Source organism: Vicia villosa, unplaced genomic scaffold (genome assembly GCF_029867415.1).
Source record: "Vicia villosa cultivar HV-30 ecotype Madison, WI unplaced genomic scaffold, Vvil1.0 ctg.000352F_1_1_1, whole genome shotgun sequence".
Classification (NCBI taxonomy): domain Eukaryota; kingdom Viridiplantae; phylum Streptophyta; class Magnoliopsida; order Fabales; family Fabaceae; genus Vicia; species Vicia villosa.
In genome coordinates this window covers 627,086-698,264 of record NW_026705158.1, presented here as the reverse complement: position 1 = coordinate 698,264, position 71,179 = coordinate 627,086, and the positions used below count along the sequence as shown (strand labels likewise).

Below are 71,179 nucleotides of genomic sequence, written 5' to 3'. Positions count from 1 at the left end.
CACAACAGTGCATATAATATAACATTTATGCAATTAAATGCAAATATATAAACATATATAATTAAATAATTTTAGGCAGAAATAAATAAAAATAAAACGAAACACAAACCATAAAAATGGCGAATTAGACAAACCCTAAAAAGTTTGCCAAAAACTTAAATAGTTCGCCAGAACCTAAACCCTGCCAAAACCTAAGACCTATAGGAGCATAGTATTCACCACCATAGTTATCCCCAGCAGAGTCGCCAGCTGTAGCAACCTGCCCTAAAAATTAAGAATTTAGAGTCGCCACCTATTCTACCAAGGCGAATAGGAAACCTATGCAATTAAGAGATCAGGGTAAGATACTATATTCAGGTCGAGGGAAGGTGTTAGGCACCCTCAACCCTTTCCTAAAGGCTAACATTCAAAGATAAAGGTTTATGGCAAGGCTTATAAAGAAAGGTGATAGAGAGTAATTAGAGTTAAAGGCTAATTATATTGACATGATTAGAATTTTGAGGGAGGGGACTCGCCTTGTTGCCAAGTGCCTACGTATCTCCTTATGGAGAATCAGAGTCAACGTAGTTCGGGGAACGGGTTGTACGCCCTTAAGGTTTGAAATTTGATTTGAAGGTTTGAAGGCTTTGAATAGCCTATCGTAGATAAAAATCTGTATTTGGAGTTTGAAGTTTGAAAAATGTTTGAAAAGTGTTTTGAAGTTGTTTTAGATGTTCTGGGCGTACAACCCTGATTTGGCACAATTAACCGCAATGATCAATAGGTTTGATCACCATAGTCAAAAGATTAGGGGTTTTGTACCATTACCAATTCAAATCAATTGATTCGATTATCACTAATAATGGATTATTGTATTTTATCATTTTTTATGCATTTTGTTTTGTATTGTTACCCCTCATAACCGGTTAACACGATTACAAATAATAACAAATTGGAATTTAGAAAACAGGAAAGTTAATCATCACAACTAATAAAATAGTTGCAACCATTTAACTAAATAAAAATCATTTGTATTTTAATTAAATAAACATTTTAATTAAAATTATTGTTGACCATAGCGATTAATCGATTTAATCGGCACGAACAACAAATTGGCATTTTAATATAAATATCACATATTAATTTTTATTTATAAAAATAATTATTAATATATAAATAATATATTAAAAGAATTAATTAAAACAAATATTTAATTAAAATTATTTTAGTTTGTTAGGATTTTGATTTAGTATGGTTGTTAATATGGTACATGGTATGAGGACCAAACTCTGGGCGTTAGATCTATATGGCTGCTAGTTCTATGGTCCAGATCTGAGGGTGCATGGTGGATCACCTTGGTGTCAGCGCATGGGATAGCTAATAGGATTTGTAGTTAAAAATAACGTGGGAGCGAGGGATCGAACCCTCGTCCCTTTGCTTACACAAATTCGCCCCAGCCAGTTCAACCAAACGCACGCTTTGTTTAACATACGCATTCCGATCATTAAATAAAAACAATATAACTGAGTGGAAGCCATGCGCGCGAAATTCAAAACTGGCGAACCAGATCACGCCAGCTCATCATCTTCCCCACCAGGCCTGTAAAAACCTGCACAATTAGCTACGGTTTTGCTAGAGAATTTTCGTAGCGAACACAAACTAGAAAAATAGCGAATAGCACTCCTTTGCACAAAAATGCTTCGCGACCTGTGAGATCCCTTCGTCCTCATCTTGCGAATCCATCCATGCTATTATTTAGCCCTAATTTTACCCCTATGAGAAAGCCCTAAATTCAAACCTAAGAGCTTCAATCGGCCTCCAATGGCCGATCACGCTAGAAGACACGAGAACCTTTTAAATATTCCAGAAACGTTCATGGCAGTCAGACAAAACCAAATACACACTCAAAACAACATGAATATGCGTACATGATGCTAATCGATCCAAACTTTAGAGTGACTTACCTTGGCCAATCGGAGGTAATTCTGGGGTTGCTGAAGTCGTGTGATGATCCCAATCGATTCAGAAAGCCCTAAGGGAGGTGTAGCAATGCTCAAATCTCTCTGAAATGCCTTAAATCCTTGAAACCCATTCTGAGTTTTCTTGAATATTTTCTGTTCTTGTGCTTGCGTCTCTGATCCAAAAACTCGTCCCCTAGTCCTTTGCCTTGCATAAACTACTTATAGGGAATCAATTAGGTCACCAAAAACCAACCAAAACCCTTTTGAATCCAATCTTGCATCTTTTGGAAATTTGATTTAAAACTTGAATGAAATCTTTCCATATTTGTCCAATCTTCTATTAATCCTTTCCCAATCAATATACCACGAAAATATATTGTATTTTTATCATAATTGTGATTGGAATTAGCCTATGTAGATATTTTAACATAATATTTGATTTTTTTACTTAATTAAATCATAAAAATGAAAATAAAAAATAAAAAATCATATTAAATCACATATAATGCTAAATTTCGTGGTAAATGACTTTGGTCTAGGCAAATGTCTTGTGGACCAAAATTGCATCAAAAAACCATTGGCCCATTTGCAAAGTTTTCTCAATTTGAACATTCTTTTTCCACATTTTGCCTTCAAAATTACCCCACTTTGATCGATCATATATCACTCAATTTTTAAGCTATGAGGGATTTCTAAGACTTTTTGGAAACCTCAAGAGGTCCTCTACAAGCCACTTTGGAATATATTTTTCATTTGGAGCTTTTATCTGGACCAAATCCTCTCTGCGAAAAAACTGCTTTTGAAGGAGGCTTGAAAATGACCTGTAATCTTTTGCACTGTATCTCTCAAATGAATCATTTCTAGCCCTGGCTTGTGAGAGACAAAGTTTTAGGGAATCCAATTTCCTTCAAAATAGGCTTTGAGTGGGGAATTTTTGATGTTCCATGTGAAAGTTATGCCCAGTCAAAGTTGGGTTGACTTTCTCCTAAGAAACCATAATTTGAACCTTTTTGTATTCGTTCATCTCTGAGTTTCTATTAATGGAATCATGATCAATCTTTAATCAAATGATGGTTATGCACCTCTATACTTGATGTTTGATCAATGATCATAGTTTGAATCATGCTTTGATTGCAGTTGACCTTCAAGTTTGAATCGGTTGACTGTGGATCTTGGGGGTTGTTTGAGCAAAGCTTTGGCATTGAATCTTGAACCTTGAATCATTGTGAATGGAACACGGAGGGCAAATTTTGGGGTATGACAGTTATCTAATAAATTGGTCCCACATGTGAGCGCACGCGCACACATATACACACATATATCATTCTTGTACTAGTTTTAGTATATCACCCATAATAAATCATAGCCATTAGAATTATTTATCATTCTTGTACTCGTTTCAGTATATCTTTTCTTATTAAAAAACAAGAATGCTAATTCGTTCAGACGTTGTACTGATAATTCTCATTTAAAAATAGGAAACTAATTGTGGCAAGGTATTTCAACAAAGGTTATGGCTCTATATTCTCTTCACCACTCAACTCCTCCTTTAACACACCTCGTGACATTGACCGCCACAAATCTCACACATTATCAACAGATGGTGTAAACATGGTAGAAAGGGTAAGTGTCTTTGGTCAATGCAATGGAACAACAAAGGGTGGTTCACTGAAAGCGAGAGTTGTGTCTCACAAAGTTTGTAAGCCTCTAGTTATTAATGGCAAATGCTTTGATGAAGACATAGTTGCGTCTTTTGATATGGCTATCCATGATGGTGTTGATGTTTTGTTTGTGTCATTGATTGGAGCTGCTTTTAACTTTTCATATGATAGTATTGCTATCAGTTCCTACCATGCTTCTATGAAGGGTATTAATGTTTTCTCTACTCGCAATACTGGACCTTATGATGCTACTTCTAGCACTATGGAAAGATATTTCCCTAGTTATGTTGTTCTTGGTAACCATTTAACCTTAAAGGTTTGTCTCTTTTTCTAGACAATGCGTTACTTTTATGTCCATTTTTTGAGTATATCTTTTAGTTCAAACAATAATTCTATTTTTAGTATATCTTTTCTTATTAAAAAACAATAATTCTAATTAGTTCAAACATTGTATTGATAATTTTCATTTAAAAACTGGAAACTAATCGTGGCAAGGTATTTCAACAAAGGTTATGGTTCTAGGTTCTCTACACCACCAACTCATCCTTTAATACACCTTGTGATATTGACTGCAACGGATCTCACACATTATCCATAGTTGGTGGCAACATGGTACAAAGGGTAAGTGTCTTTGGTCAAGGCAATGGAACCTCAAAGGGTGGTTCACCGAAAGCGAGAGTTGTATCATACAAAGTTTGTTTGCCTTCAGTTATTGACGAAGAGTGCTTTGATGCGTACATACTTGTGTATTTTGATATGGCTATTCATGATGGTGTTGATGTTTTGTCTGTGTCATTGATTGGGGCTGCTTCTAACTTTTCTTCCATGCTTCTATGAAGGGTTTTATTATTGTTTGCCCTGCTAGAAGTACTGGACCTTAAGATGCTACTATAGGAAATCAAGCTCCATGGTATATTATAGTTGTTGCTAGCACTATGAACAGACAAATCCCTAGTTATGTTTTTCCTGGTAACCATTTAACCTTAAATGTTTGTCTTTTTTTCTAGACAATGCATACTTATGTGTTCAATTATTTTTACATTAGTATTGAATTACACATATTCAGCAACTACGCAGTTAGTATTTCGATGGAGTGAATTAAGACTAGTCCAAAGATCAGCAAATGTTCTACTTTTTTATTGAAATTATTACGTGGACGCAATTTCACACATTCAACAATTGTTCTACTATTATCCTGAAATTATTACAAGAGTTTACAGACTCAAAATAATCTTATTTGCTTCAAATGAAGGAGGAAAGCTTATTTTCCCCAAGGTTAGCACGCAAATTCTACCCAATTATTAAAGCAACAGATGCTAAATTAGCAAGTGCGGCAAATAAAGATGCGTAAGTATGAAATAACTGAATATGATCGAATGAAAATAATATTTTCATTTACCTTGTTGTTTTCTTAGTGGTTATCTAATAAATTAGCCCCACTTCGTTTGATTCTTTAGGTGTTTGGCATGAATAAAAAAGTTTTAATGATGAAGGGTTTGGACCAATTCCATCTAAGTGGAGAGGAATATATGAAAAGAGATCTGATCTTTATTTCCACTGCAACAGCTACCTTCTAGTTTCTCCTTTTATTTATGGTTTTTTTCGATTTTATTGTCATAACAGAAACAAGATTTCCACTCCAATGCAATCGTGCTTAAGCCTAACATCCCATGTTTTCTTACCTTAATCGCTAAAATTGATCACCCCTGATACAAATTATAAAGTAAAGTATTTCGTCAGCAAAATGCATGTGAGTTTCTAGGATCTTTGTTGGAAACGTATTCTTGTTATATAAAATAACATATTTAATAACTTTTAGTTTTGCTTTCAAATTATGTTTCCTTTGTTGTATTATAGCTCCTCTGATACAACAAAAGAGTCAATTCTTTACTCCTATACAAGATACATCAATGGTTTTGCTGCAACATTGGAAGAAAAAGTAACAGTTGAGATAGTAGATAAGGCTTTAGAACCTTATAGTACAGTGTTGGTTGTTGATAGAGTATTGGGGACTACTTCACATGGACAAATAACCAAATAAATGGTAGGATATATTCAAGGATTGATAGAGTTTTGGGCAATTTGGTGTGGCAATAGCGGAACATGGATACTTTGCTCAAAATTATGAATTATGGAGTCTCTGATCATGCTTTCTTGTGTTTGCAAGATCAAGATTATAAAGGTCCATATAGAACTCCCTTCAAATTCCAAAATGCTTTAGTTAACAAAACTGGGTTCATTTAAGCTGTGAAATTGAATTAGTCCATGCCTATTGATGGGTCTGTTATGTTCCTCCTCTGGAAGAAGTTATAAAGACTTCAACCAACAATAAAGAACTTTGGTAAAGAACTTAGAGGCATTACTCAACAAATTGAAAAAGCTAGAGAAGACCTATCTAATGCACAAGATAATCTCTTGCAAGATAGAATGAACATACAGCTGATTAATAGAGTTAAAGAATGCACCACTAAAGTCATCACCACTAGTAATATTGAAGAACAACTCTTGAGGCAAAAGGCTAAAGTGAACTGGTTGAGACTTGGGAATGGAAATAATGCCTATCTCCATGCAACCTTGAAGACAATAAGAAGGCAAAACCATATTGTTATGAACGAAACCGATGATGGAAGAAACATACAAAATCAAAAGGAGATTGAGCAAGAAATTGTTAAGTATTATGAAAATCTTGTGGGCACTGCTCAGAGGGAACTCTTGATTATTGATATTGTTGCCTTGAGAAAAGGTCCTCAACTGACTGTTGAGCAAAGGAACTTTCTGATAGCTCCAATAATTGAGACAAAAATATGGAAAAGCCTGAAGGGGATTAAAGATTTATCTGCTCCCGGTATTGATGGCTACAATGCAAAAAAATTTAAGTCGACATGGGAGATTATTAAGCTGGACTTCATTAGTGTTGTGAAAGATTTTTTCCAAAAGATTAAACTCTATAAAGCTATTAACTGCACTACAGTCACTCTTATCCCAAATGCTTCCGCAACTAGCAAGATAAAAGAAGTTCAGACCCATCTCATATTGCATAGTGATCTACAAAGTTATATAAAAAATAATGGCAAATATACTTGGGAAAGTACTTACAGGTATAATCCACAAGAGTCAATCTGCTTTTGTTCCTGGTCAAATCATTCATGACCATATCCTTTTGACTTATGAATTTATTAGAGGATATAGTACAAAAAAGAAGCTCTTATATGTATGGTGCAAATGGATCTATAAAAGGTATATGATACAATGGAATGGGAGGCGTTGGAGGCAATCTTAAAAGAGTTAAGTTTCCCCCAAAAATTCATAAAATGGATCATGATCACTATTAAAACAATTTCTTATTGATTTCAGGTGAATGGTGAGCTATCTCAAATGGTGAAAGAAAACATAAGTCTTTAACTATGGAGTACATGCATAGAGTTTTGCAAAAGCTGAAAGATCAACCTAACTTTAACTTTCATGCAAAATGTGAAAACATGGACCTAATCAATTTAAGTTTTGCAGATGATTTTCACTATTCACTAGAGGGATTTGTAACGCCCGTTTATTTTAATTAATTATTTAATTAATTGATTGTGAATTATTTGATGAATTTGTGATGTATTTGCAAATTATTGGTATTTATACTATTTTAGTATATAGTTGAATAATAATAATCATAATAATAATAATGGAATAATGAGTAAATAGATAGTTGGGTCTATTTTGTGTTAGCATTAGAATTAGTGGGGGTGTGTGGGTTAAGCCCAATAGTAAAATAGAAGTCAGTGAAGGGTTTAATAAAAGTAACAGGAAAGGAGAGAATTGGAAAAATAGAGAAGATAGAAAATTATGTAGAGAACGTGAAAGAGGAGAATAGGCACAAAGAGGATAGGGCAAGGATTCCATTGAAAGAGTAGAGCTCCTTCAATCTAAAGGTAATGGTGGGGTTCTAACTCTATAAGATTGGGTATGATGATTTGTATGTAAGAATGAGGGTTTTGGGTTTGTTTGATAAATTAGGTTTTGAAGAGGAATTCCCATGAAATTGATAAATTGATGTATGTTTGATGATGATTCTTGTTGCTATATGTTGTATGTGTATTGTATGACTTATATTGCATTAATTTTGGCTTTGTTGTTGTGTCTTGTGAAAATTGGTGTTTTGACCGTAAATTTGGTGTCGAAAGTGATGTCGTGGAATTACGATTTTAGGATACCAATATATGTTATATGATTAGGGGAGCATGAATATATAATCCTTTTGTAAAACCGAACTGTCTAAGATGGAATTTTGGTGGAATTAGCGGTTGTGGCAGTAGCAAACCTGTTGCAGAATATTTCTGCATAATCGACAATACGCTTAGTGAGCTCTATCATAAAAAGTTTTATTTTGAAAAACAGATATAGTTATTGGACACTAGTGATTTATCAAGAATTTTAGTGAATTTTTCAGAATTTACTAGAGTCGTTTGAATGGCTTTTGAACCGATTTTTGATGAAAACCGTTTACTTGAATTTCTATGCTTTGGCATTGGAATAGATAATTTCTTGATAAAGACTTTCTAATCTTGTTTGATAACTGTTGTATGTGATTGTTTGATGTGATTTTGCAATGACAAAGAAGCGATGGACTATGTTAGCGTTTGCCGAAGGCTTATGCCTTAAGGTTGCATAATTGTGATGTTGCATGTTGAGTCGCATACGTTGCATTCGTGATGGAAGCTTATGCTCTATAAGATGGCCTGAATTGGAAAATTAAGAGGAATGCTTATGCCTTGTTGTTGCCTCTATTTATTGGCAATTGAGATGAGGACTTATGTCTTGTTGGTACCACATGCATTCGCATAGTTGTTGGTCTCATTGCATTTTACATGGTGATGAACGATGATGAGATATTTGATGATGAATCTTTATATAACTAATGATGTGATGATGATCTATTGTTGTTGTTGTTGTTGAATACTTGTTTACTACTTGTTGATTAATGATATTGATGCTTTGTGAAGTGGTGAATTGTGTATGACTTTATTCTCATATACTGGTTATCATACGCTTCTTTATATTGTTATGATATCCCACTGTAATACGGTGAACTGACTTTTATAATCGAAATGTCGTGGTTAAGCAAGAGTCGCCACCGACTTTTATTTTATCCAAACAAGTCAGAAAGGCTAAAAGAACAGGAAAAACCTTTTAAATAAAATAGGGTTCGGGGGGTAATTATGCAAAGGGAAGGTGTAAGGCACCCTTTGCATCCATGGTTTTCCATGGGCTCTTAATTGCTTTGCTCGTTTTGAAACCAAAAGTTTAGAAATGTATAGAAGATGAAGAAACAAGGACTTTAGCTCGTAAATGAGCGTAGCCTTGAAAGTGTTTTAGAAAAAAGTGTAAGGAAATATTTTTAGAGCAAGGCAAAGCAATTAGGGGCAATTACCTGGTTAGATGAAAAATGTTCTTTTAGCCTTTCCGGGTGAAAGGGTCTATCCATGCCATAGAGGGCAGGAAGCCTTTCATTTGGAGATTGAAGGGTCATCGCATTGTCGTTCGCCACAAGACTGACCCATGCCATACAGAGGCAGGTAGTCTAAGGGAAGGACCAGAATAGCCTTTATTCGTAGGCAACCAGAAGATACCTCAGCCTTTTTCGTAGGCAACTTCCGAGGGTCGAGGTCATGTTAGTGTATCGAAGGCAGCATCATTAGGGTCGCATGACCTTTTTGTCGAGGCAACATGGCTGAGGTATCCTCATATTCGAGGGACATGGCTATTCTGCAAAAATACACAAGGCAACAGGCAACAAGGCAACAGAGAGGTTACCCCAAAAGGGTGCGTGGGTGCAACAATCACGTGATTAATTCGATTAAATTATCTTGTATATTTAGTTATCTAATTCAATTAACAAGACTTGCATTCCCTAGGATTACTAACCACGCAGTTTAATATAAAGCAGTAATAACAGCAATATGGGGAAGGGGAAAATGAAACCAGCGGATCCCTTAATAGGGTTTGGCATAAGTAATAATAAAAGACAAAAATATCAGGGTTAGGGTTTAGGGTTACCAATACTCGTAGCTTTGGCAGTCGACAAACCCTGAAAATTGGAAAAGAAAGAAATAAACAAAAGGGGGTGAGTGCATTATCGGTTCAGAGGCAAACACAGTTAACCCTAAAAAACAAAAAGATAAAGAATTTAAATAAATAAATAAGAAGCAACTTAGCTTTGCATTTGATCTGATAGGGTTGGCGGTCGGAGGAAACCTCGGAGATAAACCTGAAAAGGGCAAAGGCAGAAACAAAAGAGTGAACGTATGCACAGTTCAAGAAAGGTTAAGGGCAAACCCTAAAATCAAAGGAAACAAAATAGACTTTTAATTAAAGAGGATACTTAGCTTTGTGAAGGGCGTGGCGCGTAGTTGGAGAGTATTAGAAAGGTAACCCTGAAAAGACATGGAAAAGGAATAGATCAGTGTATAGCTTGATCTTCGTAAACCCTAATTAGGGTACGAATTAAATAAGAAAATAATTTAATTAATTATTGGTCTGACGACCTAATTAATTGAATCGAGTCGAGGAAATAAAATTAAGAATGAAATATATTTTTTAGGATTTTTTATGAATTAAAACAAAATAAAGATGTATTTTTGAAATAATATAAATAATTAAATATAATTATGTGAAAACAAATATATAAATATAATAGTTTAAATAAAAATATAATAATAAATATTAATTAAACAAATAAAAGGAAAATAAGTACATATATGAATTTAATAATTTAAATAATTAAATAATAAAATAAATGAATGTAAAAAAAGTTTTTATAAAAACAACTATAGTTGTTTTATTATAATAAAGAAAAGAAAAAGAAAATAAATGATATATATATATATATAAATATATATATATATATATATATATATATATATATATATATATATATATATATATATATATATATATATATAGACAATAATAAAATAAAAGGCTGTGTAATTAAAATTAAAAAAAATTCTGGAAAACTTAACTTTTGTTCCAGTGTGGCTCACGCGCGTGGACTATGGTGCACCTGCACGCCAGGAAGTGTTGGATTGATCTGATGAGGGAATGGACGGCAGAGATGACGAGGGCGCATGGTACGTATGAGACTTGAAAGCACCGGATCTCCTTGATATCAAAAACCCACGCGCGCGCTTTCTGGCGAATGGGAGACTGCCAACGCATCGTCCCCTTCCTCGAGAAATTGCAGAAAATGTTTTTACAGCGCTTTTTGCCTGAAGCGCTATAAAAGACCCTGCACCTCAAACTGAAAAATAGCGAATAGTGCTAAACAAATACAGAAATTTGGCGCACCCTTACCGTTCGATTCGTCTGGTCCTTGCGAACATAACCATGGCATTAATTGAACCTAATTTTACTTGCATAGAAAAGCCCTAAATTGGAGCTTTATGCCCTAACATGGCATCATGCTCATAACAACGCAATAACGTGCCAAATTATCCAGAAACAATAAACAAACCATTCTAAACATGAATATGCAATTAGATTTGAGAATGAGTGCATGAATACATTGAATCGAATCAATTTAGGAATCGGCCAAGAACAACTTACAGTGCTTGATTTTGATGTTTTGTGACTTGAAAACGATTGGGAATCGTTTAGTGATGCTCGAGGAACAATTCTTGATCACTTGCAACACCTGAATTGGCTTAAATCTCAGAATTGAAGTTGAGTTTTTTTGAAGGATTTTTGAACTCGGGATTAGGGTTCTTGCAGCCAATTTTCTGAACCCTTGCACTATGGACTGGTCATATACTTATAGAGGAATGCTTAGGGTAACAAATTTGGATCCAATCTTCTTTGAATCTTGGATTGCTTGTTTGAGAAAATTTGATTTGTAAGATTTCCAAATTTGGCCAAATTCAATCTTTTTCCTATTAATTTGCTTTTGCACAAAATTTATGTTGAATATTGAGTATTTTGATGATCAATGGTGATTGAAACTTGAGGGAAAATCAAATCTTCCATTATTTCCATATTTTATAATTAAATCATGATTTAAAAATGAATACAAATCATAAAATAATTGGTAAAAAATATATAAAAATAGGAGGTCTTTGTTTTTATCACGTGGATGGGCCTATAATGAAGATTGAACAAAAAGGATGCAAGCCCATTTAGAAATTTTTGAATTTTTCAACCTCTTTTCTTCACATTTTTTCTCAAAAATAGTCCAACTTTGACAAGGCCTATCTCTCTCAATTTTTGAGGTATGGAAGTGTTCTAGGACCTTTTGGAAACCTTAGAGAGTCCTCTAACCAGTGTCTTTGGTCTCATATCAAAATTATTTTCCATGCTCATTTTATGTCCTTTTGAAAAAAGTGTCTTTTTGTTGACTTTTGAAAAGGACCTATAATGTTTTGATCCATATCTCTCAAATGAGACATTTTTAGACTTGGCATGTGAGACACAATTTTGTAGAGAATCAAATTTCCTTCAAAATGAGCTTTGGATGGAAAGTTTTTGATGTTCCATGTAGGAGTTATGGCTGGTCAAAGTTCAGTTGACTTTCTCCTATGAAAACCCTAATTTAGAAACTTTTTGAATTATTGATTTTTGACCTTTCCTTGATGAACCATGATCAATACTTGATCAAATGGTGAATGATACTTCAATATGAGTATCTTGACAAAAAATCAGGAGTTTTGACTTTACTTTGACCACAGTTGACTTTTAGGTTAATCTAGTCGACTGTTGACTTTTTGAACAATTGAGTGATCAATCTTTTAAGCTGAGACTTGATACTTGTCATAGAGGTAATGTGAAGTATATTGAGCCATATGAGATGCCTTGGAGCCATTGATTCACTGATTTTCCTTTTAATAAGTCAAACCCTAATTTATGAGCCTTGCATCGGAGAATGTGTCTAGGAGTTTTAGATATTGATTTGAACTTGTATAAGAGAAATAATGTGGGCAAATTTTGGGGTATGACAGCTGCCCCTGTTCAATTTTCTTAAACCTGAAGATGTAGAGTGGTATGTATGCCAGTCGGTATCTGAAGGTTGAAGAGGATTGAACACTAGAATACCCAGGAATTTGCCCTAGCTGATGATGAAGGGACTTTTGTCGGGGATGGGCTTGAAGATGCCATCCAGATGGGAGTATGAATGGAATTGATTGTAGTGACTCTATTGTCATGACTCCATTATTTGTATTGTCGTGACTCGATTGTCGCGACTTCATCGTCGTGACTCCATTGTCCTGATTGTTTCTGAACTGAATACCGGGATTAGATATATGACTCAATTGTCGCGTCTCCATTGTCGTGACTTCGTTGCCGTGACTTCATTGTCGTGACTTCATTGTCGTGATTCCATTATGGTGACTCAGTTGTCGTGATTCCATTATTGTGACTCAGTTGTCGTGATTCCATTATCGTGACTTAGTTGTCGTGATTCCTTTATCGTGACTCAGTTGTCGTGATTCCTTTATCGTGACTCAGTTGTCGTGATTCCTTTATCATGACTCTGTTATCGTGACTCAGTTGTCGTGATTCCTTTATCGTGACTCAGTTGTCGTGATTCCATTATCGTGACTCAGTTGTCTTTTCTGAATTGAGTGTCATGATTAAGTATGGTTCTTTCTTTTGTCAGCACCATTCGTGGTGGACGAATTAGGTCTTGGAGAGACGATCGTGTCAGTACCGTTCGTAGTAACTGAATTAGATCATAGATATTGTTTATCTGCTTGTTCTTGTGTCCTGAAAAAGTAGAGTTAGTCTTTATGCGATGTTATGATGCATGTATTTTGAGTTTCTCAAAATAAATGAGAAATTTGCATATGAGGTAATGTATGCAATGTATGAACATGTTTATGATATATGATGTCAGAATATGATTTGTCTTTGATTGAGAAAATAAATCTCTGTGTCATTGTGATTTTGATATTGGATCTTGTTTTTTGAAGATGCTCAGCTGGGAGATTTTTTGATTTTGCTTGGGGATGACCAGTAATATGATGTACCCTGAAAGATATTAGTAAACCAAGTTGGAGAAAAGCCAAGTGTTGGAGAACTGGTAGTGTTGAAGGCGTAAACTCTGTTGGGGAGCCATGTCTTTGTCGGGACGAGTATGTTTGAAGGTGTCCTCTTGAGGATTGCTCTGTGGGGATATGATCTTGTGAGGTCGACTCTGTGAAGAAGCATGGATGCCTTGAACATTGCCCCCAGTATTATAGTAACCAACATTTGATTTAGGACACGCCACTGAGTATTGACCAAGATGTCCAACTGGACTTGCATAGATTTGCCCCAGTTAGTAGGGACTTTGGAAAGATTCGCCTTGCGAGGGCTTTATGAGATGTACACTATGGGCGTCATGCCCCTCGTAATTATGAACTTAGGATGATGCCCCTGATTGTTTTGGCATCCTGAGAGATTCTCGGAATCTTGACTTGATTGCCCCATATTGTTTGGGCAAAACGTGCCATGCCCCTTGTATACGTAGGAGACATTGCTTATTGGAGTAATTTGTGTTGGTCGGGATAACTTTGAGTCATTAGCCATACCCTGTGCAAATTCTTTCTGACGCTAACATTTGAAATTATGTAGCAGAATATGCTTAATAATGAATTCATGAGATGCAATGCATACGTTTGTCTTGATTTTTTGAAAAACATTAAAACATGAGATGTAAAAGCGTGACGTTTATAAGACGTGTTTTTTTTATAAAAACAGGATATCAACTCAGCATTTGTGGTAAACCTTCAGGAGTCAGGATACCTTTTGGTGACAGTATGCCTTCGAACTAACCATGCTTCAATTAGGACTTTCAAGGGTTGTAACGTGGCTTGGTTCACGGTTTAAGAAACAAAGGATAATGGCTCAAAATTTGATTGTACCCACCCCTCTTCGTGATGATCCTCAGTCCTAAACTCAGTTAATTCAACTTATGCATTCAGGTTCCAAGAGACTTTTGGATTCGCACCTTTTGGTAATTATGGTGGTTCACAAGCAAAGAGAACTTTTGAGATGGCAGTCACTTCTTCCTTTTGGTAGTCACAACATTGTGTTGTTCAGGAATTTATTGACTTCTCTTTTTTCATCTTTTTGATATCCCTAACTTTTGCCTGAACTGTCTATTTTGAGCTTACAGTCAGCGAGATGCCTTGATTTTTGCCTAAGTCATCTTTTTGATTTTTGACTTAGCAGGTTTTTCTTTGTATATATGTTTTTTCATTTTTTTTCTTCTTTTTTTTTTTTGAAGATATTGACTGCCTTGCTTAATGATTGATGAACCATCATTGGCTTTTGACTGACATCTCCAACACTTCTTTGATGTGTGCGGATGAACGCTTGTGATTGAACCCTTTGTTGAAAAATGTACTGAATTATTCTCTTAAAATAGAATGCACAACCAAATTAATTGAGAACTACCCTGCCCCAGGTTATGATCAAGGGTTTTAATTAGTACAAAAAAGAAACTTCTACTTCTTAGGCTCAAAGGGGTTGACGAGGGATTAACATCCTTATATCTCCACTGTTTAGGAATTGAAACAATGCCTGTACATCGTCAACATAGTCCGTTCAAAAGCATGCTGGATGAGGTTGCGGTATCATTTTCGTCATCCTCCCTCAAAAGGCATACAGCTTAGCAAGAGTTGAATAAACACGAAACATATGCAAAGTGAATACACAATTTAAGATGAGTGATAGTGAAAAAATTTATTCAAGACAAACATATGCAATGCACTGATGATGATTATTAAAACAGATAATGTCTATCATAATTCGAATGTTTAAACAAACAGAATAGAAATTTGCAAATGAAACTAAAACTAATGATCTAAAAGTTCATCCTTCTAGCCATCCACAGCATTAGCAGTTACATTAGGAGTCTCAGGAGGATCAAACTCAACTTCCCCAGCATCGATCATGTCTTGGATTTTTTTCCTCAATGTCCAGCAGCTATTCGTATCATGACCAGGACTATCAGAGTGATATGCACACCTCACTTTGGGATTATAGCTACGAGCAGAAGTACTAGGATTCTTAGGGGGGTCCTTTAGAGTGATCAACTCTAACTTCAACAAGTGTTGTAGTGCTTGAGCCAATGACATATTGATCTTTGTGAACTGACGCCTAGGCGTGTCTTGCGTGTTTTGACGACTTCTCTGAGGTGTCGGTGTGGAGATCAAAACTGCCCCAACAGATTGGCTATGGTTGTTATTTGAATCTGACTTCCCACTGAGAGGCTTCTTTGTATTACCTGAGGATGCAGCAGCTTGAATCTTACCACTTAGGATGCCATTCTCAACGCGTTCCCCGGTCAGTATAAGCTCAGTGAATCCAGATGATGAACTTCCCAGCAAATGACTATAGAAAGGGCCAGTCAGTGTATTCATGAACATATCTACCATTTCTCTGTCAGCCAAGGAAGGTTTGACTCTTCCAGCTAGATAATTGAATTATTCTGTTCTCACCCCGAGTATTGTCAATTTGACATTAAGAATGTTAACCAAGAACCATGAAGGATGATGTCATATCTGATGTCACAACATCATCTCAAGATCTTCAGTTTCTTTGTAGTATATTTTCCAAGAGGAGAAAGTATAAATGTGAAGAGGTAATCAGTCAGAATGACCTAGTGTGAGTAGCAAATTCTAACTGAAAAGCTGGTAAGTACTTTGACGGGAGACTTAGTACTTCTTGGGTTTAGAACCTGAATGCTAGACTAAGAAGAAGTTCTTCTAGCTATGATTTCTCAATTATCTTCACACATTAAGGAAGAATGGCAAGAGTATCTGATGTAGCATATTGATTCTGTTAAATATCTTGATGAGAGCTGGATATTTACAATGTCTGTATGAAATGACTCTGACGTGTATGCTGAAGATTGATTTATGGTTATACAATCATAGTTTTTTTCTACTTCAAGTTGCAGAGTATGGCAATCTGAATCTTGTGTAGCAAGTAAACTGAGGTCTCTAAACGTGGAAACTGTGGCAAATTCCAAATGAAGGGAACTTCAAGGATGAACATAAAAAATGTCCTAAATTTGTATATCTCAGGGGGGTAAAAGAGTATGAAGATCAGCAAAGACAATGTTATTCTGCTTCTATCCTAATGTAAACTCCTTCAAAGACTAACCTTGAAGTCAGAAGAACAAAGTCACACAAGATATCAGAACATAACTCAAATCATGTTTATTCTCAAAGACCAGCAAAGAATATTCTTTGCATTATCATCCGAAGACAGGGATTGAAGGTGTGTATCACTTTTTCTGACCTAGTGCATGATCCAACCTATGCACAAGTCCACCTAGTGCAGTTCCTTTTCAAATAACATCTCTTGATTGAGACTTTAGTTAAAATCCAGGTATGTTATTTAAATTGCTCAGGTTTATAGAGTCTTTTCGTTTTGTTTGAGTCTTGTTTGAGTCCCTCATGTTCTTCTTTCGAATATGAGAAATATCTAGAGTCTAGGTTATGGTTGTCTAATTGTGACAATCATAGGGTTTAAGGGTGGTGTTCAGACATTGTTAAGTCTGAGGTCATTCTTTACAGTTGTTTGGTAAAGAATAAGAGTCTTGTTTCGTGTCGTGAACACAAATTGTTTCTTGTGTTCCAAGTCCTCTATAGATAAGTGTTATCTCTATGGATAGTCAGAGTTTGTTTGAGTTCAGACGAACTAATGTCTTGAGTAATGTCAACATCACAAAGTGCGTTTATCCTGGAAGAAGGACTAGGAATATGCATTAGAAGTTTGAAAAAGCGACATTATTGTCTAAAGTGGCAGTTCAGGCATAATGTGGATTAGAATGGGCGGGTTCTGATCTGGATGTAAGTAATTTGTTCTGGCAATACATAATTACTCTCATGATGAAGACTTCACTTAGTGAAAACGACTATGAATACAAAAGTTCTATGATCTGATCCACACAACTAAGGATAAAGGAGAATCCTTACGGTTCAAGGAGCATGTTAATCAATGTGTGAGATTTAGTAACACCATATCAAGAAGGATTTCAAATTTTCTTAATTAGACCATGATCTGATCCAAACATGGTAAGGTTATGCTCAACAAAGTTCAAGAAGTGGCAATTCTGTATGTTGAGTTTGTGGCAACCTCTCTGTGCGTGCTTCTAGGGTCAAGAGGTCATTAGTTGATCATTTCTGGAGGAGATAAGTTAGTAGACAAGGGTCTGTTGAAGAAAGAGATGAACCTTGTGGTAAATACTGGTAGTACAAATGTCAGACACAATGTTATGACATCTTACTTCTGGTGTAAGTATTTAATGTAAAGGAGAAACTTTGCTATAGTGAGTGTGTTCAGCAGGATAGTTGAACAGAGGGTGCGGCTCTTGAAGATATGAAGATGCGTCTTATATTTTCCATTCATCATTTCAAGCTTATTCCTTGAAGAAGCTCATATTGTCTCAGATAGGGGGAGTGACTTCTTTTGTCAAGATAACTTTCTTGGTTAAAAATACTTTAACATCATGAAGAAAATGTGACATTTTTGTCGGTTATTTGTCAATGGTTAAATCTAACCATGTGCAACTGGAATCCACAATTCTTTCTCTATACTAATGAGGTAGTTGTATGCCTAACAGTCTCAAGGTGTTCAGAACAACAGAAGTCTATGACTATGACTAGTGAGTAAGTGGGGAGTCTGTTACTTGGTCCGTAGGATGCTTTGTCTTAATCTTTTAAAGAATCTTGAGCTATGTGCTTAAAAGGAAGAAAAGTGACAATGTCTGACAGGATGTCATGACATGTTTAAAGACATTGAATCTTCTAAGTCAAACAAGGAAATATGTCTTGAAGTTTATCTACACATCAGTGGTCGGTGTAAAGTACAATCAATGACTATGCATGCACTGGTATTTCAAGATAACTCCTATCAGAAAAACAGTTAAAAACTGCTTTGGAAAGAGTAATTGCTTTTGGAACTGTTTCCTAATTAACCGTTTGACCATTGAACAAGACCAAAGACCATCGTTATTTCCTATAATCTCCAATGGCTATATAATGGCATCTCCATGGATTACAGAAATCAAATTCTCTCAAGATGTCGTTCGTGTGTGTTCCTATGAGTCGTGTCTGGGTTTGGTATTGTGATGGGTTGTTGTACCAAAACCTCTTCAGAAAAAGAAAAACACGGGCTGGGGATGTTGATGGTCTCTACCGTGGGTTTTTCTGCAATAACAACAATGATGTTCCACCATATACAACCTTCAGTATAGGAACTATTGTCGTTGTGATTTGTGATCTGAGTTATGAAAACAATTGTGATTTGTGTTCTGAGTTACTAGGACTGGTGGACAGTTTTCACTCAAGTCCTCTCTCAGGGTCTAAGCTAGGATTTGGTTTCTGGTTCAAGACTAAGGAAGGGGTCTCTTATGCCATCATTGGTCCTCCAAGACAAAGGCCTTCTCCCATCGTCTTCCTCGTGTACATCAGTGTTGCATGAAGATGTTCCACTGCATATTATGACATCAGATTATTCTTTGTCATATTATGTCTAAAAAGGGGGAGAGAATATCATCTTCTGATTTTGCTAATGTAAAAAGAAACAAAGGATTTTGTAGCATACTGAAGATGTTATGATGTGGTTCAAGTCCCGAAGAACAGATGGTAAAGCCAAATTCTGAGAATGTAAAATTCTGTTCTTCCTTATTGTCTTGAAAGTTGAAATATTTGTGTTTTGCTGCATTTTTAATGAATGTTTAGTTTAAGCCAAAATATGCCAAAGGGGGAGATTGTTAGTGCTTTTATTGGCAGATTGACATCTATGTTTGGCTAAAACATAATAGCAGTAAAACATAATACAAGTGTAATCTTGCAAATATAAAAAGAGCAAAACAGGTACATGCAAGATGTTATATGGAATGTCATAACATCAACTCATGACATCGCGCCTGCAAAACTGGAAGGAAGATTCAGTTTGTTACTCAACAGACACAGGATATTCGTAGAATATTTTTTAATCCTATGTGGCGCAAATTTAAAGGTTAAAAGAATATTGAAGAATCAGATCAGAATATTGAAGATTCAGGAAGAATCAGATCAGAAGATTGAAGATTCAGCAGTTTCTAATTTAGGAGATAAATTAGGAAACTCATGATTAAAAAGACCTTGATTATAGCAGAAGATTTCTGCATATTTGTAACAGCAAGGAGTGCTTCAATTTGTAAGCCCAAGTCCAATTGGGGATAATAGGTTATAAATAGAAATCTTTGTAACCTAGTTTTGATATAGAAAACCTTGTTTAGAAAAGATGTAGTCATTAGGGTTTCTACAGGTAGACCACCCAGGTTGTGGGATGGCTGCCATGTCCTTCTCGAAACCTGTAGGTAAGAGAAGTGATTATTCTCACTCGAAACCTGTAGGTAAGAGTTGAGTATTGTATTCTTGATTGAAGCTGTGAAGCAATATCAAGTTATTGTTCATTGTTAATTGTGTAAATAGCTGTTGTAGGGTTGTAACAGTTAGGTATCACTAGGGAGTGAGCAGAGGTTCTCTTGTCTTGGATGGATATCTGAGATAAAGGTTGCATTGGGTAGTGACTAGGAAAACCAGAGGTCGTTTATCTGTAAACCTGAGGTTGTATACAAAAAATAATACTACTGATAGTGAAATCTTCTTCCTGGCTTGGTAGCCCCCAGAGTAGGTAGTTAGACCGAACTGGGTTAACAATTAACTGTGTTATTTTATCTTCTGCATTGTGTTGTTTGTTCATTCATGAATGTTATAACATCGTGTATAACATCAGGTTCAGAAGTGTTAGTTGTTCCTTTACAGAACCATGTAAACTTTACAATCTTGTTATGTTGACTAAACATATGTGATCCCAGGTCTCATTGACTCCTTCTTAGGGGTAATTAAAAGTTGGGGGATCTTTCTGTTCTGCCTCTGCTACATTAATAACAGATCAGTGTCTTGACATCGTGAATGACATCTGAGTCGGTCATAGAGGTCGTTTATCTGTAAACCTGAGGTTGTATACAAAAAATAATACTACTGATAGTGAAATCTTCTTCCTGGCTTGGTAGCCCCCAGAGTAGGTAGTTAGACCGAACTGGGTTAACAATTAACTGTGTTATTTTATCTTCTGCATTGTGTTGTTTGTTCATTCATGAATGTTATAACATCGTGTATAACATCAGGTTCAGAAGTGTTAGTTGTTCCTTTACAGAACCATGTAAACTTTACAATCTTGTTATGTTGACTAAACATATGTGATCCCAGGTCTCATTGACTCCTTCTTAGGGGTAATTAAAAGTTGGGGGATCTTTCTGTTCTGCCTCTGCTACATTAATAACAGATCAGTGTCTTGACATCGTGAATGACATCTGAGTCGGTCATACCAGAATTTCAATCCGACTTAAATGTGTTATGTATCTGTTGTTAGTTGCAAGAAAGTGTTTGTATTATGAAGAAATTTGGCATCCTGGTTTGTGTTGAATGTAATTTTATTACTCTAATCTTAATAATATTCGACAGGGTAAATTTGGGTGTTACATTAGTGGTAACAGAGCAGGTCGGTGCATCCGACCACATTGTCGAGTCAGTAGTGTCGTTTGACAATCCAATATTGTCATTTTAGTTTCTAACTGTTGTTTGTTGTATAGTGTGAAGCAGAAGATTGTTGGAAGGAATGATGTTTTGATTGTTGCTGCCTTAGAAGCGATGACTCGGGCTATGTAGAATCAGCCTAACGCTAGTGCGCATGATGAATCTCGTAGTTTGGCAACTTTTCAAAGGGATAATCTTCCTACCTTCAGGGGCAAGTATCATCCTAATGGAGTGTTAGCTTGTCTCAAGGAGATAGAAAGGATTTTCTGAGTGATGGTCTGCACCCCAGCGCAGAAGGTGTGTTATGGTACTCATATGCTGGCAGTCGAAGTTGATGACTGGTGGCTAGAGACTCGTCAGAGGTTGGAGGCTATAGGTGAAGTTATCACTTGGGCTGTATTCAGTAAGGATTTTCTGAGGAAATACTACCCCGAGGATGTCTGTGGAAAGAAGGAGATTGAATTCCTCTAGTTGAAGTAGGGAAATTTGTCGGTTACGAGATATGCTGCGAAGTCGTGGAACTGGAAAAGTTCTATCCTCACTATAACGAGGCAACTGGTGAGTTCTCGAAGTGCATTAAATTTGAGAACGGGTTGCTTCCTGAGATTAAGAAGGCGATATGATACCAAAAGATTCGTAACTTTCTAGATTCGATAGATAGTTGCAGAATCTATGAAGAGGATAATAATGCTCATTATAAGATTATAAGTTAGAAGAGAGGTAAGCACCAACAGAACTGCGGGAAACCTTATGATGCTCCAGCTGGTAAGGGTGAATAGAAAGTTGTTGAGGGTCACAAGACTAGTGGGGGAAATGCTCCTGCTGGTGTTGTATGTTTCAAATATGGGAAACCTGGTCATAAGAGTAATGCATGTACTACAGAGGTGATGAGGTGTTTTCGTTGTGGTAAAGTCGGGTACATAGTGGCTGACTATAAGCATAAAGAGAAGAGTGCATCGGTAGATTGATGATGCCTTAGAATGTGAGGCCTTGTTATTTTCTTGTTATTTTGGAATGCTGGATCCATTTTGGAATCGCTGTGACTGTAATGTTTTTTGGTTAATAAAGTATTATTATTTCCACACAAAAATGTTAAATAATTTAATATCAATTTTGATACTTTTTATGATTTTTTTTTAATAAAAATTTAACACTGCTGCGTGCTCAGAACCTATGACCTTTAATTAAATTGAAAAAAACTCTTGTCATCTGATCCATATAATTTTGGATTAATGATTATGATTGTTTTAAAAGTATATTTTAAACGATTTTGTCTTGTATTTATACAACTGCACTTTTCTAAAGTATGATACTAATAATCATATTTGTTTCCTTTATAAAAGCCAAGGTTTTTGCTTCTGTTGCATTGAAAAACAAAGCAAACAAAAAAACTGAATTTCTTTAATGGCTATACCTGCCTCTCCTACCATTTACTTTCTCCTCCTAATTCTTCTTGTCTCTCTACTTCAAACATCCACCTTTCCACTGAAAAAAAAGGTGAGACATTACTTCAGTTTTCTATTTGCATTAATCTTTGAAAAACTAAACTAAGAAAATGACTTCTAATCTCTACCCCATTTTTTGCTGTAGTCATATGTGGTATACTTAGGAAGCCATTCACATGATTCAGAATCGTCTTCAGTCGAGTTCGATCGTGTAACTGATTCTCACTATGAGTTTCTAGGATCTTTCTTGGAAAGGTATTCTTGTCATTCAAAACTATCTATTATATAACTTTTTGTTTTGTTTTCTAATTAAGTTCCCTTTGTTGTAGCTCTGATGCCGCAAAAGAGTCCATATTTTACTCCTACACAAGACATATCAATGGTTTTGCAGCAACTTTGGAAGAACAAGTAGCAGCTGAGATAGCAAGTTAGAATTCCGAACTTTCTGTTTATTTTTTTCTTTCTTATAGTTCTCATATATAATAACCTTTTTGTTGTAGAACATCCAAATGTGTTGTCGGTTTTTGAGAACAATGGAAGGAAGCTACACACAACTCGATCATGGGGATTCATGGGACTAGAAGATAATTATGGAGTCATAACATCCAACTCAATATGGAACAAAGCCAGATTTGGTGAAGGTGTCATCATAGCTAATCTTGATACAGGTCACTTTCCTTATTATTTTTGTTTGAAATTTTGTATTTTTTCCTTTCAAAGATATACTACCAACATTAAGAAGTTAGAAATTGATTATTAATAATAATTCTAGATCGTTGACTGATGAACACATGTGACAGATACAGCTCCACGCACAAATAACGATCAAATCACAGTTTGATATTTTGTTGGTTGAAAAAGTTGAATACATAAGATTAGTAGTAGTATATTATTTGTTTGAATCTGGCCGTCATAAAGAGAAAAGACTAATGATTTTTTATTACCAACGTATGAACGTTCTTGTCTGATATTTTAGAAAAATTGCGGCACCTTTTGTGGTTGAAAGAAATTCAATTCATAGAATAATATTTTGTGAATTGATAGATGACATGATACGAGACGACACGGTCACTCCGACAATATATTGATATTGAAATATAGGACACTAAAGCAGTATCTATAGACTATTATAGTAGTATTTTCCCTTTATTTATCTATCAATTATTAAAAATTAAAAATAATTTGACCAAAATTAATATTTTTAATCTTCACTTATAATATTACTTAAATACATTATTTATAATTTTAGATGTATTAGAGAATTATCTAAAAAAACCTATAATGTGTCTTTGAGTAAAGAGAAAAAATAAAATATTTTTGAAGCATTTGTTTGAATTGTCTGACGTAATTGTTAGAGTGTCATACCGATGTCAGATATCTATTCAAAAAGTGTAAAATCAAAGGAAAAAACTACTTTTGAGATACTTATTTTAACGTTTCTAACTTTTGTCTGACTTTTTTAATATGTGTTGTCCGGATGTCGTATAAGTGTCGAACACTAACATATATTTTTCTATGCTTTATAGTTTGTGACACAGGATGTTGCAACTCTATCACTAAAATAATCATTAATTCTTGATTGGAAGAAAAGTAACACTATCATTATGCTATGAATAAAACAAAAACTCTGTGTGGTGGTGGATTAGTCCAATATAAAACCAATAAGAAAATTGTTACATCAGCTTAACAGTTGGTATTCAAAATTCTTCCAAACTGTAGCTGTCTGTGAAATCAAAATGGGTGGGTAATAGGACCATCTAGAATCTAGATAGCTTTAAAGCCAATGGTAATGTGGATGGTTTATTTGGAAGTGTAGAATTTTCCAATTTACTATATTCTTGTTTCTTTCTTACTTGTTATCTTATACTTTGGTCCCACTCTATTTTATTCTCTAGGTGTTTGGCCTGAATCAAAGAGTTTTAATGATGAAGGGTTTGGACCAATTCCATCCAAGTGGAGAGGAATCTGTGAAAAAGGGTCTGATCTTGCTTTCCACTGCAACAGGTACCTTCCAATGCATCTTTTCTATTAACTCTTTTTTTATTCTTTTTTTCCTTCTTTCTTATCTATTCAAAACAAGCTTTAAGTATATTTTTCGTCATGTTATGAAAATGATGTTTTCTTATTCCTTTCATATTACTTTATGTATGATAAAGTTTATGTTTTTCTTTTTATGACATAATCATGATTCATACCTTAAAGTAAGATTCAAATGCTTATTGTAGCCTAAGAAAGATATTCAATTTTATTGCCATAATAGAAACAAGATTGCTAAAAGTTAAAAAATCAAATAAAATTATAACATTTTGAGGTTTGAAAAAACTTATGTAAAAACAAACTAATAAGTGTATGGACAAAACAGGAAATTAATTGGTGCAAGGTATTTCAACAAAGGCTATGCTTCGAGGTTACCTACGCCAATCAACTCGTCCTCTAACACGCCTCGTGACAATGAAGGACATGGATCACATACATTATCAACAGCGGGTGGAAACATGGTACCTGGTGTAAGTGTTTTCGGTCAAGGCTATGGAACAGCAAAGGGTGGTTCACCGAAAGCGAGAGTTGCGTCATACAAAGTTTGTTGGCCTCCGATTAATGGTGACGAGTGCTTTGATGCAGACATACTTGCGGCTTTTGATATGGCTATTCATGACGGTGTTGATGTTTTGTCTTTGTCACTTGGTGGATCTGCTTCTAATTTTTTCAATGATAGTGTTGCTATTGGATCTTTCCATGCTGCTAAGAAAGGTATTGTTGTTGTTTGTTCGGCGGGCAATAGTGGACCGAATGAGGCTACCGTAGAAAACTTAGCTCCTTGGTATATTACGGTTGGTGCTAGCACGATGGATAGAGAGTTCCCTAGTTATGTTGTTCTTGGTAACAATTTAACCTTAAAGGGAGAAAGCTTATCAGCGACAAGATTAGCGCACAAATTCTACCCAATTATTAAAGCAACAGATGCTAAATTGGCAAGTGCAACAAATGAAGACGCGTAAGTGTGAAATACCCGAATATGACCAATGAACATAGTATTTACATTAAGCATAAACATAGTACTATGATTGTAGTGAATGAAATTAATGTGATCTAATTGATAATGCAGTGTGCTTTGCCAGAATGGTACTCTGGACCCTAACAAGGTGAAGGGTAAGATAGTGCTTTGTTTGAGAGGAATAAGTGCAAGAGTGGACAAGGGAGAACAAGCACTTCAAGCCGGTGCTGTAGGAATGGTCCTTGCCAATGATATCATTACTGGAAATGAAATCATAGCTGATCCTCATGTTCTTCCTGCATCTCACATCAATTTCTCCGATGGATTAAAAGTCTTTAATTATGTTAACTCATCCAAGTAAGAAATCGAGCATAATATTTTGGTTTAGCCTTTAATTAAAGAAAAAAATAATGTAACGGTTCTTAAACTTGATTATTTGGACTCAATTTTTAGGTCTCCAGTGGCTTATATTGCATATCCAACAACAAAATTGCATACTAAGCCGGCCCCTTTCATGGCGGCATTTTCATCCAAAGGACCAAATACTATGGTACCTGAAATTCTGAAGGTGTTAATCATCATTACTTCCTGAAACTATGTTTTTCCTCTCTGTAATCTATTGACACGTGTTTGATATCTAACAACTCTTGTTTTAATTTTCAGCCTGATATCACTGCACCAGGAGTGTCCGTTATAGCTGCCTACACTGAAGCGGAAGGGCCGACTAATCAAGTGTTTGACTATCGCCGGATTAAATTTAACTCAATCTCCGGCACGTCAATGTCATGCCCCCATATTTCAGGCATTGCAGGCCTATTGAAAGCCTTGTACCCTTCTTGGAGTCCCGCTGCTATTAAATCAGCTATCATGACCACAGGTATTATATTCTTTAGAATTCTCATACTTCTATCCATTTCTTGCATACCAAGAAACATTGACTTTAGCATTACAGAAAATGAGTTTATGTGTGAGGTATACGTAAGGATGTAAAATTTGCATACTTACACGTTGAACTTTTGTATAATGCAAATTTAACAAATGTAATTGTCAAATTCAAAGTTTTCTTTAAGTAGATCAAAGTCACAAAATTCCGTACGATTCAACGCTAAAAAAGTTATTGTCGTAATTCTCGCAACCATATAGTATTCATCTCAACATGATAATCATAATTGTTCTCTATTACTTTCAGCTACAACATTAGACAACGAGGCAGAGCCACTTCTGAATGCATCCTTCATCCAAACAACGCCATTTAGCTATGGAGCGGGACATGTTCAACCGAACAAAGCAATGGATCCTGGCCTTGTTTATGACACAAACATGAATGATTACTTCAACTTCTTATGTGCTTTAGGCTATAATGAAACACAAAGGTCACTGTTTTCAAATGCTACTTACCATTTTCACAAGAACTTCAGTCTCCTCAACCTAAACTACCCTTCCATCACTGTTCCAAATCTATCTGGATCAGTGACAGTTAAAAGGACATTAAAAAATGTTGGTGCTCCAGCAACATACATTGTTCATGTTCAGAATCCAAACGGCATAACAGTTTCTGTGAAACCAAGTATCTTGGAGTTCAAACATGTTGGTGAAGAAAAGATGTTTAAGGTAAAATTGAAGGTGAAGAAAGGAACAGCAACAAAGAGTTATGTGTTTGGGAAGATGACTTGGTCAGATGGGAAGCATTATGTTAAGAGTCCATTAGTTGTGAAAGCTATTTAGCTAGAAATTAAAGTGATTTAGCTAATTTGTTTTCTAATTTATTGGTGGCTTATAAATTGCATATAGCCATTAATTGAATTTTCATGTATGGAAATATTCTCTTACAATGATTGATAATCATAATTGTGTAAGAGAAAGTAGAATAATTAAACAATGCTACTATTTCTGTAGTTGGTTTTGTTTTAACTATCCATGTATGCTTATAGTCTATAGATTCCATTTAGCTATAGTCTAATGATTAATAATAAAGTATACTGTTTAAATTTTACTAGTAAACTGCTCCAACACAGAAACTTTGATCGAAGTATACTATTTCAATTAACTAGTAAACTGGCCCAACACATAAGAAGGTGAAGTAATCAATCATTGTAGTGTGATAAACAAGACCTGGATCCATTACACTGTTTGGTACAACATATCCTGCTCCATTGCTAAATGGCGTAGCTTGGCTGTATCTCTGTGAAATCTGGAATTTGGTACATGGTGCTGGCCAATGGCCCACAAAAACCATCACATTCTACGTAGACCTGAAGTTGCCACGTCGCAGCACAATCTACAGAGACCTAGTTCTCCTCAGGAACTTGCCACAACGCAGGACCTGCATCATATGGCATTGCACATGTGCACGTGTCTCCTTCTATTAGAACAGTTGATCTTCATCTAATAGTCACCCGCGTTTCATGCCGGAAGACCGGGGAAGGTTACGGACTCCCTTATATAAGTGTGACTAGTCACACCGATTGAATCGACTCTACTCTGCAAAATTTGACATCAATCTCATATTGACGTGAGCGTCGAAATATTAACCGTCACCACGGCATTGGAAGCTTACTACGGTGGCTTTCGTCATAGTTTGTTTATTAATTGTTATCTTTGGTCCTACTCCATTTGATTCTCTAGGTTTTTGGCATGAATCAAAGAGCTTTTGTGATAAGGGTTTGGACCAATTGACCAATTCTTTCCAAGTGGAAAGGAATCTATGAAAAAGGAGTGATCTTGCTTTAAGTGCAACAGATGCCTTGCAAATGAATCTTCTAATTGCTCCTCTATCTTTTTTTCTCATAGATGTATTTTTATCCGTCTAAAATATTTAACTTTTCATTTTTTAACCTTTGAAAATAGTTCTTTTTCCATAATAAAACTAAAAAGAGGATGCTTTTTAACATCTCTACATAATTGCAATTTATTTTCTTATTACGAAAAGAATGTTTTTCTTATTCCTTTCATATTATTTTTTTATATGTGATCAAGTCTCTGTTTTCTTTACATAATCATACCTTAAAAGACCCAAATCCTTGTCAATTATATTGCTATTTTAGAAACACCAATGCTAAAGGTAAAAAGTGGTCCAAAGCTTATTAATCTATAGCTTTATACAAAAGAGAATAATAAATTTTATTTTAAAAAGAGTCAGTTACAGATAACAAACTGTCAAAACTGCTTCGAACCGGACTAAACTAGATTAACCATAGAACCGGTCCGGTTTATTAAAAAACCCGGTTCATAAATGAACAAAATTTGATTTGCGTTTTTCTTTTGTTTTCCCCATAAAATCGAATCAGAAATTAGAAAACCTAAATTCCTTTCTCCTTCACACTTCAGTTTGCATTCACTTCGTTGGGTATTTCTTTGTTTCACAGTTCGTCACTCCGTACGCCGCTACACCGTCACGCCCTTTTCCTTCGCACAATTAGGTTTGTCTTCTTGAACCTTCTGCTTTGCAATTTTGTTTCTCTGCTGTAAATGGAGCTGAATTTTGAGTTTTTATGAATTTACGAATTAGGAAGCACTAAAAAAGAGATTTTTGGTGAAGGGTGAGAAGATGGAGACAGAGGTGTTGGATGCAGAGTTAGTGTTGCCAAACTATCTCAGTTTTAAGAGAGTTCAAATGTATGACAAATACCCTAAAGGCCAATCCAGAGGAAGACACTGGAAACATCTTAAGCAGATTATCCAGGCTGAGAATTACCAGAATTACCCTCCTGATGAACCCAATTGTGAGTTTATTACAAAAATTTATTTTTTTTTAATCTATAATTTGTTAAGAGTTTATGATAAATGATAATATTTGAAATTTGTGTTTATTGGGAATTTTAATTGTGATACTGTGCTCTTATGCTTTTACATTCGTGGTTTTGTTATTTGTATTTTCATTGTTGGTGGATATGTTCTCTCCCTCTAATTGTACTTTTTCTCTCTTTAATAACATTTATTCTTTCATTTGTAATATAAAAGCAACAATTGGAAGAAAATTTGGATTGTTTAACTTCAATGTCTGAGACTCCATTGTGCTAATTTTTGTTGCTATATGCATACCTTCCGTGTAAAAGAATCTTAATTTATTTTTTATGGAATTGTTTTGCAGATGTCAATATTGAGTCACCCCCTTCCATGCATCCCTGCAAGAGAATTTGCGATATTACTGGCTTTGAGGTATGTAGTGATCTTTGTGGAAGAAGTTCGCAAAATCTCTGTATAAAAGGATATTGTCACATTTTTATTTTACACAAGTTATGAAAGGAATTGTTGCAGGCTTGACTTATATATTCCTTAAGATTTTCTATTGAATTAACTTCACGCATAAACAACAGACAACTAAAACTTGTCTATTGATATTATTCTATTGCCTTGTGCGAAGCATGTTGATTTAATAAATTATTTAACCAATTAAGAAAATGTTAATGGTGATGATAAGCATTTGTACTAGGGAATTAACTGATCAATTTACCTTGCAGGCACCTTACTATGATCCTAAGACTAATCTCCGGTATGCAAATACTGATGTTTTCAAGACGATCAGATCGCTTCCTAATGATTATGTGCAAAGATACCTATCTCTGAGGAATGCAGCAGTCGTTCTTAAGTAGTTATATCACTTACCCTGTCTTCTGAGACACCTTATTCTCGTTCCTTAATGTTTTGTTTTAACAAATGCTGTATTGAATCTTCTTCCATGTTAAATAGATTTAGAAGGTGTTTGGTAGAGCTTATAGATGATTAGCAGAATGTTTGTAAATTACGATTATCAGTTGCCTAATCTTGTTATTCCATATATGCCCGAATAGCTATCGTTTACTTTCTTGTAGTGCAAACTTTATAACTTGCCTAAGGATGTATTGCATAAACTTTCAATGTGAGCGAGATTAAGTTAAACCTTAACTATAAGACTAAAACTATAATTATTTTTTAACTAACCATAAGAGTAGTGAAGTTTCAAAGTCATGACCAACAGTTGAATATTGATTTCCAGTATTGGAAGTGTTACTTATTTAAAATGACTTAATGAGTAAACTGTAAAAAGGTACAAGAGCTTCTTAATTTGCAATATCATTTCATCTGATAGATATACAGTTCATATTCCCCACTTTAGCCATTGAACTTGAGGGTTCTTTAACTTGGTCTTGTACCATCATCAAGTCACAAAAAATGCAATACTTGGTTTTAGAAAGGGAACAAGATACAAGAGACTTTAATGTCACTAACTCTTACCGACAGCAGTTGAAGGATTATCTTCTGAAAGGAAAAAATATATATATTTAGATTGAGTATTGGAACATTGTAAATTTATATAATTGGCATCACATTTTCGGTTTAAGAGGAAGGGTATCATAACTCACCAACTGACATAGGATCAATATGTTCAAAATAACTTGCAGAAACTATCAAATAGCAAAGAATGAGCACTATTCCTTTGAAGTAGTTTGAAGTTCCATTCTGCATTTTGAAACAAAGTTCAAGTAAAGATAAAAAAGAAATTACAATTTTATTTTAGTATACTTAGCAAATTAAGGAGAAGGAACTTAGCTCAGAAATCGACTTACTTGCAACATGAAGGCAACTATGATAACTGACATGAAAAGAGAAGTTGTTTCAAATGGCAGAAAATTTAAGTCCATAGGGCATCCAATCATCCATCCAACAACCACGCAAAATGGAATCTGCAGCAAGCGCGGTAATAACCATGGATATGCCATAAAATGATTAGCAGAATCACATTTGTGTTTATTTCTGCATCACACTTGATTTATAACAAAATAGACTAAACACTGAAGTGTAAGGAGACTAAGAAAAACTATATAACAAAACAATGGAAAAGCAAATTTCATTGAGAAAAATCTTACCATAAACATTGATATTTGTATTGAAGATCCTACAGCTACGGCCAGCGATATATCCTAGAGTCGATTAAATGTAAAGGAAAATTACACTCTTGCTCATCTTCATTTATCATTAATATTATTCTGCCGGATACAAATTTGTCTTTGACTGCACTAATTATGGATAATACTTACAAGTTTGTCTTTGATAGCAAACATAACAGATCCAACATGTTCTGCAGCATTCCCTACTACTGGAAGAAGAATAACACTAAGAAATGACACAGGCATTTGAAACTCTTTTGATGCCCCCTGAAAATATTTTCATCTTACCACAATAACTTATGCGATAAAAACACAAATAATCGAAAGGAAAAAGTAAACAAAGAACATGCTTGTTACCTCTATGGTTTTAACCAAGTATTCTGACAAGATAGATATACCTCCTGTTAAGATCGAAATCCATATCATTGATTCCCACATTGAAATCTCAGGAGCTTCAGCATCATTCGAAGCATCTTCATCGAAACTCTTGTCCTAAATATCATTTGTAACAACTATAGATCAAAATTAATCCTTGATTCTCATTGTTCATTAAGGAAAAGGGAGATATTAAGGCTTAACCTCGTAAACTGGAAGTTCCAAATTCTTCTGACTCTTGAATTGAAACACTATATATGAAGCATATGCCCCAAGCATAATGCAACTAGTAAATCTTGAAAGAGATAACTGAGATTTTCCATATTCTAGTTCTGTTTGTGTAGCATGGAGAACTGCTGGAAATAACAGTCCCATCACCGCCATTAATAATAATCCGAAATCCACACTAGTATCTGCCTGATGATAAGTTAACGTCAATTTCTGCTATACGAGAAAACAAACTCGGAGAAATGAAACTTGTTTTAGTAGAACAAAACCATACATGGTTAAATACTTGTTCTTTCTTATGAAATACTAATCCACCAGCAAATAATGCACATCCAAGTACAAGCAACAGGTTAGACAGAATTGAGCCTAGTAGCGATTGTTGAACAAGACGAATCAAACCACTTTTGAGTGCGTGGATTGATATAATTAACTCCATTGCATTTCCAAATGTGGCATACAATAAACCACCAACTGCAAAGTATTGGCAAAAACTCAAATTCCTCGCCCCTGCAGAAATCACGGTGCTACGATGTAATTGGAAAAGGGAAAGCTAAAGTTACCTGCCGGTCCAGTAAAGAGGGCTAGCTGCCTGCATCAAACGCAGTCGAAAAAACATAATAAGTATCACATTTTTTCAACTTATTCACCGATAGAGAGATTAGAATTATGGTTAGAATATATGCATAACTTACTCGGTTGTATAGCCTAAACGCTCGGCCAAGGGTATAATACCTAATAAGCTGAACACAAAAACCCAACCCTGAAACACATTTAAAGAAATCACAAGTTGCGCGATTTACAACTGAATCATTATTTAGCAATCAACTGAATAAAGAAACTTACATGACTATGAAACAATCTATCTACCAAAATCGCCATAGGACCAAAAGGCATAAGCAAGTTTATCTTGGTTGAAAGGACTACAGCTTTTATGCTGCTAAGAACTTTACTTCTTATTATATTTTGTGAAAATTTTCCACACTCGTGATCAATTGGTGAATCTTCTTCATATGATGCAACTTTTCTAGGAAATAGAGAAGGATTTAGTAGAATCGCGTTTTCGAGTTCTATCACACCTCTTCCCTCTAATGATCCCACCTGCACAACCATATATTTCTTAACACAATGATATCATTTACTATAGAAAAAAAACTATCAAGTGCATTAAATATAAATAATCTTCAATTAGTAAGATACATTAAATTTTTATACAAAAAATTATAGTAACATATAGAAGTTTCGATTTCTTTTCAGAAATAGAGAGAATGTCTGATCTATATACAATGCTTATAATTACATACAACATAAAATGAATGTAACTTGGTGATCAAGAAACTTTTATGACGTACCGAGATAGCCCTTTTCATATTGTTTTCATAAAAACAAACAGAATATGATAAGATATCTGATGAGTGAGTAACCAGAGAGAAATTTACTGATAAATTTTGTCAAAGAAAAAAGAGTAACAAATCATAGAGATCTAGGTGAAGAGAAGACATGATATGATAAAGAAGAAATTAAGAATTGAATTGAATTTTCATAAAAACTCGTTATCCACGTGGCTTGGATGGCGCCAACATCGCCTAGTTCTCTTTTGATTTGTAAACAATGCACCTGCTCTTTTTTTTTTTACTTTAAAAACAAATTTCATTAAAAAAACAGGCTATTGAGATTTCGATTATAATGTTGAATCACAAATTTTAGAAACTAAAGTGATGATTTATTGTTTGAAGCAACTAAAAGTTTACTTATATATTATGAAAAAAAAATTAGTGATTTAAGATATAAGTAAATATTAACTAATTAAACTTTATTTAATATACAATCAATTTGTAAAATATTCTTTAATAAATTTTGTTTTATAACAATATTATTTTGAGAATTTTATAATGATTTTTTATTTGTATATTTGCAAGGAATATATAGGAGGCGGTGCAATATCCATCCAGAGCAAGCGACTAACACTAGGGGTGGCAAAATCGGTCAAAGATTTAGGCTCTCACCCTCTAATATGCCCGCCCTGCTCCGCCTCGTTTTTTCGCTGCCTTTTGCGGTCATAGTCATTTAGATAAACTTTTGTATTTTTAGACTTAAAAGGTGTGCCCGCAGACTTTCCCCGCCCCGCCCTCACTTTTTATGGGGTGGATCTAGGTTTTAGACCCGCATCCTACACTATGCCCGCCCCCATGTACGTTGTCTAACCATAGGTAATGGGCAGGTTGAGCCGATGAACAAAGCAATATTAGGGGGTATAAAAAAATTGGATGAAGCCAAAAGATTATGTATCTGGATGACGATGCAATATTGCCCTCTTGACTAGGCCTGGAATATTTCTTAGCTTCACCTTCTTATTTTCTTGTTTGGTATATTCATTCTCCCTTCTACTCGTCTCTGCTTTTATAAACCCTCTGCCATAAATTGGCCTACATATGGCTAGTTTTTCTTTGTATTCTCGTTCCTTGCTACTAGATTGTTGAAGGTTTTACGAAAAATGATTCAAATACGCTCGACAAATTTTGACCTTAGTTGGAGTATGATGCTTAACATATATTTTTTTCATCTCATCCTCAACGTTATTGACCAATATTGCTTCTATGTTAAACCTCTCAATGTAGGATCATATTAGTTCTTCTTTCCTGTTCCTGGTTGATCTCACGCTTTCCACTTACTTGGGTTGCCCTTGAGACGCCATGAAATTTAAGAAAAAATATATGATGTTTGCCCTCATGAATCAATATACTCATTTATCAATCCTCTAAATTGTGCCATAATCGCTGCTTTTAGATTTAGACAAACAACTTTCATTTTTCGGGGCCTATTACTCCTCGTGAAATTCAATAGAACATTGACTCGTTCCATGTGTATAAAAGGATCAAAATTCTTGTCATAGATCCTCGTCCATAATAATTTCTAGATTTCGCGCTTAATAGGATATTTGTTGATTCTTCTAATGTAGACGTTTCAGAAGGAGACACTTTCACCCCCTTCAAAGCCATTAGAAAATGAGGAGTGAGAGGTTTGCCTCGATGTCTTGGTTGGTTGCCTTCTAGCTCTAATTCTAACGGAGAACGCCTTATAAGAGGTGAGGAATGTGTTACGCACTTTCGGTGTCCTCAAAATTGCATTTGCCTAGAGAAATCATTAGTGTGATTTATGACTAGGTCGTTGTTGATCCTGAGAGGTGGAAAATGGTTGTAGTTTTGAATCTCGGTTTCTTGAAGTTGTTCGTTTTGAAACTCTAGGGTTGTAGATTGTCTATTGACCTCCACAAATAGGTTTCTTAACGGGATGTTTGCTTCTTTGTTTGTTTTTTGGTGCCTTGAAGAGGGCCCGATGAGGTGCTTTGTTGCCTCTTTCTTGAAGTGGATCTACATTTTCCTTCCATTGGTGTCTAATGTTCGTCGTTTAGTGAAAGGGAAGAATGTCTCAACTCTTGGCAGATGTTGGGTCTGATTCTCTAGGTTATATGAGGATGTTGTGAGCCTTTCTTCCTAGTTGAGGTTTCTTCTCATGATTTCACTAGCCACAGGTCACAGACGGTTGGAGTTACAAGTCGTTCTTTTTCCCCGATTTTCCATTCAGGTGTTTGAGTCGGTGGGTGAATGTTATGTGGCGTTCTCATATACGACTTCAATGATCCTTTATGAAAGGGATATTTCACTCAATTCTAAAGTTAGTTAGGTCCAAGAAATTTCGGGAATAGGGGTCCTCCATGGTCTGTCAGTCCAAGGTAGATGGGATGATACCTGCAAACACTATGATGCTCAAGTCAGTAACTATCAAATGTGAGGATATATTTATATTAGAAATGTGTGTCTTAATTTGACGTTTGTGATCCCATTTACAGGGGCTTTTCTACGGTTTCTAGAGGTCCAGAATTTTTGGACCAACGATCGTCGTTCAGATGGGCTATTGTCAGAATATAATTTGTCATGTTATCTGATGACCCCTCTTCAATCATTTGCTTGGATAAGTGTCTTCCTAAAACATGTTCATATTTGTTCCCGAAGTTCTAGAACAGTCTTTTGATGTACTAACGTGGGTCTGATATTACGCCCTCTAACTAGGAGTGGCAAAACAGACTTGGTCCGTTGGACATGCCCGTTTTACCCACACTTTAGTGCAAAGCGGACAAGAGTTTAAACTTGCACCTTATAATATGACCGTCCAGCCTTTTTTTGCGGGCTTTATAATATGACCGTCCAGCCTTTTTTTGCGGGCTTTTGCGGTCACTTGCATTTAAATATACACCTGCAAATAAATCCTCGCCGTCCTACCCCGGAAAGGAAGTCGTATAAAGCATTAACTTATGTGGAAGCTATTGAAAAAGGGTCTTCCCACCTTGGTAAGGAAGTCGTATAGAGAATTAACTTACGTGGAAGGTATTGAAAAAGGGTCTTCCGAATGAGTAGTACATTCTCTAATTCTCTTCGTTGATTTTCTGGGTTTAGACTTATTTTCCCCTCTCAAAACAATGAGAACAAAAAGCGTCAGCGTTGGCCGCCGGCGTAGCATTACGCCTTCCGTGACTCCCTCCGCCTCTCCCATTCCTCTCCTCTCCACCGCCCAGGTACACTTCTCCCCTCTCCTTCCCAATCTCTTCCAACAACACATCATTTTCTCTTTTCAATTCTAACCCCCCTCACTCTCTCTAAACCCTTATCCAGGACAACCACAACGCGACCGTCTACGACAGCGACAGCACCGGCAATCACACACATGCCGCAGCACTTCCCAATTTCGTTCCCGATTCCGAACCACCAGATTCCCTAGACGATAACAGTTGCATTACCTGCAACCGAGCCGGAGGACCGTTGCTAGTATGTACCCAAACCGATTGCCCCGTTGTAGTCCACGTCACCTGCATCGGTTCCGAACCTAAGTTTGATGATTCTGGAAACTTCTTCTGTCCGTATTGCTCCTACAAGCGAGCGTTGAAGAGAACTAGAGAATTAAGAGAAAAAGCCATTCTAGCGAAGAAAGCTCTTTCGAGCTTTTTGGAAAAAGGCCAAACAGTGCGTAAGGATGATGATGAAGAAGAAGAACACATTGCTGAACCAGAACCGGTTCAACCAGTTCGGGATGAACCAAACAGTAATGAACCAGAACCGGTTCAGGGTGAACCAAACCGGAATGAACCAGAACCGGTTCAACCGGTTCAAGATGAACCGGATGTTTCTGATTCTGAGGAAAGAAGAGAACTAAATTGTAATGAAAATGATAAAGTTGAAGATAAAGGAAAGGTTTCTGTTTCAGGTAGTTCAGTCAGTGAAGCTAAAAATTCCGACTCGAATTCTGTCTCGGTGAAGAAAGGTCAGGCCAATGCCAATGCCAAAGGCAAACGCAAGGTTGCTTATGTGAAAAAATCATTGCTACCGGAACGAAAAACTGGTGGTGCTGGTGGTGGTAGTGGCGATGGTGATGGCGTGGATGAGGAGGAAGTTACCAGCTCTAGAACTTTTAGTGTGCAAAGGCAAGTGTGAGTCATTTGTCTCTCTTGTTGCAGGCCAATTGCGTTTGCAACGTGAAGTTTAGTGAATGAGTAATTTGATTTGATAATGCGTGATTTTACTGATATGTTCAAGTTTAGTTTGATTTCTAATGTGAAGCACTAGAATTACTGATATTTTGATGGAGAGTTGATTTATCTTAAGGTATTGTTGGTTGTGTAAGGGATTTCTAATGTGAAACACTAGAATTACTGTTATTGATTTTTTATTGTAGGTCGAAGCAGAATTTGATAACTGGAAAACGTAGGAGATTGCTTTGGACCGATGAAGAAGAAAAAGCTCTCAAGGTTTACATTTTATATAATGTCTTGTCTTTTTAGAACCGACTGTAATGCCATATTGATATCATGATATAGCTTAATACCTTTACTTCTGAGTTCTGACATGATTTTCTATTGCTCACTGGTTTTTTATGACCTGAAAATGCAAAATCTATCTCTCTTTTTGTTCATCCCCTGTTTAGAATTTGTTTGAATAGTAATTAGTTTACAACTTCCTTCCTAGTAAACATTTAAAGTTTCTCATAAATCGTTCTGAACTGTGAAGTTGTAAAACAGATATGATGTAATGTAATGTTTACTATTGATCAAGGAATGTATAGAACTTTCATCTTTAGCTATTATAACCGCACAAGGTCTTCGTTTGTCAATTAGCTATGTTAATTTTGGTTTTGCATTGCAGGAAGGAGTGTTGAAGTATTCAACTGAAAAGCAGAATATCCCTTGGAGGAAAATTTTAGAATTTGGCTGTCGTGTGTTTGATAAGACTCGGACTCCTGTTGATCTCAAGGATAAATGGAAGAACATTATCTCCAAAGAAGGTAAAATTACTAAGTTATAATCGATATGAATTTTTAGGATTATTGTGGAGTACCTTTTTGATGATTCCAGATAAAGGATTTTGCAAAAATGAGAATGAAAGATGTGGCCTTTGCTTATGCAATATTTTTTGCATTTTGTTGGAGAAAGAACATGCACATTTTTAGCCTGTGAGCTTGTTTTTACATGTGTCTATAAACTTGTTATGAGGAGGTTTTTATATGTAGCTTTTTGATACAAGAACATTGTTAAAGAGGATGTAAGTTAGGAAGAATAGGATGACAAATTGGGGATAGTACAATCTACTTGTGCAACTGTACTGTTACAACTTCTAACTTTTTGGGACTGAATGTATAACAGTTAGGAGGGGAAGAATGTAGTGACTTTACACCTCGGTTTACAAGGCCATGAATATAAGAATGTAGTGACTTTATATTCAAATATGCATGTTTAAACAAAATTTGGAGAAATGTAGCCATAAAATTTTGATTTAGATGACTGTGAACTTTTAGATTATTTGAAATGATAACTGTTTTGTTACACAGGATACAAGTAGAACTTTGCGGAACCTGAGTATCTTACCATTAACAGCTAACGGGGTTTGATTACATATGGCAGAAGGTGGAGGAAGCATATGAGTTGCTTTAGAAAATTGATGTCATATCCATGTTTTGAATTGAGTTCTACGTATATAATTTCATGCCTCCAATAAAACTTGAGGTTATTATAATTTACCTTTGCTAGGGTTCTTCAAAATATATATCTAATGTACGAAGAATGGTAAAAATGGGGTATTCTAGGAACTAAAAATTCTCGTTAAGAAAATTGAATCACCAACTACTATTTGTTTAATTTTTTTTATTAGTAAATTAGAAATCATATATTAAAAAAAAAAGACTTACAACAAAAATAAAAGAAACAAAGAGCATCGAAAGTATCAAGAGCAAGACATTTTCTAATACAGAGAAACAAAAATGAAAGGTAAAAACAACCAAATATAAAATATAAAAAAATATTCAAGCCAACCAGACAATCAATCCAATCTATCTTGACTACTCGGATGCAAATAGATTTAAAAGCGAGTTGGAGGGAGGTAGACACAATCACCTATACAAGAAGGCGGATAGTTGTCCGTTCTTAAATATTTAGCCACTTATTGGGCTATATTCTCTGTTAGCCTATGAAATGACCAAACCTAGAGCATGGACATAATCCACTTCTACCCCAAGTATGAAAGTCCGGTACATGGGTATTGCAACATTAGGTATCGAATTGGTGCGAGATGGTTCGTGTGGATCTGAAAACTCCTCATCATAAACAAGTGGAATTAAATGCAGAGGTGGTGTCGGTTTCGTCAAGAGCTCTATTATGTGGTTTTTAGTGTTGGTATCCTTCGTTCGGTGCTGCCCTGGTCCTTACCGCATATATGTAGCAGCTTTGTTCTGCAGTTGTAAGGTGTTTTAGTGCTGTTATATTGTAGTTCTGCAGTTGTAAGGTGTTTTAGTGCTGTTATATTGTAGTTCTGCAGTTGTAAGGTATTTTACTACTGTTATATTGTAGTTGCTAGTGCAGGCAGCAGTTGGTATTTAGACTACATTTTTAGTGTTATAGCAGCAATATGTGATATTTTGCTTAGAACGGGTATGTTATGTTGGCATTGAGTTTGGCCTGGTGTGTTTGTATTCCAGCACTTCTTGTGCTGTTCTGTTATAATGCATTTTGATTTTTCCCAAAAAAAAATAATCATAGTCATTTATTGATAGAGCGTTAAACTTTTCTGGTAAAAAAATACTTTATTACAAATTTTTCATATCATCTAGATTATATAATGTCAGATCAAAACCAAGCCTAAAGACTCATGTTTTATAAAACCTAGATTTGCAACTGCTCAAACACCTTTGAAATCGATTTCAATAGTCCCAAATTGCCTCACCCACCTAAAAACTCTACGAAATAGCTGAAGCTACCTCACACAAAACAAAGAGATGGTTGGTCGACTCCACCTACCCCTCCCACAACACACCTTATATTACGAGATCCAAACTCAAACACAATTTATACAATGGACATTTGAGTCATACCCTTGAACCTTAATGTTAAATTAATATGTAAAAGTTGGACCTAAATGATGGTTGAAATAGTTGTTGAGAGAGGACTTAATGTGGTATAAGATGTCTAAAATTCTCTCAACTACTAGTACTCCATAAGGAAAGAATATTGTGTATTAAACATTGAAAGTGTAAATACTTTGGATGTTTTTGGCTCTAAAATAATTACACTTTTGTCTCTAGTTTTAAAATTGCCATTTGTAGGAAAAAAATCACCCGCTGTCATTGATCTTCTTGATCTTCTGCCATCCCTTCTAATCTTTATCCAATAGTTGAGAATTAATTATGAATAAATAAAAATAAATTTTAGGCTTAATTGCAATTTTAGTCCCCCTATTTTATTTTTTTCTTGATTTTGATCCCTCTATTTTAAAAATCACTATTTTAGTCCCCTTTTTAAGTTTTCTGTGCAATTTTCGTCCCCCTATTTTGCTTTTTTCTGCAAAATTAGTTCCTATTCCTATCTCTTTTTCAATAGAAAACTCAAAAGGGGACCAAAATCGTGATTTTAAAAATAGGGGGACTAAAATCGAGAAAAAGACAAAATAGGGGAACCAAAGTTGCAATTAATTCTAAATTTTATTTTGAAAAGAAGTAAAAATGTAGATGAATTATCAAAATTAGAGCATTAGGGGCACCAGCACCAAAGACACTATAGAGAATCTAGATCCCATTTGTAGTCCTATATTTTATCGGAATATGTAGGTCATAGTCCTTTGCTCAAAAACACCAAAAGCATATTTAATGAAAATTTTTACTAATTTTAATAAAATATTGGAAAAATTAATTTTCTGGTCTATTAATTTAATTTCAAGACACGTTTACTTTATTATTTTGTTCTCTTAATTAGCTTTAGGTTTTAGCATTTTAAAATGGTTGTCATTTTTTGAAAAAAATTGAGAAATCCAAAAAAAAAAACATAAATATTTTTAGGAAACTCAAAAAGAAAACATAGATTTTGATTTTAAAAGATATAAAAATTCAGAAAAACTCATTTTTAATTGTTTTTCTCATTAATCAACCTAACCATAAACTTCAACAACATGGAATCATTGCCATATTCATCAACTAAAGGATCTTTCAAATTCATATCTAAGTTTTCTTCTTGAGACTTGTTTTTTTTAATGAAGATATGGTTTTTATAACAAGTTTTCTAAACTTGAGTTTTTTACATAATTTTTTTTTTAAGAATGTTAGTGTTTTTACAACTCAAAAGACTAAAAAAAAGATAAATCACAGAATTGTTAATCAAAATTAAGTTAAAGGACAGTACAAGAGATAAATTAATATCTATTCATTGAGTTGAAATTTTGAAAGAAAAAGTATTTAGAGACATAGAAGAAGCGAATTGCATCAATAGAAGTTAGTGTCTGGCCATTATTGTATTTCTTTTCATTGTTTTTACTGGATACTATTCCACCCCTTTGATAAGTTGCAAAAGAACATGCATCACAGACACTGAAAACTAAAGAAGCATTTATTTAACTGAATAAAATTAAATTTACATTGCGGCTACAGAAAGGGTCCTCTACTCTATATACTCGCGAACCAAATATAACATTGCATCAGAGAACCAACGAGGAAGCGGAGCTGCTCTTTTACAATCTTGCAGCGGTGAAAACGGGGTGTTGCATTGCACAGCAGCATGAGACAACAGTAGTAGAGAGTGCTCTTAGATGACAGTTCCACTTGGAATTAGTGCATCCTTGATTACTGTGACAATACCACTTTTTATGAAATAACCTTCAGTTTCCCTTGCAGCTTCTTGCACATTGTCGCTGTTAATGATCTGTTTATACCAGATGTAAGATTTTCAGTTGAAAAACAAACATGTATTAGTATTGCATCAATTTGAAAGCAAAACAATAAGGAAGAATGCATGCGGGGCAAGATAAGAAAGAACCTTGACATCGTCCCCAATCCTAGCATTCTTGTCAATGATTGCCCTTTTGATATGAGAATTCTTGCCAATACCGATTGGAACACCGCCTTTAGCGGCCAAAAACCTCCTATCAGCATCCGTCTACAGCACAATAATCACAAGACCAATACTAAAGTTAGTACTTCTAGTCAAGCTAAAGTTGATTCATATACACGTAATTCTGCGATGGGTATTTAGCAATGTTACCTCATAATAATCTGCTCCCATTAACAAAGTGTCCTCGATGATTGCACCTTCTGATATGCAAGATCGCAGTCCAACAACAGAATGGTGAATTTTGCAATTCTGTGGAACAAAATATTGAAAATATGGTTATTTTACTAGTCTCATTCTTTAACATCTTTGCAAAGAAATGTACAAATTTGTGTAAGAAAATATATGAAAGTTCTGAAAAAGCTTGCCTTAATTACACATCCTTCACCAATAACACTATCGGTGATATCAGCATCAAGCATCTTAGATGGAGGCAAATATCGAGGTTGGGTGTAGATTGGAGATGAACGGTCATAGAAACTGCAATCGATGTCCCAACAAACAAGAAAAATCTCAATGACACTGTTATTATGATCAAAATAAAGTCGACGGAAGGATGAATAAATTAAAACCCAACATTAAGTTACCTGAAATCTGGCACAGGCTTTTTGGTGATTCCCAGATTTGCATTATAGAAAGCCTCAATCGTACCAATGTCTTCCCAGTATCCATCATATAAATAAGCTTGCACCTGGAATAGGCTATTATTCTCAGGAAACAATAATGTTTACTACATATTGAACAGGTAGAAGGAATTCTTACTCTCAATCCAAGCTCGGTCGCACCAGGAATAACTTCACTCCCAAAGTCGTTTGCACCAGGAAACTTGTCGCGGAGCAGATCTAGCATCACATTCTTGCTGACGACATATATACCCATGCTAGCAATATAAGGCATTTCCTTAGCCCTCTCGTCGTCGAGACCCAAAATAGTAGTATCAACCTAATAGAGAAAGCCATATCGTATCAAAACATAACCAGTTATATACTAAAGAATAAGCAGATTTTATAGGCTCACCTTCATAGCTTTCAACTGTTCTCCTTTTGGCTTCTCTGAAAACTCAATTATACGCCCCTCTTCATCAATTTTCATTAGACCGAATGCAGTGGCACGCGCTTCATCCATTGGCAATGCAGCAACAGTGATATCAGCATCACTTTCCCTGTGTGCTTGTATAAATCTCTCATAGTCCATTCTATACAAATGGTCACCAGCCAGAACTAAGTACTCCAAAACATTATGCTCCTCAAAAAGCCATAAATATTGCCTCACCGCATCCGCAGTTCCCTGTTACATCGAAAGCATATATATTAACAATTAACCATAAGGAACCCTAACAAGACCATCAAGTATAGATGAGATGTCTTATTACCTGGAACCAATTTGGATTCTCAGGACTCTGCTGCGCGGCAAGAACCTCAACGAAACCTTCATTTTTATACCCACCCAAGTTACTCGCATAAGCACGGGACAAGTGCCTATTCAAGGACGCCGAATTGAATTGTGTGAGGACATAGATCTTTGATATGTTGCTATTTAAGCAGTTGCTAACAGGGATATCAATCAATCTATAGTTTGCCCCGAGAGGAACGGCGGGTTTTGCCCGCTTCTTTGTCAAGGGATAAAGACGCGTCCCAGCACCACCTCCAAGTATAATGCCAAGCACACTCTAAAACATTATCATCAAAGAAACATTACATTCAATTTAATTCACAATTGATCTTATCAAATTCAAATATAACATATACCCAATTGCTAAAACATCGAGAAAATAAACAAAAGATTGATTTTTCATTCTTTCTATTTTTATACACACCCTGGTGAAATCAACAATAGTCAAAGTTACAAAGAAAGAAAGAAGAAAGAAAGTAAACTCACTCGGCTAGCATCTGGATCAAGACAAGTTTGAGAGTTTTTGGAATCAGAAACGGCCTTGGGAGAAACAATGAAGGGGTTTCTGCCAGAGGTTCTTCTTGTTCTTCCTGAAAAAGTGAAAAGCTTATCACCAGAGAGCAGTGATGAAGAGAATGAAAGGTTGCGTGCAATGGCTTTGGATGAAGAAGAAGATGAAGAGGAGGAGGAGGAGGATGGCGGCACTTTGAGAACACCGATCGCAGCCATTGACGCCATGTGGCCTTTGGAGCTCTGAACTGACAGTGTCTGGTATCAAAGACAAGCTCTGCTGCAACGCAAAGACAAACAGAGAAATCAATGTGTGGCTCTCAATTCCGCTCCTACTTAAGTTTTTTTCTTTTTCTTTTTTCTTTCAATTTGTGTTCATTATTAGGAAAAAAATTATATATAAATTTTTTTATAAATAAACGAATCAATAATAATCATTATATATCAGGATTCTAGTTATGATTATCAACATGAGTCTAACCTAGTAATTTTAATTTCTAGTTTCCATCAATTAAATTAGAATTCTAATTTTAATAATGACGGTTAATCTAATAATGACGTCTAATCTAATAATTTCGATTTTGGTTAATTAAACTAGGACTCGTGGACAATTATATATAAGTATTTAAGTTGATTGATTTTAATTATGTGCAAATATTTTAAAGCAATAGGTAAAAAGTTAAAATTCTCAATTATACTTTTTTTGGAATATAAATTTTAACTATATTAAGAGAATAAATTAATTAAATATTATATTTTTATGATTGCGGAGTTTGTTATTAAAAATAGAAATTTGAGCGGAGGTAAAGATATAAAAGTAAGGGTTGGGGAAAGGACAGTGCAGATTGCAATGGGTCACGTGAATGTATCAAGCAATTTTTGTCCACTACAGAATAGAATAGAGCTATTTTTGGTTTTTTTATTTTATTTTCAATTCCAACCGTTCTTTTTTCCGTAAAAATTAAATAGATGGATTAAATTGGAATTTGCAAAATCAGAATGGGTGAAGGACCACCGTTCAAAATCTGCCTGTACAGAACAATGAAACAACGCATGAATATCTCATTCCTTGCTCTTAGAATATTCTTACTAGTACATGTTTAGACTAAAATTTGCTAACGTAAACTTGATTAAACTTTATTTTATAAACTTGAGTATCGACTATTAGTCAATTATATATAGATTGGTGGAATATAACATATCAGCATGAAATATAACCGAGTAGAATGAAACGGAATAAACTTGAATATAGATTTCACTTTATTTGATTATTTTATTAAAAATATTTTATTAAATCAGATGGAACTAAAAACAAAAAATTAGATGGAATGGATTATGTTCCATATCATTTCATTTCATCCGCATAATAAAATATTTTTAATTATCAATACCCTAAAGATTGATACTCACATAATAAAATATAATTTTTTTTCTTCCAATAAATCTTTATGAATGATCATAAGTTAGAGATTGATTTATTATCTCTAGATATAGTGTAGAACCTATTATTGCATAAAGATTGATATATTTTTATCCGCAAAATATTAAGTAAGATGTCTTAAATTTTACTCAGATATTTTGACTTTATTATCAATTGGTGCGTTATTATGTGATTAATTTTAGAAAGATTTAAATTTTACTCAGATATTTTGACTCTATTATCAACAGGGCCGGCCCAACACAAATAGAGGCCTAAGGCGAAATTCACAATAATTTTTTTTAAAATAATAAAATTTATATTATTGAAAAATATATTTTTGAAATATAAAATTATTTAAAATTTAATTATTTTTAAAAATGAAGTTTAGCATATTAAAATTAAGAATTCATTATTTCATCAATAGTTATAAGATTGTTGAGTAATTAATAGCTAAATGAAATAATATGTTAATCAATTTCATTTTCAAAAATGAGATTTGCAAATATATAATTTTTTATATGCTGACATGTTTTATTCCTATATGCGAAGTAAAGAGTGTTGCTTTACTTCTATACATCAACGCATTCAGTATTAAAATGGTTACGAGACACTTAATTAGTGATAGCTGCATTCACTATTAAAAATATGGGAGGCCTTTTTTTTAGTAGACATGAATGAATATACTAGGTAAAATATTTGAGGCCCAAGGCGCCTTGGTGGCCTGCCCCTTGGGCCGGGCCTGATTATCAATTGGTGCGCTATTATGTGATTAATTTCAGAAAGATTTATTTTGTGTATAATCTGCATGATTTGTTTTGAAAATATTTTGTGTGAAAATATTTAATTGATTACAAAATCGGCATGATTTGAAAAGATTTACTTTGTTGAGGATTTGATACACTTTGATGGAAAAATTCAATTTGATGAAGATTGTATATGTTTTGGATTTGTTTCTACCGTAATGACTTTTTAATTTGAATTGTTGTCTCTATATAAAAAAAAAAAAATTGATTTCTCTTATGGAAAACACACTCAAAAGAAAATACTTTTTTATCTGTATTCATGAAGTTTGTCATGTCTATAATATTGGTTCTTACAAATAATAGGAAGAGTATTTGAATGAAAGTGAGAGGATTAAAAATAGGTTTTTTTTTACCCACCTCTCTATGGAGGTCACCTCCAGCGAAATCCCCCATTTGCCCCTGCTTCGAAGATGCATTTCCGAAGTAATTTTTTTCCAGAATTTTTTAGGTTTCGGAAATGCATTTCCGAATTCACCAAAAAATTGGTGTTTTCGGAGATGCATTTCCGAAATGCATGAAAATTCAAAAAAACGTTATTTTTTACAATCAGGTAATATTTTGGAAGTTCATTTCCGAAAATAATTCTGCATATACAATTTTCCCTCCTTCACTATTTCATCATTTTTCTCCCAAACCCTCTCCAAAACTCAATCAATCTCAATCCATTTTTCGTCTCAAAATCAACTTTCAAACCGTTGATCACGTTAAAGGGAGCATAGTAAGCTACAATTTGAGGTAAACATCTCTCATTTCATCCCCTATTTCACTACATTGATTGAACAAAATTCTGCTGAAAACTGCGATGGTTCGGAAGTACATTTTCGAATTAAGTTACCTAACAAATTTCGGAAATGTACTTCCGAAATAAGACCTGGCAGTAAAAAAACAGTTTTGGCAAATTTTGCCAATTTTGCTAATTTCGGAAATGCATATGTTAGGTATGGTGCATCCGGACAACATTGTCGACGATGACGTAGTAGTTCCGGAAGTTGTCAACGTCAATAACGATCTGGTTATCGACGTTAAATCTATGATCAATGCGGTTGATGTGCGACAACAATTTACAAATGATCGGAGCTTCGGTAGTCGTGAACAATTTCTTAATTGGGTTTGACAAGAAGCTAGTAAACTTGGATTCGGAATTGTTATTTTAAGGTCTGATAATGGAAATAGTAGACAGAAAGCTTTTGTCATTTCGAATTGCGAGCGGGGTGGGAGTTATGTACAAACAAACCGGGTGTTAAAACACGAAGACACGGGATCGAGAAAGTGTGGGTGTCTGTTTAAGTTGCGCACGACTCGGAGGGTTGATGATTTGTGGCGTTTAACCGTAATTTGTGGAATTCATAATCATGCCTTGGATGCCAAGTTACACGGACATCCAATGGCGTGTCATTTGTCCCGCGAAGAGAAGAATGTGATTTCGGATTTAACGACAGTCAAAGTGGCGCCTCGCAACATACTTGCCGATTTGAAGCATAAAAAACCGGATAGCGTTTCAAATATCAAGCAAGTTTACAATGAACGACACAATCTTAAAGTCTTGAAAATGGGCCCTCAGCCGGAAATGCAACAACTTTTGAAACTATTAGGCGATAACCAATATGTGTCAAACTTCCGTACGTCCAAGGACAAAGTTACGGTGCGTGACATTTTTTGGACTCATCCCGAAAGTATCAAATTGTTCAACACATTTCCAACCGTTCTTGTGATGGATTCGACGTACAAGACCAACAAGTATAGGCTTCCTCTTCTAGAGATTGTCGGTGTGACCTCGACGGACAAGACATATTCGGTCGGATTTGCTTTTTTGGAGTGTGAAAATGAAGATAACTTTACATGGGCTTTGGGAATATGCAAGTCTTTGTTGGTTGATCAAAAGGTTATGCCAAATGTCATTGTCACCGACCGGGACCAAGCTTTGATGAATGCGGTCAATACCGTCTTCCCGACATCGAGCGCATTACTTTGTCGGTATCACATAACTTGCAACGTGAGAAGTAAGCTCAAACCCTCGGTTGGGACAAAAGATAGGCCGGATGAAAACGGTAAAGTTATCAAAGCCGGTGTTGTGGTGGATAGGATTATGGCCGCATGGAGGGAGATTTTAGATGCACACTCCGAAGAGGTGTATACCGAGAAATTGGTACACTTTAGGTCTTTGTGCGTTTCCATTAAGACTTTTTGTCATTATGTCGAATCCACCATCCTTGACAAAGTAAAGGAAAAAGTTGTATGTGCTTGGACGGATAGAGTAAGACATCTTGGTTGCACCACGACTAACCGAGTTGAATCCGCACATGCAGTGTTGAAGAGGTGGTTAGGTGATAGCAAGGGAGATTTGTGTCGAGGATGGGACACCGTGAACCAAATGCTCTAAAATCAACACAATGAAATTCAAACATCGTTCGGTCGGAGCAAGACAGTTATGGAACATCGGTTTAAGGGCCAAATTATATTCTCCCAATTGATTTACAACATATCACGTTCGGGTTTGAATTTTATGTTTCATGAAGCGAAGCGGGCGGAGACTACGGGGCCGGATAGTTCCAAATGTGGGTGCACCATTAGAAAGACATACGGCCTTCCATGTGCTTGTATACTTTCTAAAAAAATGAAGTTGAATTCACCGATACGCATGGATGAGGTAATCGACCATTGGAAGAAGCTTCGTTTTGATGATTTTGCTCCGCCAAAAGAAAATGATTCCAAAATCACCATCTCCGACGAGTTGGAAGTGATAATGGATAAGTTTGCTAAAGCGGATGACACAATGAAAATGCACATAATGGAACAATTACGAAAAATTGCATTTCCGGAGACCACCGATTTGAAACCGCCATCTCAACCGGTTAAACGAAAGGTGCGCCGAAAAAGTCCAAAAATACACAAGAAGACACATCAACAAAACGATCTCCTTCCTACTTTGAACATGTTGATGCATCGTTCCCGGATTCACCGACACCAAAGTCCAAGTGTAGTGGTAACAAATGAGCCGTATTTCGAAGCCACCTCGCACACCACCGGTCAAAAAATCACCCATTGTCTACATTGATGAGATGCCACTTTTTATGCACAAATATATCGAGGACATAGTTGATGTTGGAGGCGACAGCAATTGTGGATATCGGGCCGTTGCGGGTTTGCTCGGTAAAGGGGAAGAAAATCACACTTTAATCCGACGGGAACTTCTTTTGGAGTTGACTTCGCATCGGGACATCTACGCCCGACTATATGAAAATCAAGAAAACTTTGAGAAACTCCATGATTCACTTGTTCCATCACTTACCGGTATCGCTCCGATTTCGAAGTGGATGTCATTCCCCGATATGGGCCATCTAATAGCAAGTGCATATGATCGGGTGTGTGTCGATTTGATGAGATTTGGACTATGTGAAACATTCTTTCCACTTCATAGTCGACCGCCATTAGACGCGTCGAGCCGCATCATATGCATCGGGTATCTAAGATCGCGGCACTTCGTGCAAGTCTTTTTGAAACCGGTGTGTCCTATACCGGCTACTTCTTGTCAATGGACGTCACATCATTCAAATGAGGCAGAGACTTGGCCGGATCCTTTCGTTTCAAGAATGGCAGAGTTTGAAGAAATGATGAGCCAAGAGTGTGCGCAAAATAGAGAGCAGTCGAAGAACATACCTATTTTAGATTTAGGCGCCACCGATTGGTCCGGCGAATTCTAAAGATCGTTTTTTGTTTTTAATGACCGGTGCGTTCCTTTTTGTATGTATTGTCGTTTACCATGTAAAATCGGACCGATTCAATACATATATAATATAAGTATGTTTTATGTTGTCATTACTTATTTTATGCCTATTTTGAATGCTTTTGGTATTGGTAACACAAAACAGATTGCAATGCACAAATTTTGAAATTTGCCTCTATTTCTGCATAATTCGAAAATGAACTCCCGAAATATACATGTTTTCAGACCAGTTTCGGAAGTTCATTTCCGAAACATCCACTAAATGCAGGATAAGGTTTGTTGGGCCATTATTGCTCCAATAAGTCTATAAATACAACACACTCTTCTTCATACTCTTCACACCACAAAACACAAATGACACAAACCTACCCCCACCTAGCATTCGTCTACTTCACCAGCGGCTACCTGATGCCGTTTCAATTCCGCTTCTCGCGCGACACGTTGTTTGCGGACTTGATAACGTCGCTCAACACGCTATTGCAATATCCGGAAAATCGAAAGATTGTCAAGCTCGAGCACCGTTCCCCATCGCTTAACGACGACGGAGACGTTGAGTTCACACCTTTTGAGATCAAGAACGACGAAGATTTGGCGGTTTTGTGGACAACTTTCGACCGATTTTCTTCGAAGGGTCCGATCAAGTTGGATGCGAAATTGCAAAGATCGGGGGCCGACGTTATCAAAATGTTGACTCATCCTCACCTACCCGTGTTTAACAATATGTAACTTTAATCTTATGTGACGTAATGGATGTAATCTTCAACCGTTAAATAAATCGAATCGTTGTTGTTTGTTATTTTTCTTCTGTCCAGACCTTATTTCGGAAGTACATTTCCGAATTCTTCCAAAGGGGGTGAATTCGGAGATGCACTTCCGAATTCACCCATTTTCTGAAGAAAAAAAAACATTATTTCGGATGTACATTTCCGAAATCAGTTTTTTTCATAAAAAAAAAACACGTTTTCGGAAATACATTTTCGAAAACACCTTTTTTTCAAAAAAAAGGTGGTTTCAGAAATGCATTTCCGAAACCGGGGGTATTTTGGAGATTTCACCAGGGGTGACCAAGAAAGTAAGGAGGTGGGTAAAGAATTTCTCTTAAAAATATCTAACAGATGAACATTGAAAGTCTATTGAAAAATATCAAAAGGTTGGACATTGAAATTCTATTGAATCTAACAATGAATCATCAACACCCTGATGTTTTTGTCATTTCTTCGTCTTCTTTCCTATTCTCCTTAAGTGTTGGTGGTTCATTTACCAAACATTTTGTAATTAATGTCAAAAATATTAGGTGTTGGTGTTTCTTTGTTATGAAAAAATGCTCAACCGTTTGATATTTTTTAATCAGATTGAATGGTTAAATTTTTAAAAAATAATAATAATATGGTTCATGATGGACACTCAATAATATTGTTTCACCGTAGACATTTACAATTAAAATTTAACAGAATTATTGGGAAGATCCCAAATTTCAGGTTGGTTGGAGATAGAGCCTTGAAAAAGTTTATATAGAGTGACACCCTTCATCTTAGAAGTCGGTTTTGTAAGAATGAGTTAGGTCAAACTCTAATAGGATAACAAGGTCTATCGATCAAGCCTTGGACCGTCTACCATTTAAAATCCACCCAAAAGAGTGTTAGGTGTGAGAGGTGTATTGGGAAGATCCCAAGTCCCACATTGATTTGAGATAGAATCTTGAAAGATTTTATATAAGTGACACCATTCACCTTACAAGTCGATTATGTAAGAATGAGTTAGGTCAACTCTAATTAGAATAAACTAACTTAACTGATGGAATTATATTTAAGAAACTAAAAAGTACTCCCTCCAGTCTCAAATATAAGCAATAAAAAAAAATTCTATGGTCTTAAATATAAGCAAAAAAAATCAATATTTATTACATTCAATGTCACTATTCCAAATATACCCCTACAATTTTTTACATTTTAAATGTTTGTAACAATTTCCAAAGCAAAAAATAGGGGTAGAATTAGAAAGAGAGTAAAAATTAAATGCATTGAGACATTCTCCTTAAAGGGTGAGCTTTTTTGTAAATTTGCTTATATTTGAGACCGGAGGGAGTAACTTTTATTAACAAAAAGTGAAACCATAAATTAAGTTAAGGAACCTTATAACTAATTAAGTCTTATTTGTTTAATTGTTCAGCGATTAATTCAAAACATCTTTTCTTACACATTGTTTCAACATTGTGTGTGACATCTTATTTTTGATGAAATAGAATTTTAGAGTCATTGATCTTTGAATATTAATCAAGAACACAACACGGATGTAAATGGCTCAAATCAGCCCACACGAGTTAATTCTGCAATGATTGATTCATCTGCCTTCAGTTTGAACGAATAAAAATATTAAAGATGTATAACACAAACTTAAAATCCTATTTTGGTTAGGATTTTGAGAATACATGAATATGAATTTGTCACTTAGTATATGAGTTTTATTTATAGAAACATTAATATGCACTTTAATGCATCCTAAGAATGCACTACTTAATTATAAATGAATCTTATTCATTTAATTAATTTATCATTTAGTTGTCCTTATGTAAATTATTCTATAAGTTCTTGTAACATTATTAATACTATCAAACCACTCCTTTAATATTATAAACAAATAGTCGTGTGTTGAAACACATCACTAATACTAAAATGACGATAATGTCATGTGATTTGACATTATTTTTTATGATAATGATAACATGTATAATTACTCTTTTTCCCTTATATCTATACTAAATACAATGCATAGTTTGTGTCACCTTTTTATAGTTTAGTATTATATTTTTAAAATTCGATATAGTTAATAACAATAAATAAGCTCAATATTTCATATTGACTTATTTCACAATTTTCATGGATTTTAACGTCATACTCGATTAAAGGGGTTGTAGATATTACTCATGCATATGTAGTAGAAAATCTCATTTGGGTCATTTATGTTCTTTCACATGACTCGGTGAATATCTAATCAATTGACTTTATGATTATCTTGTTACATACAATGTTTGACGCTAATACTAAACTGGTCAACTCCTCAAGTATGGACTATAGTAATTTCAAGTCAAGGGGTGACGTACATAATTATCACTATGAGAATAACTTATGACACTTACATAATATAATATGTAGTATTTTTATTATAAGTCAATCTAGTATAAATATTATTCTTAATATTTGTATATGTAAAGACTTGATATCTCATATCGACGACATGTGAGATATGATCATCATTTTGCTTGCATAATAGTCTATATACATTACTATTGTTTTATTTGACAGTAAAACTTGACAACAAATACTTGTAAAATGATATTTTTATATTTAATGGGATATCATAGTTAAATCGCATAGTTAAATCACACTTAAAATTTTATTAAGAAGATTAACTATTTTAAAGACTTTATTAATTTAAAAAATATAATAAAAAATATTTTACTATAAACAATAAAAATGATATAAATTTTAAGTTCAATCATAAAATCACTGACCTTTAATACTTATACCAACATGTATCGGTATATTCGTAAAAGTGCCCTAAGAGGCAACAATGAGATCTCTAGTCGTCCGTTTGTCGGTTCAACTGCCCTTATATTAATTAAAAAAAATATAATAAAAGTTTTTTTTATAAATAATAAAAATGATATAAATTTCAAGTTCAATAAAATCACTGACCTTTAATGCTTATACCAACATGTATCAGTATATTCATAAAACATTCATAAGAGATGACACTAAGATCTCTAGTCGTCCGTTTATCTGTTCAACCGCCCCTTTATTAAATGTACTGCCCCATGCAAACCAAGAAATGTTTGTATAAGCATTTTAGAATGGACTCAGGACGAGATATTTCAACAAATTTCTTGCCAAAAGGCCAGCGGCGTCTTTGGTTGGGGTACTGATGTGAGCAGAATGTTACATCAAGGCAAGGAGAGCAATGCTCAAAAGAATGTCGGATGCAAAAGAACACACTCCTAACACACACAGCTCGTGAAAGAACCAATACATGGAACGCTTCACTCCCTTGAATGCCCGACATGAGCAAATATGGAGAGAGGTTTTACACATGCATAATATCTCTCAAACGTCAGCTCCTAAGACGGATATCATGGGTCCTGATCCTCACAATTGGTGCAAGTTTCATAAGGTTAAGGGACATCAAACAAAGGACTCTTACCAAATCAAAAGGAGATATAACGTCTCACCCAAGAAGGTCATCTGAAGAAATACGACAAGTGCAGCTCCCCTAGAGAACCAGGAGAATTCAATTCTCAGTGGAGAGATTCCTATGACATTCTAGGATCCAAAAAGGGGGAAGGAGACAACTAAAGGAAGTGAGAACATATTAGTTTGTCATATCCTCAACACCATCGCAGGAGAATTCGCTAGGGGCAGAGAGACCAGTTCCGAAAGTAATATGCTTGTTAGATCTTAATCATTGATGGCTTTCCCATTGTCTGTGAGGCAGCCAAATCAAAAGCCTCAAAGGTCAAGATTAACTTTTTTGGGAAGGATGTCGCCGACATTCATCCACACAACGATGATCCCATGGTTATCAGCGTTAGATGTGAGGCTTTGGAAATAAAAAAGTCTTGATTGATAAAGGGAGCTCTGCGAACATCATCTAGTTTGATGCATTTGAGAGGCTTCACCTGAATTTGGAGGACCTAAAACCCTTCCAGGGATCATTGGTGGGTTTTTCAAGCAAACCGATACAACTGAAGGGTTGCATAATGCTGAAGACCACCTTTAGAAGAGAAGAAAATATCAATCATGTCAAGGTCAAATATATAGTCATTGATGTGTCATCATCATATAACATGATCATAGGGTAGCTTGCCTTTAACCAGGGTCGGCCCAACACAAATAGAGGCCTAAGGCGAAATTCACAATAATTTTTTTTAAAATAATAAAATTTATATTATTGAAAAATATATTTTTGAAATATAAAATTATTTAAAATTTAGTTATTTATAAAAATGGAGTTTAGCATATTAAAATTAAGAATTCATTATTTCATCAATAGTTATAAGATTGTTGAGTAATTAATAGCTAAATGAAATAATATGTTAATCAATTTCATTTTCAAAAATGAGATTTGCAAATATATAATTTTTTATATGCTGACATGTTTTATTCCTATATGCGAAGCAAAGAGTGTTGCTTAACTTCTATACATCAACGCATTCAGTATTAAAATGGTTACGAGACACTTAATTAGTGATAGCTGCATTCACTATTAAAAATATGGGAGGCCTTTTTTTTTTAGTAGACATGAATGAATATACTAGGTAAAATATTTGAGGCCCAAGGCAGCAGCCTTGGTGGCCTGCCCCTTGGGCCGGGCCTGCCTTTAACTAGCTAGGAGTCGCCCTATCTGCCTTATATCTATACATGAAGTACTCGTTTCTAATAGGTGAGTCAGTGCTATCTAGGGGAATCAAAAGATTGACATAAAATGTTATGTGAAAAGCTTGAGGTTAAAGAATATCAGCAATATAGGCGTGAATACCTTGGACATAAAGGCAAAGGTAAAGCCACCAAAAAAAAAAGCTCCCATGAAGAAAAATCTGACCATTTCAAATAATGAGAAAGTGAAGACTCTAGAAGAATATCTTCTATCACGAGATAATTGTTAGGACAATGAGTCTCGATTAGTTCAAATGACAGTGTAATAATTTAGAAAGGAATGGACATTTTAAATAGATTAAAAGCATATTTTATTTTTAAGTAGGTTCTTGATTGCCTCCATTTAATTTTTCATTAATAAAAGGTATTCAATATAATTTTTGTGTGATAATTTCTTTTGTCAGTGCAAACGACATAAAAATAATTATTAGAAATTTTCACACAAATGTAAAGTTATGCCAGAATTTAAACATTTGTTGGAGTCCAACCTATAATACTGAAATTTGTCAATTGCATTATGACTTCTACACTGTCGATGCTTAATTCTAATAGTTGGTTATGTGTCGTGCATATGAAGTGTATTTTTTGTTCAAGTTTTTATATTTTACAAAAACATGTAGAAGAATACTTTTGTAATACAGGTATAAAAAATTATGGCAATAATCAATTTTCCTATTATATTCTCCACAAAAATGTATATTATCTTTATTAATCATTGGTTTCACATATATCTCATTAACGTTTGTGTGTGATCTAGCGGTGAAACGCTTGGGTCTTGAGAGTGTGCTCCTCTCAAGGTCTCAGGTTCGAAACCCGCTTGATACAAATTGCTTATTAAAAAAAACATATATCTCATTAATTGTATTAATACATCGTATTAGAAGAACGGTACATCCCCTGTGTCAACTTTTGTCTTCTCATAACCTAAATTTAGGTTGAAACCAAAAGAAATTAGCACGAACCACTATAGATCTAGTTTGATTAAAAAAATGGCCAAAATTGATGAAACTTCCCACAATACCACAAATAGCTGGAAAGGAGAAGAACATAAGGTTATGGCAACCCACCTATAAGATTGGACACCAACAACGAAAACATGTTCTTGCAAAAGAATCAGAATAATATCATAAATCACAAAAAGCCAAATTGCTACCACAAGTACAATACAAAGCCAAAATTGTTGCTTGTGGAAAAAAAGTATAAATAAATAAAATCCCCATAAGTATAATACTTATAGTCTTCTTCCCTATCCTTGAACGCATTGAAGATACAAAAAGTTAAACACACAAACATCATGAACATCACAATTGAAATATGAGCATACATCTAACATTTTTCTATATATTGAAACAAGATGTAAAACAGATTGAACAATTACTACAACATCCTAAAGAAACTTAGTTTAACTAGAGTACTTGAAACATAATGAGCTCAAACACTAGTTGAAAGTACTTGAATGACTACTACTTTGGGAGACAGATACATGAGGAACAAACTGCAGATCACATAGCAGTATAAGATCAATCGATTACTATTTAAGGCAATCTATGAAGCATCGGTTGCTCCACTCTATTCTGCGGTGCAATCACACTTCAAAAAGAACTCAGTAGAAGTTATATCAATTGATTGGTCTTTTACTTGGGTGATGAGAGATAACAGTAAGAACCTCAATCGATCTTCACTGATGAGAACAAGTAGTGCACAAAGTAGAATGACATAAGGAAGCCAATGGTGCCGGTCGACAACATGATTGCAATTGCCATGAGTAGCGAATAACCTAGGTAAAGGGTAGCTGAGACAGGTCCACTTAAGCTCTGCAGGTCAAAAACCAAGTAGTTAATGGAGTACAAGAAGACATAAAGAGCAACAGAACCTGAAGCATAGAATGCCTTCCACCACCACCGCCAATCTTCCACACACAGATGCATATATGTGAGGACCACCGACACCTCAGCACAAACAACAATCAGCAATAGAAGAACAACCAACAGGAATCCAAACACGTAATAGAATCTCCCAAGCCAGATACTGGAAAGGATAAAGAAGAGCTCGATGAAGAGGGTTCCAAATGGAAGAGTTCCAGCACCAAGAACAAGAAGCCATGATGGATATTTCCGTGCAGGAATTTCCCTTGGAATCTGATTGGTTCGTACAGGAAACTCAATTGGCTCTCCTTTTGTCCCCATAAACCCTCCAATAAGGGTCAGAGGTACTGAAATACAGAACCAGAGGAAGAAGAGCTCAAAATACAAGGAAATGGGTATAGCACCAGTACTGTTGCTGTTCCATAGAATAAAATTGAGCACTGTAAGGATAATGAAAGCAATGCCAGGAAAAAAACATGCAGCAGACCAAGATATTGATCTCCATCCTTCTGGTGTTCCCTTAATGGTCCTCCAAAGACGTACGCTGACATAACCAGCAGCAATTCCCAGGATAAGATATAAAATGATCATCCCTGTTAGTAGCATTCCTCGGGATGCTGGAGACATGAAACCAAGTGCTGCAAAAACAATAGTGACAGCAGCCATTCCAAGGATCTGAACCCCATCTCCAACCATTACACAGAGAAGCTTTGAGCAATCGGGCTCCCTAAATACATCACCCACAACAAGTTTCCACCCAGAAAGCTCCTCGTTCATCTGTGCTTGTGCCTCTTTGTCCAATTCCTCATACCTTGTCAAATCCCTTCTGACAGTTCTTAAGAAAATGACAAAAACAATACCAGCTAGGAAAAAAATAACCATCAGGGAATTTAGGATCGAAAACCAATGAACTCGGGAACCCTCCATCTTCAAATAAGCATCCCAACGCGATGGCCATCTTATATCACTTTTCACAAATTCAACCTCGTATGTGAATGATATCCTTTCTTGCTCTTTTATTGTCTGATACTTGTCAAGCTCATTTGGGCAGCTTACAGCAGAGATGTTGTCATACATTTTGTGCTTTGTCATGGCTTCAGGGTCATATTTAATACTACAAGGGACAACATGAAAACCAACTATTTCATACCCAGATGCCTTCTTCTTGTCGGCTTCAGAAATAATGCCCAAGCCTTCTTCCCCAGTCCCAATAATTTCAACCCCTCTTCCTTCATATTCATGAACCAATACAGTGAATTTCAGGTGGTTAATGATGTAATCTGCACTTCCATCCGTTGGAGTGTACCCAACAGGGAACCCGGTCCACTGGATTTTAACCCCATTTTGGCTAGTATACCTCATAACTGGTAAGTTGTCAAGGATCATATTCACTTGATACAAATTACGAGTTCGTTGTTTAAGTAGCTTTACTTCATGTTCATTCAATGGCGATGTCGTACAGAGGTATATAGTCTCATTTACATTCATTCGAAATCGGTATGGTGAATTATCAATCTGATCTCCCATAAGAAGTTCTCCAAGATTCTCAGCACTTTTCTTTACCCCGCCAGGGGGCTGGCAGTATGGGAGGCTGTAGTATGAGAAGGGAAGCTCGGTTTCAATTGAAGTCAATGAGTTGACTTTGGCATTTATATATTCTCCATTGGAATAAGTATGCATGTAGCTTCCAGGAAGATAAAAACCATTGCTAACCTGAGCAAAGACAATGAAAGAAAATAAAACCCAGTAGATGAAGGGTTTTCTTCGAGTTGGTAACTCCATTTCCTTGAACGTAGGACAACAGCAGAAGTGGAAGTTTTCTGTGAATCTAGGTTTACTCCAACAGTGATATCAGATCTACATAAGAGCAAAAATCACAACATCAGCGGCCATAGCAGTTTTTAAACAATAAAAAGAAAATAAGTAAATAATCAACTTAGCCCTTGAAATATACACTGCCCATATTAGTCCTCAAATTTCCTTATTGTATATTATTCCAGTCAAATTAGTCTTCACATTGGGCATTATATTATCGACATTTAGCATGTTCCATGTTATTAAGGGACCAATATAAACTAATATGAACAATGTTGCGAATTAACATGAACAGCAGTGCATTCAATACCAAATCTCCACAAGAGTAAAATACAACATTAAAAGCCAAAGCTAATTTTTATTAAAAATAAACATATAAATGGATCTTTGATCGAACGGGTGGCTCACTAGTTAAACTGCGTGACTCGGTATATAGTATTAGATAATTATATATAGATAATATATGATACTACTATATTCTAGAAATTAAAGTGTAGTATAGTGGCTGAGTATCCAAGCCCACACAAACACAACTGTAAAAGATTTTGTTGTCTTTAACATACAAGATCCACCGCGCACAACAAACATACCACCCCTGCTTTTTTTTAACAAGTGTCTCTCTCCGTCTCTTTTTTCCTTTACCATCTTCTTCCCACGATGTACTTTCTCCTCCTCCTCAATATGAGCACGACTAGTCTGCTGTGTATTATATTTTTTGACTACGGCAGAGCTTTGAAGCAAAGAGCATTGCAAGATGATACCACAATGAATGTTTCTTTTTTTTTTTACTCTGCAAGATCTTATAGGACGGTTCTAACTGGTTTGACGACTTAACCACAGGGTTGATAACGATGACTTAATCATAGATCAAAATGAAACAATGACTTCTTAATGACAGTGTACACAGCATCATTCACATTACTTCCTAAACAATTGAATGCACATTACTTAAAGCCAAATGTCATAAACTTAAATGCACTTTCATTCAAAAACCAATCCTAAAGACATTGCAGTTTTAGAGATTAATTTAACTAATTGCATAAAAAACAAAAACCCCAAAGTACAAAATCCAAGATTTCAAATCAGATCCGTTTGTCCTAATGCACAAGTGAAATAAGAACAAAACAGATCAACTCGAAGAAAAGAAAAAGCGGATCCTCAGTAAACTAAATTGGGGTACCCTACTCACATCGAATAATAGCATAATCAGCACCACAAATGGTAACCACGAAAAACCAAAGGAAAAACTACCCAGTACAAATAATATCCAGAGTAACAAATCAAAGAAAAAGAAAGCATGAGATCAAGGCACGGCGTCATTTCACCCTTAAAAGAGTTACATGAGTAATTTGAGAGAGAGACTCACCGTGGGTTTTTCGCGGAAGGGAAGGAAGTGAGAGATAGATCGATCCAAACTCAAGTGAATGATGCAAAAGATGAGGATTTTGTAGTTTTGGGTGCGAGAAAGCAAGAAAGGAACCAAGAGAGGAAGATCGAGAATCTGAAATGCGTTGGTCTGAATGAGCGCATTCATCCAATGGCTTTGGATTGATTTTTTTTTTTTTTTGTGTTGTAAAGACTGGGTTTCGTTGGGTTGATATGCTACGGGTCAGGCCCACCTTTATGAAATTGCTTAATGCATCCTACGGATTGCTACGACACCCTCGTAAAAAATAAAAAATATTCTTTGATTTGAGAGATGTGTTTTCGGACGCATCACATACACATTTGTTCTTGAATCAAGTCTTAAGGCTAGATAAAAAAATTACGGAGATGCATCTCTGTGTAACTTACGGAGACGCATCTCCGAACCTATTTGATCGAAAGGGTGTTAGACTTTTTCTCCTTCCTCACTTCTCAAAATACTACCTCAAACTCTCAACCTCTCAACTCACATTCTCTCAAAATCACCAAACTCACTTCAAATATTCTTCCATCAACATCAAATCGATCAAAGAGCTAATTCAACATTTAATTTAACTCACATTTGGTAAGTTTTTCATTTTCTATATGCATTTGTAAAAATTGAGCATTAGGTTATGTAATAGGTTGTGAGAATTGGATCGAAATCTAGTGTATCGAAGAGTAGCTTTCTATTTCGACAGAGAATGTGTTGAAGACCTACATACTATAGCCGAACTGTGTTATAGTATGTGGGTGTCGAAATGCTAAGGTTGTTAGTATTTCGAATTGGGCCTGTTTGTTATGTCCAATTATTAAAGTTAGCTTGTACCCTAAGTTGGCTTGTAATGGGTATTTGTGAAAAAATCTATTAGTTTAGTATGTTAGGTTTATTATAAATAGCATACTAGTCTCTCGTCATTGCATACTGCAAATCCTAATTTAGGGTGAGAGGGTTATTTGTTATTCTTGTAACACTTGTAATCTTGATTAAAGAGAAAGTAAAGAATAGCAGCTGTAACCAATCCTTGTTGTTCTTCTTTCTTATCATCTTTGCTTTCCAATGTATTCCCTATTATACTTTGTAAGAGACGTCCTTTTCACAACAAATTAGTGCGTTGAGCGTGGAGAAGATGCCTTCAACAAAGTATGAGATTGAAAAGTTCACCGGAGTGAAAGATTTCGGTCTATGGCGCTTGAAGATGAAAGCCATATTGGTCCAGCATGGTTTTTTGGGAGCGTTGAAGGGAGCGACGGCTATGGACGTTGCGTTAACGAAAAGAGAAAAGATGGCCATGATACAAAAAGCCCACAGCGCAATTCTGTTGAGCCTTGATGATAAAGTTCTTCGACAGGTATCAAATGAGCGACGATATCATGGTTATGGGTAAAACTTGAAAGTTTATACATGACCAAATCACTGGTAAATCGAATTTACCTGAAGCAAGCTTTGTATTCATTTAAGATGATTAAAGATAAAGTGTTGGCTAAGCAATTGGATATGTTTAATAAGCTGATTCTTGATCTTGAAAATATTGATGTGAAGATCGATGATGAAGATCAAGCGATGTTATTGTTGTGCGCTTTGCCTCGATGATATGCTCACTTCAAAGAAACTCTCTTGTATGGAAGGCAGTCCCTGACCTTTGAAGAAGTTCAATCAGCCCTTTATTCTACGGACTTGAACGAATGAAAGGAGCATAAATCTTCGACTGTTGGTGAAGGTTTGGCCGTTGAGGGAAAATTCTTGCGAAAGGATGGTAAGTTCGACAAAAAGAAGGGAAAAAGTCAGCAGAAGTCTTACAGTGGCAAAGCATCTGGTATTTGATGCTATCATTGTAAGAAGGAGTGTCACACAAGAAAGGTGTGTCCTGAACGCCTGAAATATCATGGAGGTAAGGATAATGGCAACACAGCCATTGTTCAAGATGATTTCGAATTATCTAATGTTCTTGTGGTTTCAAGCAGTGACTCGAGTAAGGAGTGGATTATGGATTCAGGTTGCACTTGGCACATGACTCCAAACAAAGACGTGTTCGAGGAATTATGTGATCAAGATGATGGATGTGTATTACTGGGAAACAACAAAGCTTGCAAGATTGCAAGTGTTGGATCTGTGAGATACAAGATCTATGATGAGTCAATAAGGTTTTTTATTGAAGTCAAGTATGTTCCTGATTTTAAGATAAATTTGATTTCTCTTGGTGAATTCGACAAGAAAGGATATGGTTTCCAAGAAGAGAAAAGTATCCTAAGAGTCATGGGTCGAAGGAAGTCTTGAGAGGCGTGAAGAAACAAGGCTTGTATACCCTTGAGGCTGAAGTTGTAAGTGGTTCGACAGATATTGCATCCATGAAACCTTTTTCGAAGACACAAATTTGGCAAATGAGATTGGGTCATGTCAGTGAAAGGGGTCTGGTCAAATTAGGAAAACAAAATCTTCTTGGTGGAGACAAAGTCGAAAAGCTGAAGTTTTGTGAACCATGTGTACTTGGAAAATCTTGCAGAATGAAGTTTAACAAAGACAAACAAAGAACACATGAATCCCTTGATTACATCCATGCTAATCTTTAGGGGCCTGCAAGTTGTCCATCACATTCAAGAGCGAGGTATTTTCTATCCATAGTAGAAGATTATTCTAGAAAATTATGGGTATTACTAAGGATGAAACTTTTGAGAATTTTAAAAGTTGGAAGACTCTGGTCAAAAATCAAACTGGTAGAAAGGTCAAAAGGTTGAGAACCGATATTGGCCTTGAACTTTGCAATGATGTGTTCGACAGTTTTTGTGCTACCTCTGGTATTACAAGGCATAGTACTACTCCAGGTGCTCCACATGAAAATGGTTTGACTGAATGGATTAATTGAACTATTTTGGAGAGATTCAGATGCATGTTGACTAGTGATGGGTTAAAGAAGGTGTTTTGGGCTGAGGCTGTTTCGACAGCAACATATCTGATAAATAGATGTCCTTCGACTGCGTTAGATATGAAGACATGAATGATGAGATGAAATATCTTCATGATAATCACACCTGGGGACTAATCAAGACATCTGCTGGAGCAAGGATAGTCAGCTGTAAATGGATTTTCAAAATTAAGGAAGGAATTGAAGGAGTGGCGTCGAAAAGATACAAGGCAAGATTGGTCGCAAGGGGTTTCACGCACAAAGAAGGTGTCGACTTTAATGATGTGTTTTCTCTTGTTGTGAAGCATAGGTTCATTCAAATGTTGCTTGCCATGGTGGCTTAATTCAATCTTGAACTGAAACAGATGGATGTAAAGACTGGATTCTTATATGGTGATCTAGATGAAACAATCCTGATGAGATAACGTGAAGGGTATATCGAAAAGAGGAAGGAAAATTATGAGTGCAAGCTAAATAGATCTTTATATGGAATGAAACAATCTCCTCGACTATGGAATATGAGATTCGATAAGTTCATGATACGCATAAGTTTCGTTAGAAGTCAGTTCGACCACTGTGTTTACTTCTGAGTTTGACCTGAAAATTCATTTGTTATTTTGTTGCTTTATGTGGGTGATATTCTCATAGCAAGCAACAATGTCGAAGATGTAATGAGGATGAAGGATCTAGGAGTTGCATCCCTGATCCTTGGGATTAACATTTGAAGAGATAGAAAGAAATCGGAGTTATGCTTTTCTCAAGAAGTTATACCCATTATCTGGCATTTTGGAGAAGGCTTATACCCTGTTGGTATCACATGCGTCTTAGGCGAAGTCAGCCCCATTGCACCATTGCTATTATTATTAACTTGATGCCTTGTTGAATGTTGAAGAAGACATTTATGTTGTATCATGATGATTGTGTGTGTTGTTATTATATGTGTGAATTGACGAAGATGATATGAATTGTTGGGGCATGATGCATAATAACCTATATGAGATACCTGATGCATAGTTACTATTATATAATTTATTATGTTGTTGTGATATCTCACCCCTTCTGTTTGAATGTTACCTCTATGTGGATAACGCACAGGTGACAAAGATTAGAGTAGCTGAGGCATGGAACGACGCCTAGTATTGCGTAGATCGAGTCGGTTTCTGCTCTTATACATAACCCCAGGGGATGAACGTTTGTTTGAAATTTTGTATTATGATCGCCTTTTGGAATTTTTGAGAGGATTTTAAACCCTCTCTTTGATTTTGTTGCAATGTTCGCACTTTCAGTTGTTTCAGAGATGATAATTGCTATGCATTGATTAATTCCGTTACGTTAAAAAAGTGAAGTTTGAACAATAATATGACTTGATATCGGTTCATCCCAACTCATGTGCTATGTATCTTTTCTTTTAAATATCTGAGTATAAGTTTGTGAAAAGTTAATAATGTAGCATCTCATTATGTGTTTGATTAAATTTTTAACTACTCTGAATATTTATTTAATTTAAGATGGGGAAATGGAGTGTTACACTCTTGCCCATTTTGTATGTAGATATTGTCTTGTACACCCACTACTAAGATTTTCGCATTTAGTAACTGGTTTAGAAACTAAATATTTTCGGTCACTATAGATAGGGGTGGCAAAACGGGTCAGGACCGTCGGGTCGGCCTATTTGACCCCCATTTTTGGCGGGCTGAGCCGAGGTTTTCAGCTCGGTACCTTAAGTTGGCCCGCCCCGCCTAACCCGCTTAAAAAAGCGGGCCGAGGCGGGGCAGGTTTTGCCCGCAGGCTTTTTGTTAAAAAAATTATTTTTTATTTAGAATTAAAACAACTTTAACTATAAAAACAACACTCTTCTCTTAGAATTGTGTTGATTGAATTGTATTCTAAATTATTATACATATTAATTGAATTATAATTGTAACGTTCTTTCTAAACTTTCTAATACATGTGTTGATTAGAAAAATTTGAAATAAAAGAAGAGTTGTATAACATGCATAATTATTAAGTTGTTAATACATTAGCTCACATGTTTTCTTTAGAAATAGATGTTGATTCTAAGAAAATGAGGGATTTGATGTGTCTTATGTGTGACAAATTTTGGATTTAACTATTAAGGAATCGGTTAATATAAAAGTTTATATGAAGTAATTAATGAGAAAATTAGGTGTTGATATTTTATGCACTACTATTTTATGCACCGTGATGTATTATACGGTGTAATTGTTATCACTGTCTGTCTTCTGTAAATTCTTAATTGGGTTTTTTAGTAGTCAGTTTTTAAATAGGATTAAAGTGATATGTATTATTTATTTATTTATCTTGATACGTTTTTTTTACTGTGGTTGAGTTTATTTCGTTATTTTTTGTCATAATTGATCTTTATTTGTTTTATTTTTTGAACTATTTGGACTTAAGATATGTTGAAGTTCTATTATGTGTTTTTATAAAAAAAATATCGATCTTTTTGGTTATAACTAAATTTTTTTGTAAATTATGTGGTACATCAAATTGTAAAATAAAATAAAAAATAAAAATTGGTGGGCCGGCCCGCCAACCCGCCAACTCATTAGTAAACGGGGCGGACATGACTTTTGAACTCGGACACCTAAGTAGGCCCCCCCATCCCGATTTTGGACGGGATTAAATGGGGCGGGCCTAAACGGGACGGGTTGGCCTCTTTGCCACCCCTGACTATAGAGACTGAATTAGTGACCAAAATGATAAGAAACATTTATTAGTTACTAAATCAGTTGCAAAAAAAATCTATTTTACTCTGACTTCTAATCTATGTGTATTTATATTTATTTATTTTATTATTTTATAAAAAAAATTAGCCACTCAAGTTTCATTTGCTTAAGAGTTTTTAAGGTTTGACTTTCGTTTCACTAAAAACTTCATTCGCCTCTACATTTTTTTTTTTAAACTCTAGGTATTTTCTTCTTTAAAAAAAAGCTACATCCTCTACATGTTCTTTACATAAAAGTTATTTTATTTTTAAAACATATAAACATAAAAATAAATTGAATTAAATTTCTTAATATGAAAAGCCAACTTGTTAACTTAATTAAAATTGTTAAAAAGATTGATTCAATAAAAATCTGACTAGTAAATTTTAACCTTCTCCCTCACTTATATGCGTGTTATTCTTATCCACTCCTAACCTTACAGTTGCACCTGCTGCCTCCTATCACCGATTCTCTCTTCTCCATTGGAGCCATAACCTTTCTAAAAAGAGTGAATCGTCGTGACAGTGTTGGTAAGCCACATGTTTTCACTGATGCTCAAAGAAGCTCTTTGTAAATTCTAGCACCAAACAGGGAGACAAGGAACATCATCTTCTTAGTTCTTCCACCACGGTAAGAGAATCTCTGAGTAACCCTCACCATTTTCCCCACTTCTTCATGTTTTATACCGTCTCTATTATATCTTCTTTCTATTTGTTCTATAACGTTAGGAGTTTATGTTTCAAAACTGGAAAGGGTAAAAAAAATGAAACCTTAATATTTCATTTTTTCAAATTCTAATTTGGCTTTGATTTTAGGGGTGCTAAAATAAATGTCTTGGTGTTTTAGGATGGTGAATCGGAAAATACAAGCACTTTGTTCATTAGTATTTGGTTGATGCATACATATTAATGAAATTATTGAACTTTTCAATTTTAATTATGTTGACTCTGTTTTCATTTCACACAGAGCAACAACCTTGCGACGGGATCATCAAGAGGTACTAGGATTGTTGCTCTGTGTGAAATGAAAACAGAGTCAGCATAATTAAAATTGAAAAGTTCAATAATTTCATTAATATGTATACATTAACCGAATACTAATGAACAAAGTGCTTGAATTCTCCGATTCACCATCCTAAAACACCAAGACATTTATTTCAGCATCCCTAAAATCAAAGCCAAGTTAGAACTTGAGAAAATAAAATGTTAGGGTTTAATTTTTCACCCTTTCCAATTTTGAAACCTAAACTCCTAACTTTATAGAAGAAATGGGAGAAAGATATAATAGATAAAATATAAAACCTGAAGAAGTAGAAAGAAATGGCGAGGGTTAGTCGGAGATTCTCTTACCGTGGTGGAAGAGCTAAAAAGGTGATGTTTCTTGTCTCCCTGTTTGGTGCTAGAATTTACAAAGAGCTTCTGATCTCATACTTTGAGCATCCGTGAAAACACGCGGCTTACCAACACTATCACGGTGATTCACTCTTTTTAGAAAGGTTGTGGCTCCAATGGAGAAGAGAGAATCAGTGATAGGAGGCGGCAGGTGCAAATGTAGGATTAAGAGTGGAGAAGAGTACCATGCATATAGGTGAGGGAAAAGGTTAAAATTTACTAGTAAGATTTTTATTGAATCAGTCTTTTTTTAACAATTTTAATTAAGTTAACAAGTTAACTTTTCATATTAAGAAATTTAAATCAAATTATTTTTATTTTTATATATTATATGTTTTAAAAATCAAATAAATTTTATGTAAAGAACATGTAGAGGATATAGTTTGTTTTTATTTAAAGAAGAAAATACCTAGACTTTTAAAATAAAATGTAGAGGTGAATGGAGTTTTTGGTGAAAACGAAAGTCATATCTTAAAAGCTCCTAAGTGAATGAAATTTGAGTGGCTAAATTTTTTATAAAATAAATAAATATAAATACACATAGATTAGAAGTCAGAGTACAATAGATTTATTTTGCAACTGATTTAGTGACTAATAAATGTTTCTTATAATTTCGGTCACTAATTCGGTCTCTATAGTGACCAAAAATATTTAGTTTCTAAATCGATCACTAAATGTGAAAATTCTAGTACTGAGAATAGATTATCAATAATAGAGATACCAAAAGCCTATTAAATTATAAACAAATTAAAAAGAAAACATGCAGGTAAAACATGCAATATTACTGGTGAAAAACTGCTTAAAATCTATAAAGGAACCATTAGGATCTAGATCGTACAACTAAAGCATTCTAAATTACCAGATTTTTTACACTAGGCACAAAATCTGATATATCGAAAATTCCAAAATTCTTTTATGTTTCTCTGATTTTTTGAAAAATTTAGTAAGAAATATCGAATTTTTAAAAAGTTCAGTAAAATCCCAAAAAACACTGGATTTTTTGAAAATATGCGGTATAAATGAATCCAATTTTTAAAAAGATCGATAAAATGCAAAGATTTTCCAAAAACTACTGAATTTTAAAAAAAAGAGTATAGATAAAACTCATCATAGTTTTAAAAATCCAATAAAATTGCATCGTTTTCATCCAATTACGAAGTTGTTCATACTAAATTTTTGGTTATAACAACTAGATTTTTAGAATTTTATTGCTCATCTAATGTAAAAAAAATTGATCAAATATAATTTTTTTATATGTAAAGAATAAGAAGGACAATTTGGTCAATATGAAAAAAAGAGAAAATGTCAGATTTAAGTGTGGGGTTGGTAGGTAAAGGTCTCAATATATTTTTAAGCTGAAATTCCTAAAAAAAAATTATATTGAAAGAAATGTTTTGAAGTAGTTATATTCACTCTTCAAACATTATAGTTCAATAAAAATTAATAAAAAAATACATAATAATAAAATACATTCACTTATTAAATGATATAATAATAATAATAATATGAATAATAATGAATATTATAATGCAATATTAATTAAAAGCACTCAATAAATATAAACAAAATCTGGACATGTTAAGGTGGAGATAAAAAAAGTTGTTATGTTAAAAACTTCATAATTAAATAGACAGTGTTGAAGAAAATTAATTATAATTTATCAATATAAATAAATTAAATAACAAAAATAAGTTGACACATTCGTATTGATGAGATAAAAAAAAATTAAATAGAACGAAATACAAAATAATATTGGCACGATCCCATGATGTTCACCAAAAGGAAGGGTACTATTGAAATTGTACCACAATTAGATCACTTTGTTGTTAATCATCTTGTTACAGTAGGTAGAATTGTAGTGGTTATGTCAACAAAAATTACAATGTAACGAGTAAAATGCTGTGTTTGCTTCAGGTGCTTATTGTATTCACCTCTTTAAATAAAAAAAAAAGAGTAAAATAATCGAATCCATAGGGAATGGTGAGACATACATATTATATGTAATAATTACTATTTTAAGTGGAAAAGAATTTTATTTTAAAGATAGTTTTGAACATAAAACAATGATAGAGAGTGTTAGGGTTAGCTTGTAACTATTATGATTTTATGCATATAAATTGTTATGATATAATCCAAGTTAAGTAATCCAAACCCAAGGCCAAGTTATTTAAGGTTTATTTGTTACTTAGTATACAAGTTAGTTGTATATAAATAGACATATTGTAAACCAGTTTTTATTCATTCAATAATATTAATATTTATTTCCTTATTCTCTCTCTTTATCTCCTCACTAAAAGTGCCTCACGCACTAACAAAATAGTATCTAGAGCTTTTAGTTTGTGTTCTTGATCGTGTTTTCAAGAAATTCACGTTGGTGGTCGTGTTTCCAAGGAACATGAATCAATTGCTGCAAAGATGAATGGTACTAATGGCATTCCAAAATCTCTTCCAATTCTTGACGGCAAAAATTGGAATCGATGGAGCAAGCAAATGAAGTCCTTGTTCAGTTTTCATGAAACCCTAGAAGTGGTCAAAAATGGTGTTCCTGAGCTTGCTCAGAATGCAACTGATAATCAAAAAAATACACACAAGAAGGCGAAGAAGAAAGATTGCAAGGCTGCATATTGTATTTAATCGATGTTAGATTCGAAGAATTTCAACAAGATATCTTATATTGAATCAGAGAATGAGGGATGGGATATTCTTGTCAAGTACTATGAAGGAGGTGAGAAAGTCAAAGTCGTTAAATTGCACACTTTGCGACAGTAGTATGAATTGTTGTAGATGGGACAAGATGAAAATATTGCAGGCTATGTGTCAAAAATGCAGAATCTCGTCCATATCATGAAGGGTTGTCGTGAAACCCTAACTGATAAGATGATAGTTTAGGAGGTAATGCGTATGTTGACCTTTCACTTTGATCACCTTATCGTAGCTATTCAAGAATCCTACAATCTTGAAACCTTAAAAATGGAAGATTTCGTTGGTTCTATGGAGGCGCATGAGATTAGGATTGTCGAAGGAAAGGGGTTCAAGATTCGATACAAGCACTACAAGTTGAGGCATGGAAGAAGCATGGTAGTTCCAATAATTTCAAAGGCAAAAGAGACAAGACTCTGAGTAAGAAGTCTTGGTGGAACCCTCACAAGCACAAGGTCAATGATAAGACTTCTAAGTCCTCGAAAAGAGGAGAAAGAAACAATTATCACAGAGACAAGGAAGAGAAAAATGGTGTTCAGTGCTATAACTATGAAAAGTTCGGTCATTTAGCTAAGAGTTATTGGTACATGAAAGACAAGGGATCGATAAAA

The 71,179-nt window shown here is 34.9% G+C and overlaps 7 protein-coding genes across 10 annotated transcripts; 4 read left to right on the top strand and 3 right to left on the bottom strand.

The window, feature by feature from the left end:
* The first annotated feature begins 6,028 nt into the window (after positions 1-6,028).
* On the top strand, positions 6,029-6,959 carry LOC131627231 (uncharacterized). Its single transcript, XM_058898075.1, has 3 exons — positions 6,029-6,699; positions 6,782-6,838; positions 6,956-6,959. Exons 1-3 carry the CDS (start codon positions 6,029-6,031, stop codon positions 6,957-6,959), a joined length of 732 nt encoding a protein of 243 aa, XP_058754058.1.
* A 15,528-nt stretch (positions 6,960-22,487) lies between these two features.
* Positions 22,488-27,405, top strand: LOC131627222 (subtilisin-like protease SBT5.3). The gene is made up of 10 exons (XM_058898069.1): positions 22,488-22,659; positions 22,753-22,862; positions 22,937-23,034; positions 23,108-23,275; positions 24,503-24,611; positions 24,970-25,602; positions 25,714-25,959; positions 26,056-26,170; positions 26,266-26,479; positions 26,792-27,405. The coding sequence occupies exons 1-10, from the start codon at positions 22,567-22,569 to the stop codon at positions 27,325-27,327; spliced, it is 2,322 nt and encodes a 773-aa protein (XP_058754052.1). The 5' UTR covers positions 22,488-22,566; the 3' UTR covers positions 27,328-27,405.
* A 1,458-nt stretch (positions 27,406-28,863) lies between these two features.
* On the top strand, positions 28,864-30,379 carry LOC131627221 (protein EIN6 ENHANCER-like). Of its 3 annotated transcripts, none has more exons than XM_058898065.1 (4): positions 28,864-29,021; positions 29,111-29,324; positions 29,693-29,760; positions 30,063-30,379. In XM_058898065.1, exons 2-4 carry the CDS (start codon positions 29,150-29,152, stop codon positions 30,192-30,194), a joined length of 375 nt encoding a protein of 124 aa, XP_058754048.1. In that variant the 5' UTR covers positions 28,864-29,021; positions 29,111-29,149; the 3' UTR covers positions 30,195-30,379. The 3 variants fall into 3 exon arrangements, with proteins under 3 accessions (XP_058754048.1, XP_058754051.1, XP_058754049.1); XM_058898068.1 differs by having other exon boundaries at positions 28,879-29,021; positions 29,115-29,324; XM_058898066.1 differs by having other exon boundaries at positions 28,887-29,021; positions 29,141-29,324.
* Positions 30,380-30,933: 554 nt separating this feature from the next.
* Positions 30,934-33,439, bottom strand: LOC131627230 (vacuolar cation/proton exchanger 5-like). The gene is made up of 11 exons (XM_058898074.1): positions 33,422-33,439; positions 32,916-33,170; positions 32,765-32,832; positions 32,633-32,661; positions 32,413-32,543; positions 32,049-32,288; positions 31,827-31,961; positions 31,620-31,736; positions 31,449-31,502; positions 31,149-31,265; positions 30,934-31,041 (listed from the first exon to the last, which is right to left on the bottom strand). The coding sequence occupies exons 1-11, from the start codon at positions 33,437-33,439 to the stop codon at positions 30,934-30,936; spliced, it is 1,272 nt and encodes a 423-aa protein (XP_058754057.1).
* A 2,918-nt stretch (positions 33,440-36,357) lies between these two features.
* On the top strand, positions 36,358-39,342 carry LOC131627220 (uncharacterized). 2 transcript variants are annotated; one of them, XM_058898063.1, is made up of 5 exons: positions 36,358-36,642; positions 36,740-37,551; positions 37,797-37,869; positions 38,264-38,402; positions 38,946-39,342. In XM_058898063.1, the coding sequence occupies exons 1-5, from the start codon at positions 36,547-36,549 to the stop codon at positions 38,954-38,956; spliced, it is 1,131 nt and encodes a 376-aa protein (XP_058754046.1). In that variant the 5' UTR covers positions 36,358-36,546; the 3' UTR covers positions 38,957-39,342. The 2 variants fall into 2 exon arrangements, with proteins under 2 accessions (XP_058754046.1, XP_058754047.1); XM_058898064.1 differs by having other exon boundaries at positions 36,740-37,545; positions 38,946-39,341.
* A 2,625-nt stretch (positions 39,343-41,967) lies between these two features.
* LOC131627218 (glucose-1-phosphate adenylyltransferase small subunit 2, chloroplastic-like) lies at positions 41,968-44,754 on the bottom strand. Its single transcript, XM_058898062.1, has 9 exons — positions 44,362-44,754; positions 43,856-44,152; positions 43,501-43,770; positions 43,246-43,425; positions 43,071-43,174; positions 42,852-42,963; positions 42,637-42,735; positions 42,412-42,531; positions 41,968-42,297 (listed from the first exon to the last, which is right to left on the bottom strand). Exons 1-9 carry the CDS (start codon positions 44,611-44,613, stop codon positions 42,181-42,183), a joined length of 1,551 nt encoding a protein of 516 aa, XP_058754045.1. The 5' UTR covers positions 44,614-44,754; the 3' UTR covers positions 41,968-42,180.
* Positions 44,755-57,038: 12,284 nt separating this feature from the next.
* LOC131627249 (transmembrane 9 superfamily member 12) lies at positions 57,039-60,985 on the bottom strand. Its single transcript, XM_058898090.1, has 2 exons — positions 60,808-60,985; positions 57,039-59,483 (listed from the first exon to the last, which is right to left on the bottom strand). The coding sequence occupies exon 2, from the start codon at positions 59,406-59,408 to the stop codon at positions 57,429-57,431; it is 1,980 nt and encodes a 659-aa protein (XP_058754073.1). The 5' UTR covers positions 59,409-59,483; positions 60,808-60,985; the 3' UTR covers positions 57,039-57,428.
* Between the last annotated feature and the right edge of the window lie 10,194 nt (positions 60,986-71,179).

Coding starts and splice junctions, on each gene's coding strand:
- LOC131627230 (XM_058898074.1), bottom strand. Junction 32,833..32,915: donor ATAGATTGTTTCATAGTCAT/GTAAGTTTCTTT, acceptor AATGTGTTTCAG/GGTTGGGTTTTTGTGTTCAG. Junction 31,266..31,448: donor TACAAATATCAATGTTTATG/GTAAGATTTTTC, acceptor CGCTTGCTGCAG/ATTCCATTTTGCGTGGTTGT.
- LOC131627220 (XM_058898063.1), top strand. CDS start 36,547: ATGAGAACAAAAAGCGTCAGCGTTGGCCGCCGGCGTAGCATTACGCCT. Junction 36,643..36,739: donor CTCTCCTCTCCACCGCCCAG/GTACACTTCTCC, acceptor ACCCTTATCCAG/GACAACCACAACGCGACCGT. Junction 37,552..37,796: donor TTTAGTGTGCAAAGGCAAGT/GTGAGTCATTTG, acceptor TTTTTATTGTAG/GTCGAAGCAGAATTTGATAA.
- LOC131627218 (XM_058898062.1), bottom strand. CDS start 44,613: ATGGCGTCAATGGCTGCGATCGGTGTTCTCAAAGTGCCGCCATCCTCC. Junction 43,426..43,500: donor AACAGTTGAAAGCTATGAAG/GTGAGCCTATAA, acceptor TTTCTCTATTAG/GTTGATACTACTATTTTGGG. Junction 42,964..43,070: donor AAGCCTGTGCCAGATTTCAG/GTAACTTAATGT, acceptor CATCGATTGCAG/TTTCTATGACCGTTCATCTC.
- LOC131627222 (XM_058898069.1), top strand. CDS start 22,567: ATGGCTATACCTGCCTCTCCTACCATTTACTTTCTCCTCCTAATTCTT. Junction 22,863..22,936: donor CTAGGATCTTTCTTGGAAAG/GTATTCTTGTCA, acceptor CCTTTGTTGTAG/CTCTGATGCCGCAAAAGAGT. Junction 24,612..24,969: donor CTTGCTTTCCACTGCAACAG/GTACCTTCCAAT, acceptor TGGACAAAACAG/GAAATTAATTGGTGCAAGGT.
- LOC131627231 (XM_058898075.1), top strand. CDS start 6,029: ATGAACATACAGCTGATTAATAGAGTTAAAGAATGCACCACTAAAGTC. Junction 6,700..6,781: donor ACTTGGGAAAGTACTTACAG/GTATAATCCACA, acceptor TGAATTTATTAG/AGGATATAGTACAAAAAAGA.
- LOC131627221 (XM_058898065.1), top strand. CDS start 29,150: ATGGAGACAGAGGTGTTGGATGCAGAGTTAGTGTTGCCAAACTATCTC. Junction 29,325..29,692: donor CCCTCCTGATGAACCCAATT/GTGAGTTTATTA, acceptor ATTGTTTTGCAG/ATGTCAATATTGAGTCACCC. Junction 29,761..30,062: donor GCGATATTACTGGCTTTGAG/GTATGTAGTGAT, acceptor TTTACCTTGCAG/GCACCTTACTATGATCCTAA.
- LOC131627249 (XM_058898090.1), bottom strand. CDS start 59,408: ATGGAGTTACCAACTCGAAGAAAACCCTTCATCTACTGGGTTTTATTT.